At 34.8% G+C, this 72,089-nt stretch overlaps 3 protein-coding genes across 3 annotated transcripts in view; 2 read left to right on the top strand and 1 right to left on the bottom strand.

Annotated features, from left to right (window-relative positions):
• The window catches only part of LOC128214500 (U6 snRNA-associated Sm-like protein LSm4), a 7,975-nt gene extending 4,864 nt beyond the window's left edge, over positions 1-3,111 (bottom strand). The window contains exons 1-2 of the mRNA XM_052920998.1: positions 3,027-3,111; positions 478-519 (exon numbers count right to left, since the gene is read on the bottom strand). Coding sequence (XP_052776958.1) covers positions 478-519; positions 3,027-3,029 — 45 coding nt within the window. The 5' untranslated portion in view covers positions 3,030-3,111. The remainder of the gene's footprint in view (positions 1-477; positions 520-3,026) is intronic.
• A 2,767-nt stretch (positions 3,112-5,878) lies between these two features.
• Positions 5,879-18,277, top strand: LOC128213589 (delta(24)-sterol reductase-like). The gene is made up of 9 exons (XM_052919461.1): positions 5,879-6,247; positions 6,481-6,742; positions 8,058-8,176; positions 9,713-9,850; positions 12,370-12,498; positions 13,915-14,055; positions 15,786-15,983; positions 16,528-16,706; positions 17,858-18,277. The coding sequence occupies exons 1-9, from the start codon at positions 6,005-6,007 to the stop codon at positions 18,009-18,011; spliced, it is 1,563 nt and encodes a 520-aa protein (XP_052775421.1). The 5' UTR covers positions 5,879-6,004; the 3' UTR covers positions 18,012-18,277.
• Positions 18,278-28,810: 10,533 nt separating this feature from the next.
• LOC128214334 (mitochondrial substrate carrier family protein L-like) lies at positions 28,811-57,432 on the top strand. Its single transcript, XM_052920756.1, has 8 exons — positions 28,811-28,928; positions 42,180-42,333; positions 43,360-43,428; positions 46,538-46,600; positions 47,532-47,604; positions 48,759-48,806; positions 51,136-51,341; positions 52,362-57,432. Exons 1-8 carry the CDS (start codon positions 28,871-28,873, stop codon positions 52,534-52,536), a joined length of 846 nt encoding a protein of 281 aa, XP_052776716.1. The 5' UTR covers positions 28,811-28,870; the 3' UTR covers positions 52,537-57,432.
• The last annotated feature ends 14,657 nt before the right edge of the window (positions 57,433-72,089 follow it).

The raw sequence follows: 72,089 nt of genomic DNA, 5'->3' as shown, positions 1-72,089 counted from the left end.
TCATTATTATCAAACAAACTTCATGTACCACTTAAAGCTTTAATTATATCCCATGGTTCTTCTCACTTTTTTTGTGTGAATGGGACCTTTCCAATTGTGAATAGTGACATGTAATTTGGAAATGCCATATTAATGCAAGTGATGAAAATGACAGCAATGTTGACACTACCAAGACCTGTTTTCTTCACAATAACAAAAAATGGAACAGACTCTAAGTTGCAAGTTGTTCCATACTAACACAAAGCCTGAATATGAAAAAGTGCATGGTCACATTTTACAAAGACATTTACATAAGTACTTTTCCTTTTAATCCTACTCACCCTAGCACTGTCAAAGGAAAAATAAAGACAAAAAATTAACAAACAATTCTAAAAAAAACTATATTGCCACAATGTATTCATGACTCCTTATTAATTCATATCTATTATAAAAAAACAACATCAAAGACAAATCCAGCACAGTATTATAGTATCATACCATGGGATGGTTCACAGCTGTCCTCAGAAGTGATAAGGGTAGCTGAAATAGATTGCAAAACATTGTTTAATCAAACTTAAATCTGATTATCCTGAAATCCAAGCCCGTTTTGAACAACTTGTTTGTTCATCCTTTTATAATAAACCATGGGTTTCATGCCCATAATTTTTTCTATCCTTGTGAAATATTTTAGATTTGTTTGAATTTAAATGATGCAATCCTGGGCCACAATTTCAACTTGACAGAATATTGTAGAACGAATGTGTGACCCATGTGTGAACACCATAACGTGACATTATTCCTCACCCTGTTGGGGTGACCCTAGTCCAAATAATTGTACGTTGACGGATTTTTTTAGATTTTTGATATGGCAAATCCTTCACGTACAAATTGTTTAGTATCAAAAGTGGGTAGTTGTTCCGATCAGGATTCTAGGTTAAAGCATATAGCGTCTATAAAATATCATAAGAACAAGAAATATTACCAGATAATGTTATTTTATATTAGTTCCGTACACAAAAAATAAATATCCAACTTATAATTATGAGTTTGACGGCTTTTCTTCATTTCATTCTGTCAAAACATAACGATATATACATGACGAGCACCTGCAAGGCTTCAGGGCACAGTTTTAAATCGCTCGGAACATTTCGGCCATGGCCGAGTTGCTACGATTGTATAACGAGGTCTATCTCGAAGCTTTGTCGGAGGAGGCCGAGTTATTACATTTGTATTGAGTTGTTCCCCTTCGCATAATTGTTTTCTGTGTCAGTCAACTTTCGTTTTATTGTAAAGGTAAACAACTTGTTTTAATGCATTAAATGCTTGTTTAGTGCAAAATAACATTTCACTTACATGGATGAATATGAATATAAATCTTTATGATCAATTTCAACCATAAAATACTTCATTTAAAACAATTTCAATATTTTAAAACACCCCTGTTTTTTGCACATTCCCGTTTAGTCCAAATAATTGTAGGTTGACGGATTTTTTTTAGATTTTTGATATGGCAAATCCTTCACGTACAAATTGTTTAGTATCAAAAGTGGGTAATTGTTCCGATCAGGATTCCGGGTTAAAGCATATAGTGTCTATAAAATATCATAAAAACAAGAAATATTACCAGATAATGTTATTTTATATTAGTTCCGTACACAATTTTTTTTTATCCAACTTATAATTATGAATTTGACGGCTTTTCGTCATTTCATTCTGTCAAAACATAACGATATATACATGAAGGGCACCTGCAAGGCTTCAGGGTACAGTTTTAAATCGCTCGGAACATTTCGGCCATAGCCGAGTTGTTACGATTGTATAACGAGGTCTATCTCGAAGCTTTGTCGGAAGAGGCCGAGTTATTAGTATTGAGTTGTTCCCCTTCGCATAATTGTTATCTGTGTCAGTCAACTTTCGTTTTATTGGAAAGGTAAACAACTTGTTTTAATGCATTAAATGCTTGTTTAGTGCAAAATAACATTTCACTTACATGGCAAAATATGAATATAACTCTTTATGATCAATTTCAACCATAAAATACTTCACTTAAAACAATTTCAATATTTTTAAAACACCCCCGTTTAGACGTTAGGGATTGGAAGAATCCCGTATAACATGTCTATTAATTTAGACTAATTCCCGTTTAGACGTTAGGGATTGGAAGAATCCCGTATCACACGTCTATTATTTTAGACTAGGGTGACCCCTAGCTACAATAATGAGCGATCAGGGATACTTTTTTATTATTTTGACATTTCTTATGTATCCCTGTAACGCTACAAGTCTCTACCATTTAACACTGGGCGAAAGAATATATAGTAATATTATGCATCGATGTTGAATAATAAGGACAAAGTTGTTCAATATATACCCGACAATGATCTAATCTGGATTTAATTTGTCAAAAGAGTCGTTATTTTCACATAAATATATTCTTGGTCACGAATACCGTCAAACATGTACACAGCCAGTCAGATTTGTCCCAGATTTACAGATATTGGGATACTTCATAAACAATTGACACATGTTAGTGGTTTATGATATCTGAACATGTATTTTCGCATAATGACGTTAATAAAGATGTGTTTAATAGTAGGCAATAATGTTATCGTAGAAATTTGAATTTTCAACGCAAATAATTACAAAATTGTGGCCGCGAGGATTCCCTGCGCAATGACCGTTCGCTATTTTTTGCTGGGATGGTGGACGTCATGAGTCTGCCATAGTAAAACAAAATCGTCAAAAGACGAGTGTACGGCCATTTAGGTGGACTAGGGTGACCCCTTTGATATATCTGAGAAAAAAATACTTAAAGGTTAAATTTCAATAAATTTTGTACAGGTCATATGACACCAAAGCAGTAGTTCATTCCCATCAAATGTCTTTGATAATTCATTGTCCGATAGTAATACATCCGAATAGCTTACACTTAATAAAAGGTGTAGTGTAAAGACATTTCAAATATATGTATGCAGAATCTTTATCATATGTTAAAAGTAATACATTTCAAGTTTTTTTGAGTTGGTTTTTAATCTCAAGAGACGTACCATACTTATGATATCGATAATTTAATGAAATTCGCCGGCGATACGGTTTTTAAGAGAAGCACACAACACTTTTAGGGGAATGTTGGTTACAGACAACTAAACTTTTAGTATAAATATATATGCAAATAACTGTGTGTGCACAAATATAAAAATAAGTGCACAGATTAAAAAAAATAAGGAACGGCGCACAAAATTGCTTTTTACGTTATTTAAAACAAGAGCACCATGAGTATTTAAATCATCAAATGAGAACTGAGACACCATGAACGGAGCATTAAATAACTTTATATAGTGATTGATAGGAGTAGTTGTTTGATGGTCCCAGGTAACAATGACGTGGGTCTTATATACGTTATAAGCCGCTGTGAACAGGCTCGGCAGAGAACCCCAGCATGGTGCTTTACATAAACAATTTAATATCTAAACTGTTTGCCTGTTAGTTTAGGACAAGATAATGGTTCATAAAACGTGTTCAGAAACAATGAGCGTCGGGGCGATGCGAAGCTCGACTCAAATATTTGCGTATTTCCTTAAGTAGATGTCGGTCTTACGCAAAACCAGAAATAAACAATTACGTTCATCATAAGTAGTAGTGCCAGACAAGATGCGTAATGTCAATTGCTATGAAACTGAACCGATGCAAATTGTGTTGTAAAAAACTGTGAGAAAAGTGTTGTACGTTCCGAAACGAACATATAGGGCCGTGATTCCAATGATGCAACAACTGCGTGCCAAACTCAGGCTTGAAATGAAATATAAAATGTTTCCCCGCCCACGATCAATTCGAAAAAATTGGCCCAACCCAATTAATTTTATTGCATAAGGTTTAAAACTCCTACTTAAAATATATTTTGTATTGCTTTGACTTTTAAGCATTGACTATATTTAAGAATGTTATCACAAATAAGCAAATTAAACAGTATATTTTTCATGTTGGCTGTCTGACCAAGATTTAAAAAAAAAACCCCAAAAAACCCCACATTATATTTTAAAAGAAACCACGTATGCTCATACAACAATCAGTAAATGTTCGTTTTTGTTATTTTTGGAATTTTGTTAAAACAAAAAAAAAACTTTTTCTTTCGACCGACGTGCCCTTAAACAATCTGGTTTGGTTGTGGAAGGAGAAACATTTTTTTTTATTCTGGACTCAGGTAAATTATTTAAAAGACTGGCGGAGAACAAAATATGACAAACATTTATTCATATCCCACTTTTCAAGCAATTGTACTGGATGTGTCTTTAGAAGTTCAAAACTGCAAGTTCATTTCAAGTACATAAAGTTTACATTTTAACGTTAACCTGCTAAATTTCACTTCGGGACATTTCTTTTCATATTCTTAGTTAATAAACAAGACTCTGTTAAGGGACGTGTTCAAAAATTTAAAATTGGCAACGATTTTTTTAAAACTTTGTTGAAATTCAGTTTTTTTACTAACCTTTATAGGGTAAACCTTACTGCTTGTTAAAATGCTTGTTAATAATTATCAAGAAAAAAATGGGATTTATACTCAGAACTCTTCAATATCGTTTAATATTTTTAAAGGCAGTTTTTGCGAAAGAGTTTGTTCATCCAAGCTCTTTAAAGTAAATGCATGTATCATTGTAAATGTTCCTTTATTACTTGAAATGGTGTATTGGCATGGACATACATGTATTGTATATACCATTACCATCATATTGGGTAAGGAGTGTAAACAGTCTTGGAAAAATTCTTACTATTATTATTATTAAATATAATTATTATCATTAAATTAAACAAGTTGTATTTCACCACTTTCGGCCTGGTCCAAATCGGCCCAGTTACCATTTCGGCCTGGTCCATTTCGGCCTACTTTTTGTATTGTTATTATTATACTCATATTTATTTGTGAATATGTATATTAGACGACAGTAATGTTGTATATATTTTTTCAGACATTCAATTTCATCAAGAGACAAAATGGAATCATAAATAATGAGAAATATGATGTATTAAAATATTTATTTCCGAATCTAATATACTCTACTGCAACCAACACACATTAAATAATAAAACATAACAATTATTGTTGATGTCTACAAATCCGCAAATGACATCATCACATCCTTACACATCTTGGACGCCTGCCTGTACTCGTCTTAGGAGATCCCTGAAAAATATCATTTCATGCATGTATCGTATCATCATTATTATTAAAACTAAATTGAAATATAAAATTGATCACAGTATAAACATGTGAAACATGCATTTTTGGGCGTCCTTGTCCCTTTTTCTTTGACAAGTTGCGGTATCAATAATGAAATGACATCCTAACACGTGCCAATACATTTCCGTAAGTGACACTCCAATTAAAGTAACACAATTTACTAAAAGTAACTTAGCAACGGTCTTGTTCATGAACAGATCAAATCAGTAAGTTTATTATAATCATATATAATCTGAATACATATAGTTCTAAATATAATTATGTTCATGCAAATTCAAAACTTCTTACCTGTTCCGCAAGTTCTGTGTTGCCATCGCTGGCACCAGTCAAATTCCACAGCCTGCTGACGTTGCCTAACTGTGTAACAAACTCAGGTAAAATAATTAGCTTTAATTAGTTTAAAAACACCATTAACATCCTTTGAAATTTTCAATTATCAAAGGTGTTGTCGGCGTTCATTTAAACACTCTCACACGGCTCTAAATATTGCGCCAACTTAGGTGTGAACAACTTAATACCATAGACAGGCTTTCCTTTCAAAAGAAGGCCGAAATGGACTAGGCCGATTTGGACCAGGCCGAAAAGGTAATTGGGCCGAGTTGACCCGACACCGTTCTAGAGATATCGCTTTGCACCGAACAAAACTGTTGTCTGCTTCTTTCAAATTAGATTATTGGCAACGACCATTCCAACGACCAACCTTGACATCTCAAAGTGCATTTACAAACCCAATGAACAGAACAATCTGATAATTTCTTTTCTTCGCGTTGTCATAAGACCATTTGAATCATGGAGCTTAATTCGAACACCGGCTATATTTTAGGAGCGCTCTTCCTTTCCGGATTTGCTTGGTTTAAATACAGAGGAATGGAATATATAATTATGCATTACCGATGGATTTTTGTCTGCCTATTTCTGCTACCATTGTCTGTGATGTATGATTTTTTCATGTATGTGCGAGCATGGCTGATGTTTAAATTAAACTCTGCCCCAAAAATGCATGATGCCAAAGTTAAGAATGTTCAAGAACAGGTAAGTCTTAATCCTAGCATTATTTAATCAATTTATTTCTTCGAACAAGGAATATGGTATTATGTTGCCCTCTTTCATTATGTATTTGAAGACAATAGTCAGATCTTTAGTCTGAGGCTAATTTTAGGCTGAATCCAACATAAGGTTGAGCCTAAGTACTTAAGGTAATAAGGGTTAAAAAAAAAACACACCTTATTTTGACTTAGCTTTACTGTAGTGATAAAATTCTTAAGGTAAATGCATGGCGCCAAGATGGAATGAAGACAAGAATGTGTACTGCTCGACCTGGATGGGTAAACATCAGCTTTAGGCGAGGCCTGTACAAGAACACCATGCGAAACATTGAAGTGAACCTGATTGACATTCTTGAGGTCGACACAAAGCGACAGGTGGTCAGGGTGGAACCACTTGCAACGATGGGACAGGTCTCTGCCATGCTACATCCCCTTGGCTGGACTCTCCCTGTTCTGCCAGAGTTGGATGATCTTACAGTGGGTCAGTTAACAAATATTTGGGCCATCTTATCAATAAATGTTTGATAAAATATGATAACATTGAGAATTTCAGTTTGAAATTTAAGGCAATAAAACTTATTCTATATAAAAGTTACACTCTCACAGATTGACTGTTTTGACAACTTTTTTATTTTTGGTGTTGGAATGAGTCATTATTTGGTCTCGATTAAGCCAGTGACTGCTGACAAAAGATCTGATCACAGTGACTGCTGACAAAAGATCTGATCACAATTATTTATGTTTGAAATCTGATCTTTTGTGGCTAAAAATAAATGTTTGGCAGTTTTCCAAACAATTGAGGTATTTTCTATTGTGAGTTATCTTATATATATCTAAATTGAAGGATTTGATACCAAGATCAGCTGATTCTGAGACAAAGACTTAAAAAATGTCACAACTATCAATCTGTGAGAGTGCAGCTTTAAGCATCCTCGGGATTTACAGCCTTTGGCTTTAGAATGTATTTTTTATCAATCCATTCTTAAGTATACAAGCATGATTTCTGGACCATAATTTAAATAACAATGATTTGAGTCATTAAAGCACACAGTTACATAGGGGGATATTCAATACCATTGATGTTTGGACCTGCACATGTATGTGATGCTATTTCTATTTTAGATGTTTTTCATTTTCATTGACCTGTGTAATCTGCTACATGTATCTTTGCAGTTTTTGTGAATATAATTTGATTTCTTTTTCCTAATTGGGTAAGAATAGGTTTTGAATTTGGAATTTAACGCTGGGCATAGAATCAATTTGGTATGGCATCACAATAATATCCCAAATTTAATTGAAAGTTTTAACCGCAATTTTAAATAAGAGCTTTGTCTAAGAATTTCTTTAGAAACATATATATATATCTTTACATCTCAAGTATATGGACTTGAATAAAGGATCTTTCAATATATTAATTGATGAGATGGGCCCAATATCCATTAAAATACAAGCTGTGATAGCAAAAAGGTGTAAGTGAAATTAAAACTAGACTGCAGAAAACACCTTTTCGCTTCAACATGCTCATGAATAATAATTTTGCACTCTGCGTAATGTAAATGAACAAAAAACACTGTAATTCTTTTACTAGCAAACATGAAGTATATATATTTGTAATGGAAAACATGAAATATCGAATATAGAAAAAAATAGACTTGCATATTCTGTTTTAATTTATTTTCTATTCTTCTGTCCCTTCCAATTTGAACTTTCAGGTTAAGTGGGTTGAAAGATGCTGATAACTATCTTTAGTCTTGATTTTTAAACTTTGACTGTATTTTATATGACCTATATTACAGGTGGCTTGATAATGGGTGTGGGTATCGAGACATCTTCTCACAAAGTTGGACTGTTCCAGCACTGCTGTATTAGCTATGAGCTTGTACTGGCTGATGGCAGTGTTGTCAAATGTTCAAAGGTATGGTGTAAGGCCTCTTCGGGTAACCCAGGCTATTTCTGACATATAACTGCATTGAACATCCTGAGCAAATTGAATGTACATGAACCTTATAATTATGAATAAATAAGGAAGTAAAATCCAGATGTTTGAAGGATGCTAGAACCTCAACTCTTGCAATAGGGAAGTTGAATACTTCGAAGTTAAAGATGCACTCTTACTCCCAAATAAGATTTACCACAATTATTAATATTGTTTTAATATTCCAAAAAGGATGAATAAATGTCTAAAACAATGGTTCTTATGAAGGATACCGAGTTTAATTTTAAAGAAATGAGCATTAAACATGGTATTTCTACCTAATGAGACTACTGTAGACCACGGTAAATTTTAGCATTCACCAATCTTTTAATATTTTTGCATTTTCAGCTATTAAATACACAGTTACAATCTTGTTATCAGTAATTAATATTTTCCATAAATGCTTTGTTTAGTAAGTAGTAAAGGTTTATCAGTGAAAATGGATTTTTGTTATACATGCATATGTATTGATTTTGAATACGAGTGTCACTTTAATGAATATCCTACCTAAATCAGGATTGAAATTAAATATATTGCCCCTTTTCAAGGCCTGTTATATTGTTTACATACGGTATTCGTCTACACATAAAATGCTTTCAAGTGATACCAAGATATTGTGGGGTCATCAGACATCTAAAATTTACATGACTGTACATCAGATACATGAAAGTTTAAAGGCTATTTGCATGGCCAGTACGAAATGTGACGAAAGAAAAAAATCTTAAGCAACAGATACACAATAACTACAGATGAGTTCAGTAGATGATAATTGAATTTTGCCACTAGCCCATCCAAGTATTGAAGAACGTATTAATCAAGGGCAAACATACGAAACATTCACCCATCATGTTATAGTTGATAATAGTTTGTTTTATCAGGATATTGATATTATTCAAGTGATCACCAAAAGTACTTTTTTTCACAAGTGGCATAGCTATTAGTGAAGTTCACAAGATGAAAGAAATATTGCCATCTCACTGTAAGCAGAACTTTTTTCAGTTCTGTTTTACCAGTATGCTTGAAACTCATTCAAAATGATGTTGACTTATATCTGGGTGTAGGATTTGTTGTTGGTCCTAGTTGATATTTACGGTAATTTCAAAGCACGCTTAAATCTGGATTTGGAAATGTTTCAAAAATGAAGTCATTGATATTTTGTTTCTGCTATGATTCAAACAACAAAACAGACCAAACATTTAAAACAGTGACTTATATCAAAATATATTAATTTAATCTTAATGATCAACTTCTTTTAAGTAAAATTTTGTTTCTGTTACTATTCACACAACTGAAGTGCATGAGAAGTTGACAATACAAAGCATTTCCCAAGCTTTTGTTTCTGCAATATGACAGCACATAATTTGATCATATAGAGCATACATACATGTCCAACTAGCTTAATATATTTAGTAATCATGTACACTTCAATATTAAGAAATCATATTGGGTCACTAAGTGAGATGATTAATTTTTTAGGATGAAAACCCAGACCTATTCTACGCAGTCCCCTGGTCATATGGGACTCTAGGTTTCCTTGTGTCAGCAGAGATTCAGATTGTTCCGTCTAAAAAGTTTGTAAGAATGGAGTACTTCCCCGCGTTGAGCAGAAAACAGGTAATAAATACTTCTGTTAAGATTGATTTACAGACTTGGCATAGAACTCATTTATTAACACAAATGTAGGTCTCTGATTAAGAATAAGAATACCTTAATTGCAGGGGTTGAAGATCAAACTAAAATCATATTCGATCATCTGAGATAATCAGCCAAGCCTTTTGTATAAATTTTTGATTATGTAATCAATATCAACTTCATGAATGTGTTTAAACTAAGGTGCTTTAAAGCTGCACTCTCACCAGGGGTTCCATTAAGAATTTGAAACTAGAAGTATGAACTTCCTGACATTCAATTTTGGAAGTTTTTCACTGCAATGTGGAAGTTTAAGTCTCCAGAATACAAAATCTTTTTCAACTATTTTTCAACAAGTATATTAAAAATTAAATAATTTTCAACTTTAACTTGCCAAATTCACAGACTTATTTATTAGAAGAATTTGTTTTACTTAAAACAGTTAAACTGATTGAAATTGTGACCACAGAAGTAATATTGACAAAAGGTTTTGATATTTTGAACTTCCAAGCTTTCAGCCTTGGAAGTTTTCTTCAAAATTATGGAAGTTTTTGTACTTCCAACGGTTCAATTTTGGAAGTTTTAACCCATTTCTAGGGAGTAATATACTTCCAAACTTCCTTTAACGGAAGCCCTGTCTCACAGATATACCATTTTTACAACTTTTTTATTTTTTGTCTTGGAAAGAGCAAATGTTTGCATATATATCTGCAAACCAATGATAAAAGATTGCTGACAAAAGATCAGATTGCAGATTTTCATATTTCCGTTTGAAAATTAATGTTTTATGGCTTAAACCATTACTAACAGATTAAGAAAAATGCATAAAACATCAATTTTTGAACTTAAATATTAAAATCTGCGATCTAATTTTTTGTAAGCGATCTTAAATAACTGGTTTTCATGGATTTAGCCAAAATTGGCTCATTCCAAGACAAAAAATAAAAAAAGTTGTCAACACGTTCAGTCTGTGAGAGTGCAGCTTTAAAAGAATAACAAGCTGAATTTAAATGTTAATAAGTGAATTTAACAATGCACTAACCTGAAAGCAAATTCTTAAGCTGTATTTTTGTAATATGGAAGTTTTTTTTATTGATAAGCTTGAGGATTTTAGCTTTAAATGTAAAATAGTTTACCAGTATATTGCTGTTCTACCATATTTTACTATTTTTGTAGAATGACTAGGCACAAAGCAATAATCGATTTCAAGAATATTCAATCGATTATCAGCGACCTTCAAAGGTAAACGATCGATTTTTCGACAGTAGTGGAACATCGTTTTATTTCTACGAAACTATGTACTCCAGTTTTTTCAGGCACATTAGATGGATTGTATTTTTTTTACACTCTGTCCATTGAAGACAGGATGCATCAGCAGTGTTGTATTGTGCTAACTAACATACCTATTGTGTCTTTTAATTGCATTGTTAAAATGATTGAATCGTTATGCCCCTAAAGCATGGCATACATGTATAGTAATCAGACCTTCTCCCCGTTTTTCCATCCAAATGTCAGTCCCAACTGTTTCTGATCTATAATTTGTGAAAAATTAGGCACAGGTATCTCAAACTTGGTAGGCAGGTTGGTCATGACCAAAGATGAGCCCTGATTATTTAAGGTCAGTAAGTCACTGGTCATTTCATTCTATTTTAGGTTTCATTAAAAAAAATACTTCTGCCAAAAGTAAGAGTTAACATCATGTAGGGTTCACATGGTATTTTGAATTACGGGGAATATTCATCCCCCGCCACGAGACCGGGGGTATGGAACAAAATTCTTGGGGGTCCCCCCCCCCCCCCCCCCAACCGGGGGATATGGCATTAACCGCGGTATGACATACATCCCTGTTCAAAAATGCCCAACAATATCATTTAAAAGTACAACAGAAACAAGTTGACCTACACACCATCTTGCGGTGCCTTATCATCTTTATGCTCATATTATACTCATTGAAAATGTAAGTGATCGATCTTTTCTAATTGCATGTTCTGGTCATCATAAAATTATGTTATACACTAAAGGCTAGCTGCCCATGTAGTCCCAAATACTAATCGCTATCTATCCAAAAGGTCTTTCAGGGGGCATTTGTCACATGTGGATGTTCTTAAAGCAACTAGAGTAAAAGGTTGTAGATGTATTTCCAATAAGTTTATGTTACCTGAATATTATACAATATACCTATAATCAGATATGTTAACTAGCAGAATGTATTTTCTGCCTTATTTGAGACCGAAATTTGGCCCAATTCCCATTGCTAAAACATACAATATTCTGAAAATGAAATTATGTATCTCTGTAAAAATTTAGACTCCTAAACCCCTATCTTTGGTTGGAAGGGTTTGTGTAATGAAACAAACTTTATCAGGCATTCTTGTGAATTTCTAAGAAAAAAATTGAAATCCTGATTGTGATTGAAATAACCCATATTCCTCTCATCACTAAGGCCCTGACCCCCTTCCGCAAATATTGGAATAAGATACTGACATTTATTTCTGTGGTTACAGATGATCAATCGTTTTGAGCAGGAGACCAACAAGAAAACCGGCAATGATTTTGTCGAGTGTCTGGTGTACTCAGAGAATTCTGGCGTGATCATGACGGGTGTGATGACAGATGACGCCGAGCCTGACAAGGTATAGACTTAGTCACACAATTTGTGAAATTATTTCCAGGAGGTGCCAAAACCTTCTTTATTCTTATGTTGCTTGATACCTTCTGACATTAAGCTACGAATATTATATTCTTGGAAAATCAAATTTGTTTGCCACAGTCATCAAAATTAAGATATCTTGAATAAGCCCAAATACTACAAATTCATATTATCATAATTAGATTATAAACCACAAGCATGATTATACAGAGATCTAGAAATAATCAAGATTTTATAACAAGCCTGGGCTTGCTTCGGGTGTATGGGCTTGTGATTATTTTGATCGCATGTGAAATAAAATCAATAGGTAAGTTTGAAATGGTATGACATACTAGACTATGAAATATTCTATTTGCATCATTAAATAGGGTGAGGGTGATCGCCTCTCACGTTTTTATATTTGATAAAATGAAAATAAGCAAACCCAGGGTATTTAAAATAAAGTTGAACATTTTCACTAAGAAGTTGTTTTGAATACCTCTCCTGTACTGGGTTCTGCCCAGGAAATCAACCCAGTAGTGATCCATATCAGCTTTCAGCTGTTTTCACAATGAAAAAAGAAGTATACCGGATGTGTGTTTCTGGTCATGTGACTGGTGCTGGAAAAAGATGACTTATACTCCCCATGTAAGATGAGTCACTCGCAACAAAGCGCTTCTTCTGATTTCTTTTCTTGTATGGTTTATGAAAGTAAGGCGTGTGCCCTCGGGTAGGATTTTTCTATCCTTACCGGAAACACATGATAGATACTTATAATGTTTAATACATAAAACCCAACAAACACTGTTTTTTAATTTGCCTTAATCCATCAGAAGATAAAGAACAATAATATATTAAGGAAGTGATGTCAACGTCCTACACTGTTTATTTTGTAAGATACTAACGTTAGGATCTGATGAATATTTTGCATAGGAAAGTAATCATGGAAGTAAAGATAGTTTTGGGTATACAAGGATAATATGAAGAGAAAATACTTGTTACAAGGAGTTTGTAGAGCCTATCACAGGCTTAGTGCAAGACAGTTTTAACACAGCGTAGAAAGAGAAGGCATTACAACAGTCTTGTGCGCAGCCCTCTCTATACTATATTTTCAATTGATCATGGATCATGGTGTTATTCTGCAATGAATGCACTGTAGTGTATAGCGTCAACTGTGTCTGACACTTACCTCTACAGCAACAATAATGATATAAAAAACAACATCAAGTTTATTTATATTGAAAGTATTTGTAGTAAGACAAAAGGTTTCATTAAACAAAAATAATAAATCTTGAATTTAATTTCTCGCTCTTAAATATGTCTGATCTTGCGTTTTCATTTGGACTGGTACATTTGTCTGTAAAGACTACATTATTTTCCAGTCATACATCCCTTAAGAACATTGCTATTATTTCCACAGATAAATTCCATTGGATACTTCTGGAAGCCGTGGTTTTTCAAGCATGTGGAGCAGTTTTTGCGTAAAGGTTCAGGTGTGGAATACATTCCTCTCCGTCACTATTACCATAGACACTCCAGGAGCATCTTCTGGGAACTGCAGGTAGGCTATTATTCATCAGGGTTGAGAATTGAATGTGGATCTTAAGGATTATTTTGTATATTTAGCTCAAACAACTTGAACTGTCATGTTTCAATGCAATATAAGGGTCTTTAAAGGCTTAAAAACCAAGGAGCTTAAAGGAGCTTACCGGCCTGTGTATCTTATTAAGACGCAACGTGGACCCGGCAAGGTCAGCTGCCTCGACAGCTGGCATGAAGTTTAGGAATTTTGCTTGCAGTCAACTGCACCCATGATTTTTATTAGCTCCACTGGCCGAAGGCCATGGAGCTTATGTCGTCACAGATTGTCCGTCGTGAGTTCGTGAGTTCGTGCGTGCGTGCGTGCGTGAGTAAACTTTTACTTTAAACGACATCTCCTCTGAAACTGATAAGCGGATTTTGACAAAACTTCACAGGAATGTTCCTTTGGTGGTCCTTTACCAAAATTGCTCAAATGGTTCCGGTCCATTGCACAATATGGCCGCCAGAGCTAAAAATAGCAAAATCTTTAAACGACATCTCCTCTGAAACGGTTCGGCAGATTTTGATGAAACTTGACAGTAATGTTCCTTGGGTGGTCCTTTATTAAAATTGCTCAAATGGTTCTGGTCCATTGCACAATATGGCCGCCACAGCTAAAAATAGCAAAATCTTTAAACGACATCTCCTCTGAAACGGATAGGCAGATTTTGATGAAACTTGACAGAATTGTTCCTTGGGTGGTCCTTAACCAAAATTGCTCAAATGGTTCCGGTCCGCTGCACAACATGGCTGCCAGGGCAAAAAAATAGAAAAACCGTTAAAGAACATCTTCTCAGAAACCGATGATCAGATTTTGATGAAACTTAACAGAAATGTTCCTTGGATGGTCCTTTATCAAATTTGCTTCAATGGTTTCGGTCCACTGCAGAAGATGGCCCCCAGAGGTAAAAATAGAAAAACCTTTAAACGACTTTTCCTCAGAAACCGATGATCGTATTGCAATGAAACTTGACAGAAATGTTACTTGGGTAGTCCTTAACCAAAATAGCCCAAACAGTTCTGGTCTGCTGCACAACATGGGCACCAGAGCTAAGAATAGAAAAAAACGTTAAACTACATCTTCTCAGAAACTGATTATCAGATTTTGATGAAACTTTACATAAATGTTCATCGGGATGCCCTTTAACCAAAATTCCCCAAATGGTTCCGGTCCGCTGCACAACATGGCTGCGAGAGTTAAAAAATAAAAAAAACTTTATACGACTTGTCGTCGAAACCGATGACCTTTTTTCGATAAAACTTGACAGAAATGTTTGTTTGGTGCTCCTTTACTCAAATTGCCCAAATCATTTCGGTCCACTGCACAACATGGCAGCCAGAGCTATTAAAGTAAAAAAAAAAATTAAATAACTTCTCCTCAAAAATTGATGATTGTATTTCTATGAAACTTGACGAAAATGTTCGTTAGGTGGTCTTTGCTTGAACCTTTTGGCCAGTGGAGCACAGGCACTGATGTGCCTCTTGTTTCAATCATTTATTTAAAGAAAGGAAGAAGATTTTTAAGCTTGTCTGATTTGTTTTTAAAAATGACGAGCTATTGTCGTCACTTGTTTGACAGGCAAAGTCAGCATTGGTTGTCCAACAAAAGGCTGGTTTAATGACTGGTTTAATATTTGATTCAGATAAGTTATAAAGTCCACTGAGGTTATTGTATATCATTACACTTATTTATGGATTTCTCAATTGCAGGACATCATTCCATTCGGTAACAACCCAATCTTCCGTTACTTGCTTGGCTGGACTGTTCCTCCGAAGGTCTCCCTGCTGAAGCTTACTCAAGGGGAGACAACCAAGAAACTGTATGAGAAACACCAGGTCATACAGGACATGCTTATCCCCCTTGGCAAGCTGAATGAGGCCCTGGATGTCTTCCACAGTGAACTCCATGTGAGGCCCTGCTATTTATTTATTTTTATTAGAAAGAAATTGTTTTTATTGTGTTTATCTACTAAAACAAATTTATGAATTACTATATATTTTTTTCATGTCAAATAATGAGTTAATCTTTACAAAATCCAAACATCTCAAGCCAGTTTTATCTCTAATGTCATAAGTGAAAACGTTGGGTTGGGTTGTGATAGCATTGGGGTCGTTGTCGGTGTCAGCAGTATCAACGTCAGTGTGCTTTAACTTCCATCTTGGCCATTAAACAAAAAAAACGTGCAAGATATTTAAATGAAACTTGGAACACATGTTGCTAGGGAAAAAAAATGCAGATGCATAAAAGGCCACACTACACTGGCTGTAACAATATTGAGGCATGCCCCTAGTTTTACTGAAATATCAAAAACAGATGAGGGTTGCCATTTTATTTGCAGTGCTGTTGTAAACAGACAATCATGGAAAAACCTTTGATATTGCATAACTCTAATATTTCATATCATTCTGAAACTCAATTTATATCTCATTCAATGATTAATATTTTCTCTAGCTGTACCCCCTGTGGTTGTGTCCATTCATGCTGTACAATCAACCTGGACTGATCCATCCGGAGGGAAATAGGGATGAGATGTATGTTGACATTGGAGCGTACGGTGCCCCCACCGCCCCGGGATTTGAGGCTATACCAGCTACTAAAAAACTGGAGGCATATGTGATGAAAGTGAAAGGGTAAACAATAAAATTACAAATAGCCATTAAAAATGTATAAAATGTAAGTGCCAAATGTAACTGACTGCACAAATTGCTATGTGCTTATGGTGGATATCAAACCCATGACCTCTCGCTCTGTTGGCAGATACTACCGCATTGCTATAACAGCTAGCTGTATATTAAGACAGTTTAAGTGCTTCTATATAAAGCTTGAAAGAGACTTTACTTGAGTTTATATAGCAGAATAATTGTTATATTTGAGAAATTATGTCTCTATATTTTTCAGTTTTATTGTAGTTTAAGGCAAAACCTTGAAATACATGTATGTAATTAGGCCATACCAAATTGTTTTTATGCTTAACGTAAACCCTAAGTAGGAAAACCAATCTAGCTATCCTGAAAAAAAAACCCTGATAAAAAAAAGAGTATCAAATGAGTGACATCCTTTGTGAAATATAGACACCAGGGTCTCCTTTAGTCACGCTGGACCATTCTCAATTGTTAGATATATTTTTACTGCTAAATTAGTTCAAATAAAACTTTATTTAAGTTTGTTGATCATGGGAATCAATCAGAATTGAATCATTTTCTGATATCAAATGCCAAGATTCCTCATACAAAGTATAAAGCATGTTGTTAACAATTGTCGGAATTATTATAAGAGTAAATTGAAAATATTTGGCAAGATTGTTGATTGCATGTGTTGTCATTTTGATCTGGAAGCCCAAAACCTATCAGTCTGTGGACGCTAAACATAGAAATGATTTTGTATGGCCTCAACATGATTCTGACGTGCAATCTCTGACCAGGCATGAGTCTGGCTCCCATAATTGTATTGACATGTGTACAGTAACCTTCTTATCAAGATCGTGTACTTTACTTTCGTTGTTAGTATATATTTTCATGAAAAGTGACTGTTGATTTGCAGCTTACTTTTTTACCTTAAGTATTTACAACATACCGGTAAGCTTAAAAATATATTTCAATATTATGTGAAAACATATTATGTAAGTCAGTGAAACTGAAATTTTCTAATGTCCTAATGTGATATATTTATAGATTTGTATGATTTTATTGAACAATCCCCACAACATGAATGCCGTTGATTCAGGGTTGTGCTTATTTCAATCGCTGATATTTTGGATCCATATTTTCTTACCCATTTTCAGGTTCCAAATGCTGTATGCTGACACGTACCTGTCAGAGTCCAACTTCCGTAAAATGTTTGACCACAAGCTGTATGACAAGATGCGTAAAGACCTGGAGTGTAAGAATGCCTTCCCGGAAATCTATGGCAAGGTCAACAGGAAAGTCAGGGACTAGGGGCTAACAAAGGTCAACTGGAAAGTCAGGGACTAGGGTCTAACCAAAATGGTTCAAAAGAAGCAAAAGTATTTGATGTACATGTTATAGGATTTGGAATGCCTTGTGACCCCTTATTATTTTGGTGCCATTTGAAGGGTTTTATGACAATTATGTGCAGAGAAAGAATATGTAAAATAACACTGAAAAAATATTTCAGATATTTTATTATTATGAAAGATTGCCAAAAAGATTATTTGACGCCCAATTTCAATTGAATGAAAGAACTGATAACCTGAAAAAAATACAAACTGATAACTTGAAAAAAATTATCTGTATGTACCATCTTACATGAGTTGCCATTTAATACAATAATACATGACACAAATTTAGGAATAATTATAGAACTATCCTTTTACGATCTTTATAACATGTTTCCGTTACATGTTGATGAAGTTTTTGGTATAAAAGGCCAATTAATGTATGATTCTTCTTATCACATGGGACATTTGTCACCCAAAATGCATATTTTATTCATTCTTCTGTAAAAATTGAAAAAAAAATGGGGGTGAAATGTCAATGTCAAGTTTATACAACGCTAGTATGATGTAAGGCAATAGGTTATGGTTGTATTATGCTCAAACTTGAAGGGACGTAATGTGAAAACATATATTTTGGGTCTTTTTTTTCTGATATTTGTAATCTGCAAGCAATTACCTTTTAAATGATGCCAACACTATCATGGGTCACTAGGCATCATAAATAAAATGTTAATTGACTAAAGATCCAATGAAATGACAATCATATTTGTACATCAGATGCTATAAAATCTGCTGATTAAAAATTAGATTTATAAATAACATGCCAGAAAATTAAAAATATGTAAACATTTTAAGAACACATTTTGAGTCCATTTGAGCCGCATCGTGCGATTTTGGGCCTTAATTATTACAATTGAAATAATCATTAATAAAAAATGCCAAAAATAATGATTTTTTCTATGTAAATCAATTTCTTCCTGACTTCTTTCTTTTTAATGTTTGTCATTGGTGCATCATTTTCTCGATAATTTATGACCATTGGTTGACTCATGTTTCCATGGCAACCATGGATTTCGTCCCGACATATTTTGACTGGATTGATAGTCTGTGTTTAAAACGGCCAAATGTATTAAAAATACAAAAATGATTCATTATTTTTATCTTAATTTATGTTCCTTAAAGATTCTGTGATAAGAAAATAGTTATAGTTAAATTATAAGCTAGTTATAATATTGATACAATAATTTTGCATGTCATTTGAATAATGCACTTTCATTACGACGTCATTTGAATGACGTCAAATTTAGTATTCAAAATGTGCAATACATGATCTCACTTGTAAACACGTAACTTACGCAATTTAATTGATATCATCATAAAAATTTCAGAATTCCTTTCTGAAAAAATATGGCATTCAAATACCTTAAAACATTGTAATAGCAAAAATATGTTCGAAGGCCAAAAATCACGTGATGCGGCTCATTTTACTCCAATTGTACACTTACTAAAATTTCTAAATTTATCTTACTTTAGTCTCATTGTGCATGGGAATCGCAGTCACTCATAACTGGAATCACTTTGACATTGTATAGGCTTTGATTTGTGCTTGGAATTGTGGATTTCCCGGGATATGATTGCCGAAGTTACAAAAAATATATATATAAGAAAATGGTAAAAATTCTTTTTTATAAAAAAAAGTCTTCTGATTGCTTTTGGTTGTAACTTCATTTTTTGTTTGCACTGACACTCTACTTTGCTTTAAAGCAAGGAGAGCCCCTTTAGGGTTTTTATAACCAGTTATGCTTCTGTGGTAGGCCTCTTTGCCCCCTTTGACTCCAAACTGTGGGGGCCTGAAATAAACCCAAAACTCTTCGCCAAAAAAGTTTCATCCCTTCAGATATGCCAGGTCATTAACATTCCTGATTAAAGTTGAAACATTAGGAGGAACAAAATATGTGCTCAAAAGTTGCTCATTAAAAAGTTATGATAACTTTAAAGAAGATAATCAAAATTATTGTTTTGTATTTGTAAAAGTCTAATGAAATGTGTTATAATGTGTAATAAGGCTACAACTATTAAATAGTTTCTTTGGCGTTTCCCATCCAATTCCAAAAAAACCTACATTCAAGAAGTTTATTTAGCTTCTTTGGAAGTCAATTGGTTTATTTATTTTTCATTACGGAATGAAGGAGCTAGGATGTGATAAAACACACACAAAAATACCTACCAACCAAGTACCTGCTCCTTAAAAAATGGGTAAGGAAACAATAAACAACTATTTATTGTGTGTGGCCTAACTGCTGACATTTATGACTGTGTTTTTAAATCTAAGATCAGTATTATGAAATTATGAGACTATGAACAACATCTGCTTATGAGAAGTGTAATTTAACACGATGTTTTATATTATTTTAGAGACTTTTTTCAAAGAAGTTTGTTATTGATCAGCAGCCAATTGTAGAAAACTTGGATAAGTTGTCCACAGGTTATCTTTTAGCTATTTGACTAATTAAAATGATTTGATTGGTTAGTAGGTGTAATTGGATAAATACTGACCAATCAATAAACATTTCGGATAACTTTGACCAAACTGAAATCTTAACTGGTTTTAAATAACTGGCTACTGTTAATTACTTAAGCCAAAACATATCTTTTTTGTATAAAGTCATGATAAAGTTGTCTATGTCTTTCTTTGTTGTTCATGTGTTTTTATTAGCCATGTCAGTGAGCAAAATTTTTAGTGCTTTCTTAATTTTTAGAAAAAATGATAGATTTTACTTCATTTGACATTTTTTCATTTCAATTTTGGAAATTGTATGATTAGGCCACACTGTTTATTCTTATGTTTATTGTCAACTGAAGTTTTGGAAACCTATCTTTGTATTAAGAAAAACACAATATAAGCACACCAATTCATTTGCAATATAAGATTTAAATAAGGAAATATATAAATAACACCCTATTAAGATGTTGAAAAGCCTTTATTCTACCAGAACACAAATCATACAAAATCCAAGTAAAACATCCAAAACTGAACTTTAATAAGTAAAAATTAATTTCTTTTGTTCTCAGCTTCAATGCAGTGTCTTTTTCTTTGATTTTTTTTATTGTTATTCTTTGAAAAGATCGGCACCAAAGTACATGGGGATGATAAACATAAAATTACAACAGTCTGGCCTTATTACAGTAGTGATAGGGTTGAAAACTATATAATGATAGAATATAGTTCATTTTGCTGGATGACTTTCAGTTGTGTGTAAGAAAAATGATCAAAATAGCATTATAAATATTTACTTATCAATTTTGATTTTGATTTATTTAAGAATTTATCGGAGTGATTGATCAATTTTTTTTCTTTATTGAAACATTTATCCACCAGAAGATACCCACAGTATTCAAATTACTCTGCACTTCATCAGATTCAATGGGACATTTGACTAGCAAAATTGTGTTTCTGCCGTAATCTTGCAGAGATTCGGCTGTTGGACCTAGATAAATTTACAAGATAGTATTATGTTATCCTTGATAGCTCAGTTGGTAGCACTCCTGACCATGGACCACATAAAATATATTATTTCAGGTTCGACTCTCACAAAAAATTCACTTTTGTCAATTCCATTTATTAAAAACAAATTACAGTCGATTATCACATGGAACAATGGTTCATGTACAAGTGACATACTACTCGTTACCATCCCCAGTATTTTTATGTATTTTTACACTCCATTTTATCAAATAATTTGTTCTCAAATGAATTACTCTTACAGCAAATTCAACCTGATAGAGGATAATTATTTGTTTCTGTGTAAGGTAGTTATATATGTCATTGAGTGAGCACCAAAGGCTATACCTCACGAGTTACTTTGCTTTAAGTAAAATATTAAATTTTTGTGTTCATGAGGTGAAATATATTGCAATCTTACACTAAAACAATTATTATTGAAATGATGTCATTGATTTTTTTCCTAGCACTGTATGCCTTTAATTTCATCTCTATACAGTGAATGGGCTAAAGGGAGAGAAACACTGAAATTAAATTTCAATGAACTCCTTGATTTACACAGTGCGTTTATCAGGATAAAATACATCGTTACCTTTCTATAAATTTTTCAAGCTTTTATGTTGAGGATGATAATATTGTGTCAGCATTAAAGTAAGTCATTAAGGTATTCTACTCCAAAACAAAAACTGTAGTTCCTATTCCTTGCCATTAGGGGTAGAATACCTTCATAGCAACCTTTGTCCAGGCCAAAAAATAGATTTTCATTATTGTTTTGTTTTTTGTTTATCAAATTGTTTACCAATCTTACTCAAACTTTACCAGACTTGGCTCGAAAGTTGGACAGGTTAGGCTAACTCTGGTGTGTAGTGGCTACTGTTTTTTCACTATTTGTTGTTTTTTGTCTGTTTTAAATTTTGCAAGTTGTTTACCAATCCTACTCAAACTTTATACAAAAGCTGGCGTTTAGTGGCTTTTTTCAGATTTTGTTGTACCTGTATTGTGATATATTGTTTTGTGATATTTTGTAAAATTTTAATAGTGCATTAGTGTACCCTCGGACAGTAAAGATATTACTGGTGTATACATTCCTTATTGTTAAAGAGAATTTATTTACATCTTTCAATTGGAAAATGCATTTTTGCTCTATCTTAAAGGGACAAGACACCAAATGATGCAAGAATAGGCAAATACATTATTTCAACAAAAAAAGCCTAGAATTGTCAATATGAGCTAGTAAGAGGCCGATAATACATCATTTTATATTATTAAAAACAATATTTTGTTGCTGTTTCAGGAGAGTTTACCCATTTAAAAAAGCGCATAATGGTTTTCCAGTTTATAGTGTGTGTATTTAGCATGTGAAAATCACATGATTTGTACAGATACCGACGCTATTTTTAAATTAACTGCGATTTACGTGGTAAACAAAAACTGCGAAAGCTACATGTGTCATTAGTGATACATCAGAATAAAAGATTCAATGCATTGTACACAACGATATAATTTTAATGTTTGTATGTTTTTTGACAATTTTCTTTTTTTCTTGCAATTGTATCATCTGGTGTCTAGTCCCGTTATGAACACATGTTTTACTTAAAAGTGCTAATCTAGTGGATTATTTTTTAACCCAGCCATGAATATATAGGCATAGTATTATAGTTCATGTGTAAGCTTTGCATCACTTACTTTTAAAGATACCGTATAAAGTTGAAGATTTCGTGCATTTTAGAATTTGCTTATGATCGTAAATTAAGTTTCATGGAGCCATTTTATGAACTAGCTTATGACAAAATACAGTAAGGTAAAAAGTTTTTATGAAAGATAAACAAATGTTTGATATGTATGTAGCGGCACATATATACTGTCTCGCTATTGAGCTATATTTGATTGCAACGCGGCAGAGTGTCAGCCTGCAGAGCGAGAGGACATGGGTTTGAACCCCGTCAGAGGAACATGATCATTTTTGCAGTCCATAAGTTTTTTTCCATATATGTTATATATATAAAAAGGCTACTTATAGAATTGAAACCTTTATTTGCAAATTCAAATCTGCTCTGTCTTTCCTTATCAATCAAATTATTTTTTTGGAAATACATCTTCTAACTTCTTAAAATTACCAATTTGAAATGAATAAAAAAATTGATTGCGAGATCCGATTGTAAATAAGATGTTCCCTATTTGTTTATAAATAAAGATATTTTAATGCATTATATTATCGGTTGTTGGTGTTTTATTGTTATGTGCCTGTGTGTGTTTTTTTTGTGAAATATCTGTTGAGCCTTGAACATTATGCCTGTAAACAAGGTTATAGTTAGATTTTTGACTATTTTTATTTCCACTGTTTTACTAAACCTTATTTTATTTGCATTCCATATTAAACATAAGATTAGTCGCATTTCATATCAATCATTAGTTTAGTCTCATTTCAAATTAAACATTCGCTTAGTCACATTCCAATATCTAATATCACCACATTTAACAATTTGGAGTCTTACGTTGCATGCATTGTGTATAATATTTTGACATTTAATTCAATAAATCTATTTATACTTCTGATGAGAACGGATGCACGCTAGTCTTCCAGTTTTTGTTTTACCTAAAATTCGAGACATTTTAATACATGTAAATATACTATCAGAAACATATAATAATAAAAATCAAAAGCAATGATTGCGTACAGTCTCAAGTCTGGGTTCAGACTCAAGTTACAAAACTTCAATGTTCATTTCATTATAACTTTCCTTCTAGTTGAGTTTATTACTATAAGAAATTAACGATTGTTTACATTTATTTTTGTAAATTTGATACAGATGATTCTTTGTAATTTAGTGAAAGTGATTGCTGAGTCTAGAGTCTGACTTGAGACTGTTCGTGATAATAGCCCCTGGCCTCAGTTTCTCAAAAATTCTCAAGTATTAACTGATCTGCGTACACTTTTTTAAATCCTGTGTATAATGCAAATGGAATGAAATTAATTTTTTGTAATATCATATTTTCATTTCAATTCGATTTCCTAATGTTTGTAAACCAAGTTCTTAGTATTGGCAAGTAAATTTTCTCGCTCTTAATCAACTTTTTTTAAAACCATTCAATTTCATGCCCAAATTATTATTTTTACATTATCAATGAAAAAATGTTATTGCAACAGATTAAATTCATTTAAGAATTTGCTAGTGCCTTAATTGGAATAAATGAGTTGAGGAAGATCTTGAGTAATTACATGAGTATTTTTGAGAATCTTGGCTTAAAGTTACCTAAACTTTAAAAGATATATATTTAGTTTGATCAGAATTATTTATTTATATCCTATAGTCAAATATCAAATAACATGTGATACAAAAAAGTATGGCTTCATAAAATGTGACAATTTTTAGAATTGAATTATCATTCAAGTTGCTTTTTCCTTAAGTTTTATGGTCAGTATTATGTTCTAGCTTACACTGAGTTACTTTTTTCGCTTAGTAAAAATAGAAGTTTTCTATTGTAGCTGGAAAATCTGCTTTAATTTTGCATTTGCTTTATTATTTCATTTTGATAATAGAGCGGTGAATTTTAAACCTCGCAAAACTTGCCAAACCAAAGAAATCACAGGAAATATCACGAAATTAAAGCAATTAACAGCTCATTTATTAGAAAAATATCATGAATTAAATGTTTGAATGTGCAAAAAGAACATCTGTGTTTTAACGAGACCACATTTAAAGGGAAAATTAAAGGAAAATAGATGCCAAAAATGTTATATGACGTATTCATAAAAAAGTAAAATATTCATATGATAGTTATTATACGTTGTCACAAAAAATAATGTTAAGTATATATTACCTGTCTTTTAAAGATGAGTAAGCATACCTTGCCAGTAAAAAGTTATACATTTATAATTTAGGATATAAATTTTATAATATCAAATATTTCACTATATGTTTTGCCAAAAAGAAAGATTTTATGTAAAATGCTTGCTGGTGTCAGTATTACGCTATCATGCAACTGTGAGATTGTATTGTCATGTATGTGAACAACCTTAGGACATTTTCATATTTGAAAATTGATGGGTTTACTTCGCATACATGATCGTGTACTTTAAACAGATATTTTGTTGTTTTATTAATATTTCTTGTGTAGTTTTCTTTAAATTCATGATACTAGAATCACATCACTAATATAAGAATTATTCATTATGAGTTTAATAAGATGTAAAAAAATATGTATTCTCAATTTCTCACTATACTTTAACCTTACTAATAATTTTTATGTATATTTATTTTAGTTTATGTACTAAGTATATCACCATATATAATACAACACAAATATGTTATGACGATCAACACATTTATTACTGAATAGAGAATACAAATAAAATTCACAAGTATTTAATTCATGTGTTCTTGTGTTTTTGTTTGCCTGTAAAGCATGGCTGACACGTCGAAGCCTGATATGTCTGGCGTCATCGTCTGCGTTGTCAAACTTATGTTTTCGATCAATAACTATTGAACAACTAGGTGTAGAGTCTTGAAACTTGGTGGGCACATTGTTCATGGTCAGTAGATGACCCAATAGTCAATATATTAAAGGTTAAGGTCATAGTGATCTTTACTAGGAAATATACGGTTGATGCCGTTTCCGATCAATATATATATATATATTAACGACTTGGTGTAGAATCTGCAAACTTGGTATGCATAGTAGTCAAGGTCAGTAGATGAGCCCTTTTGATTTTTGGGTCAAAGTTCAAGGTCAAAGTGAACCATTACTAGAGAAAATGTGGCACTCCAGACAGGTGACACCTCCGATTCACAGAATTTCTAGGTTTATGAAGTTGAGCATAAGGGTTATGTCCTACGTTTATTAGCTTTCAATTACTTTGATGTTCATCGTCGGCAACCACAGCTACTACTTTCTTCCGTTACACTTTACGCACACTGAGTGACAATTGAAGCATAACGTGGTAGTGTATCGGGGTTCTCCGACGATGTTTAATCTTGTACTTGACCTTCCGTTGCTTGCCACATATAAGTGTCAGTTAGGTATTAAATACCGCCTAAACAACACCATTTACCTGATCTTAGTATAAACTTTTGTTTTAGTTTATAAATCATGCACGTAAAATACAAAACCAACAACATGTAAATTAACAATCTATGTAGAAAACAAATGGTATCCTGTTTAGATTAAGCTATCTATTTATATATTTTCATAATTCCATCAACGTCATTTCCCCACGGGGGGTTTGAAGTGCGGTTCCCGTTCCGTACGTTGACGTTAACGTCATGTTTTGAAGATCGGAAACCAACGTTACCGTTGTGTTTCTGTTTCATATTTTTTCCACTATTATCTCATGTTACAGACGATTGATGTGCATTTTAAACGGACCGAACTGATAAATAAGTATAGCATTTACAAGTTCGACATTTTTAAGATGTGCTTTTAGACGTATATTTGATAACAAATAAAATAAGATAACTCTAACCATGAAATGACGGAGTTAGATCCTGTCTGATCTGCCAAAATTAACTTTATTTTGCATTTTATAGCCACAAAACCTTACCTGTTACATAGAGTGCAAGTGGGTTGAAATTACTCATAAAGATTTTATCGTCAGGGTTTTAAAATTGTATAGGAAAAATGCATCATCCGTACATCCAAAAAAACAAATCCGCCAAAAGTGTTCTCACGTCAACATTACGACCACCGGATATAACGTCATAATGTACGTTGTCAACGACGACGTAATAACAATAAAAAGCGCGCGTCAACGACGCAGAGCTCATTCAGTGTGCTAACGTCAGAGAGACAACATGGTCACATTAAGATTGTGTTGGGAAGTTGTTGGATTGGTATCATTTCCGTTATCGAACTTTATTCATAGATGGCGGGGCTAGCAGCTCTTTTAACGTGGCTCCTGAGTTTACATGAAGTAGAGGTATGTGGGATTTCTTATTACGACGTATCGTTGGGTAACCAGTTGAATGGACGCAAATTTTGACCTTCGGAAATAGGGATTTTTGTAAGTAGTGCATGCTCTTATCCGACAGATGGACAGTTTTCTGCAGACCTTATCAAATTCGACGTTAGCCCTTATGAGAGAGGTTGAAGGACAAGTCTCCGACGGAGATGGAGTTCCAACTTCTCCTAACCATAAGTGGTTATATGGCCTAACGGCCGGACGAGACCTTTAAAGGAACAATGCCAACTGCCATAGTCAGCCATTGGTGAGAAGGCCCTTAATGTGCGCCCAAACTTGGCGACAAGGAGTTGGGTGGTGCCCAATGAGACCCCTGCCTTTAAGCAGACAATACTGAGCCCCGACTGGTAAACAGCGAGACTCAGGGGGACCGAGTACCAGGGTAGAAATCAAGGTTGATGTTTTTCGGATGGATTTCGTATTGAAACTTGTCAACGCAGTTTATAACAAGTATTTGCGAAAAACCCCGAACATTATGGAAGTACTAAAACGATTAGAGATGGCAACCACATGTGGCGAGCCTGATCTTCAGTATAACATCTGGGAGTAGGATTTGTCCCAGATAAAATGGTTTTGGAACTGGCCCCAATTGCTTGAAACACCTTATGTCCCTTAAAAAAAGATTAAATGTGAGTCACTCTATTCAGTTTGTTTTGTCATAAATTGTGTATTTTATTCCTTTATATAAAGAGTGTTGAGACTCTCGCGGCTGACCTATAAACCATTTATAGGTCCGTACGTGAGACTGTACTGGGCAGTTGCCTAATTCCGGATCAATTTTGAAGTTTTCTTAAAATATTGTCATAATTACTGAATATAAGTGCATAAAATTCTAATAGAAAAATGTAGGGTCCTATATCAACCAAAATGGAAAAAGAACAAAAGAAAAAACAATTAATTATAATATAATATTCAGTACAAATAAGGTCAAAAACGACGTCCAAAAACCTGCATTCAGTAAACGGAAACCTTTTTTTTTAAAGTAAAATGATAGGCTTTGTTTGAAATTATAAAATCAAGTTTCATCAAGGAATTTGGCTTAAAGAAATACTATAATAATAAATTCGGTTGTCAGGTGGGATTACCCCCTTAATGTGAACTGACGGGGATTCGTTATTTTCCTTAAGACAATTTGGTTAATTTATTTTGACATAATCGATCCAAATTTTTCTACAATATTGACATGACAAGTTCACTTAAATTATTTTAGGGGATCCCCCCTAATGTATGCCCTGACTAGGTGGGAAGGTATTCGTTAAAAAACTGTGGTTGTATGTAACCTATACGATAGCGATTGAATATTTCGTCACTAAGAACTGTCATCTGTCAAAATTCGGTCACAAGAAGTGAATGTAACAAAATTTGACCAATTTTTGAGATGACACACAGTGAAAAACGTACCCATTGGTTTAAAGAAGGTGGAATAGGACTTGGAGGTAATTTTCATAAATTGACTTTGATTAAAAGTACATTAAATGATATTAAATATAATTGATTCGGATATCCGAAAAATAGTGACACTTGTCCCAATTTTAGTGCAGGTCAAGTTATGTGTGTCAAAAATTTATCCCTGCGAAGGTTATTGAAAGGATCTTAAGCATCACGCCTGAATTTTGATCAATTACAAACACTGCAAGTTAATAATTGAATATGGGCCTAGATGATGCATAGCAACCTTCAGTTAATGGGCATAACCAATGGGTTAAGGTTAATTAGTGTATGATGGACTGTGACATTACTGATAATGTCAAGCTGATCAAGGATTTGACGTAAGAGGGGTTGTAACTTAGGGGTGTACCCTATTTACTTGTGCCCCTCCCTCAGAAACCAAATTTATTTAGTTTAAAGTGTTGGCAGGGGGTTTGCGGGTCCTCCCTCAAGAACAATTTTTAGTCTGAAATGGTGCATTTTGGCTGTATTATTTTATCATTATTATTTATTTTTTTACCCCCCCCCCCCAGATTTCGCTAGAGATTACTATATATTACTATATATATTCAATGTCAAGTAAGATAACCTCAATTCCATGCATTTTTGTTTTCTGTTTCGATAATCGATTATAATCGAAAATTGATCGGTTTGGCCTGAAATTGGTGACAATCTTTTGTACTTGGTATTAATCGATCATTGATTCAACCAGCAAGTTGATTCTCATCTTTCCTCTCGTTTACTTATTAAATAAATTATGAGTTGTTGTATAGGAATAAAACTACAATTAAGGTATGGAATAAAATTGGTTGTACTATTGATGATATATATATATATATATATATATATATATATATATATATATATATATATATATATATATATATATAAAGGTTATTTGAGTAAAACTATTATTGATAGTCAAACTGGATAACATTCCCAACACTGCTCTTGGACCTTGTCAAACATTAAATTAATTGTGTGGCTTATCCTGGGTTAGTTGAACAGCCTTTCAGACATAGCTGTGTTAGTTCTTTCATGCTTTTTTCAACTTTTTGCTAAGTATAAAGTAATATAAGCCTTAGACATACACACATGACTTACCCAATTAAAATATTATCAGCTTTAGCCATGTGTGCATGACAAACCCTGTGTTAGTTTCATCAACCTAAGCAAAGCATGAAGTACTAGTTCATCAGCCTTAGTAGTCAAGGCTAGGAGTATGGTCGCTGGTGTCCTTGGAGTTTTCCTTCTTTATCTATATAAAGCGGCCATTTTGGATTGAGGGAAAAATGAGGGATTTTTCGAGACCGCTCTTGCGTAACCGTATTGAACCGTCTGCCATTGCAGACGACGCTTTTTCGACGTTATACCTAAAGTACATACCGCCCGGGTTAAATTTATTAAAGCAAACGAATTGTCTTTATGAGTTTGGTAGGATAACGGACGTTACTTTTAATGTTCAACTGCTTAGGGATATTTATTTTTACCGTGCTGCTTAAATCAGCTCAGCGAGGTTAAGTATGTATTATAGCGTAACGAGTTTCAACATGTCCGGTCTTGTTTATGTATTTCAATCGATTGTGCAATCCTTTATATTTAATACGCAGTATATACCAATTAAGTGTCATTACTACACCAGACATCGACTAACGCTCCTGGTAGTTTTACAGCGAGAATACAGTCGTCAAATTTAAGGTGAGTTTTCACTGATATTTGCCTCAATTGTCAAATTATCTGATCAAAGGTTTTGACATTCGTAAAAATATATATGTGTGGCATTGCAAAATAAATGACATGTTCATCATGTTTGAAATATATGTGTATACAAAATGTTAGTTACATGACATTATATATGTATATTGATATATATATCCTTGTATTTATATGACTATTGTTTATATTTAAAATAAGTAACAATATTACAGTTTGTAAATATTGACTAAATTACATTTTATTTGTTTGTTCGAGATTCGATTTACATGTACCAATATTGATTTACATAACTAATTTACCACTTTGATATATTATTTGTATGTTGTATTTTTGACCGGAGGCCTTGTATTACAATAAATATTATGTTATGTTATGTTATGTAATTGTACAAGTCGTCCAATCAGAAACCAGCATGTTATAGGATGTTTACATTTCGCTCAGTCGCTCTTAAACCACCAGAGAGTTAACAAGGTTACATAGGTATTTTACTAGAGCGTTTAAATCACTTATTATAGGTAGTGTTTGCAAGCAGACGATACATTGCTCTGTGTTGTTATATTAGTGTGTGATTTAAACCAATTTATGTTAAAATGTACAACCAAGATTCAAGTATTTTTACAAGTTTTATTTACATCATATTTACAGTACATACTACATGATACATCATAATTATAATGCAATGTATTAAACATAACCTACAAGTATAGACAACATAGCTGGTCATTTATCATAAGTCAAAATCACTCGCTTTGATCCAACTGTTAAATTTACGAGGGTAGTATTTCCACTTTACAAAATACTGTTGATTTAGTCCTTTGCCTTTCGTTTTCAATATTTTCTCAATTTTGAAGGCACTGTTTTCATTATACGATGTCTTCTGAAGTTCCCTTTCATAAAATGTTCCGGTAATATCTTCATCTTGTAAATCGCGTAGTCTGTAAACAGGTAGTGTTCCTCTGTTATAACGTTTGTGCACTTTAAACACCTCGCCAGTGTATGTCTCATCATACGCACGAGTAAACACATTTCGAAGGTGACTGATCCGGACAAAATCACCCACTTTAAGTTTAAACGGTTTCAGTTTGGGTCCTTGTTTTCTAGACTTTGGATTCCGTGTGAAATATGTGGCCAGACGTACTTCCTCCTGATTTGTGGCTTTTACGTCCACTGGTCGCATCCCAATTGTTCTATGATGGGTCTTATTATAACTGTCAGCGATGTTTTGTATTACTGGTAGGAATGTTGCCGTTTCCTTGTACGAAAAATAGCGCATGAGACGAGTTTTGATGGTTAGAATAGCTCGTTCCGACGTTGAGGCTTTGGTTTCGTTTTGAGTTGGGAAGTAGTGGACTTCTTTTTTCTTCATGAGATTTTGGACTTTCTTAGCTCTAAATTCCTGCCCTGAAAATATATAGTCTGATATTATTATATTTGTAAAATTACAATATGCATAAACGTACCGAACAATTTCAAATAGTAAATTAAGATCTAGCGCGTTAAAAGGCAAATTCCAATTCAAATATTAAATATGCATAATATACCTTTATCAGTAATCAGCTTGGTCGGGGAACGATTAGAAGTTGTAAATATTTTCTCAAACGCACGAGCAACTTCATCGCCGGTCTTGTATTTCAGCGGTTGTAACCAAACGTACTTTGAGAATGTGTCAATCACCAACAAAATATATTTAAAACCCTGGTTCCAATCGGCAAACTTGACCATATCGATTAAATCAGCCATCCATAGATCGTCTTTACCGGCGCTCACGACATGGTTTCTTTGAAAGCGTCTTCTTACAGGTTTATGAAGACTGTATGATTCTTGATCATGCAAGAACCGTCGTATTCTGTGCATGCCAATGTTAAATTTTCCTTCATTTTTCACCACCTTGTAAAGTTTTTGCGGCCCTGCAAATGCTGCTGCGTGTTTAGGGTTATAATAAATATTCTTTAAATATTCCTTCCAATCATCCATGTTTACCGTTCAGTGTCCCCAACACAAATGAACATTCACACATAATCGTATATATTTATACTGTCTCCTCCTCGCTGACGTCAGTTTCATCCCCACTTTCTTCCTCATCTTCGGATGATTCCACATCAAATAAATCCTCAAAATATTTCTTGTGCTTTCTTACAACCTTTGATACCGCAGAAGTGGTGCTGTATCCTTTTGAAACCAGTTTATCTACTTGAGACATGATTTCCTTGTGCATGCTACTGTTTCTGAGCGGAAGAATATATCGATCAATTAAAGATGCATATATGTCCAAAAAGCCCTTTTCATTATAGGGCTGTATGCGCTCATCCGCTAATTCCCGCGCTTCGTCACTGTCTTCGCCATTGTCTATAAATTTGTTGTAAACTGTCTCATATTTTGACTCATTATTCGTACGGGCTTTCTTCCACAACTGTATATATCCCTCGTTATCCTCTACAGGCTCCTCTTGCTCGCTATCGCTTATCTCATCGTGGGGGCGTTTCTTAGACTCCCTGTGTTCGGGGCACCAACCATTTTTAACGTGTCTTTGCACGTCATGTGTGGTATCAAATAACTGCCCACAATCGTCGCAAGCTTGTCCTTTATCCATATTTTCTGGCTCTTCCGCGATGTTATACGTCTGAGTACTCGTTGATGAATGACCAGTATCTCGCAAATTTGCTTCATTTATATTGTTTTCACCGGTCACGTGACTGATTGCATTCCTTTGTGTAGAAAAAACGCTTTTCAATCTTGCCTTTTCTGGTGTAATTGGCTTTAAATCCACCAATAAATGTCCGTAAGGATACTTCGTAGCCTTTGAAAACTGTTTCATGAATATGTCCGATTGCCCGGGATACATTTGTCTGGCCAATGTCATAACTGATTGTTTATCCACGGGGTTATTAAATAGGACTAAATAATGACAATTTCGGCGCTGAGTCGGGTCTTTGTTTCCAAATAAATTCTGGTTGATTGAAATCACGGACAGAGACCTGTGGTGAGAACCCTCCGTGAACAAATCTGTGACCCGTTTGTCTTTTCCAGCTTCGGAGAATAAATCGTCCAATATCAACAAATTGTTGATTCTCGAATCAAAGAAATCATCATCTTCCAAATCGGTGGGAATGCCTTGCACAAACTCCACTCTCGGTAACACGGTCTCCTTGATAATCGAGTACAATGGCTGCCATCTTTTATATAACCAAACTATGCGCTGAACGTTTGGCTTTATTTTTTTGTTATGATTCTGCAGCAAATCTTTGACCATCGTAGTTTTTCCACAAGCTGTTGGCCCAGAGATCATCATTGTAAATGGATGTTGGAACACAATGTTTTCCTCTGATGGCGGTGGTAGCGGAGAGGGTTCTGTATGTGGTGGTGGCGGCGGCGGCGGCGGTGGTGGTGGCGGCGGCGGTGGCGGCGGCGTAGGCGGTGGTGGTGGTGGCGGCGGCGTAGGCGGTGGTGGTGGCGGCGGCGGCGGTAGGGACATGCATACCGGGGATGAGAACTCTAGCGGCGGTGGCGGCGGATATGCTTCGGCGCCCTGCGGATACGCTTGGCTACTTCTTGAATGTTTGCAACGCAAATGTCTTAACAAGACATGTCTCCGCGAAAATTCCTGTTGGCAGTCTGGACATTTATTCATGTTGACTCTCTGGTGGCTTACTTACAAATGACGCGATGTTGTTTTTCACCCGTATTTATATCAAGTGCACCGAATGTTTTAACCAATCAAATGCTTTCGTTCAATTCTCAATTAGTATAAAACGCATGCAGTTATCTGAAAAAAAAATCATTTTTTATTCTGTGAGTTCAAACGATAAGACAGATATTTGGAATAATACAGTGGTAAAAAATAATATTTTTATGCTGTCTCGCCTGGTTTTTTGTAGTCTCGCCTGGCTTTTTGTTGTCTCGCCTGGTGTCTTGATGTTTTGTTTTGTAAAACAAGAAACACATGCTGAAATATATGTTTGTATTTGATGTATATAAACTCGAGACTAATCACACAACTTCATTCTACTTTCAGACCATGGCATCTTACACGTGCGAAGAATGTGGGGTTAGCTTCCCGAAACTAAGCCAACTACTCCAACATAAACGAGCGATGAATCACTGGAAGAAGTATCAGTGTCAATCCTGCAAGAAAGTATTTAATCGAAAAGACAATTTAGACCGACATCTTCAAAAACACAACGACGAAAACAACCATCATTGTCCAGAATGTCTCAAAGTATTTACTAGAGAGGACGCTCTTAAGGAACATTTGCGCCAAGATCATGGCGGGGCAGGTGGAGTGAAACGACCATCTAATGATCAGGGAGGTGGTGGGGAAGCTAAACGAAATAAGTTGGATGAAGATCCATCCGCTCATTACGACATTGAGAAAGTTAGTGAGCGAAAGATTGAGAAATTTCGTTCGACTGCCAGTTATTACAGAATACGCGTGAACGATGTGGAAATTACAGATTTGCCGAATATACTCAAGTATCTACGAACACTTTTTCAGGACATCATAAACAAAATGACTGATGAAATAGCATCGAGCGATTTAGTTAGGCTTTCATTGGACAACCCAGAACTAGACTTCCCAATTGTGTTACCATTTATGAAAAAATCAGCCTTGACAGTTGATCGAATTCTGTCAGAGATTGAGAGAGTACTTCAATCCTATGAACAATTTGTTGTGGATGAAACATTTGGAATAGAACTCGTTCATGTGCACATGCCCACTGGAAGTGGTTACAAAATGAAACCAGTAGTAGACATAACAAAAATGTTAGAAAATAAACGAAGTATCATACAGATAAAGAACACAGATGAGTTATGCTGTGCGCGCGCCATAGTGACGGCCATCGCCCGTCATGAAAAACACCCTCAATGGAATAGCATAAGGCGGGGGTATGCAATACAGGGGCAACTGGCTGAGGAACTTCACTGGAAAGCCTGTATTCCTCTTACGAAGTGTGGATTAGACGAAGTCAAAGCGTTTCAAGTTGCTGTACCAAAATACCAGATACATGTACTATCGAAGGACCATTTTAACGCCATCGTATTTAGTGGTCCAGAAGGGGGTGTGCCGATTTATGTGTATCTGCATGATGGTCACTTTGATGTCATAACAACGATGACTGGATTCCTTAACCGAAATTACTTTTGCACAGTGTGCAAGAAAGGGTATCAGCATCTAGAAAGGCACACCTGTAATAACCCGTGTCATTTCTGTCGAAATCTACATACAAACAAAGAAGAGGATTGGAAACACTGTAAAACATGCAACTGTAAATTTATAAACGAAGACTGTTTTGACCTTCATCTAAAAAAATCTGAAAAGGGAAAATCTACGTGTGAGATGTATCACAGATGTAACAATTGCGACCAGCTTATCAACCGATCAAAACACAAACGGGACCATATGTGTGGCGAGACCTATTGTAAAACATGTAAGGACTACGTCATGGAAGATCACAAGTGTTATATGCAGCCGGCTAACGAAGATGACAACAGTGACAATAAAAAGAAACCTAAAGAGACACAGTATATATTCTTCGACTTCGAATGCACTCAGGATACCATCGTACAGTGCAATGATGGTTATTTACCAGGAGAAGACAGATGTATAAATTGTGCAAAATCATGGTGCGGGTCGATGGAACACACTCCTAATCTTTGTGTGGCCCACAAGGTATGCAGTCTCTGTATCAACAAAGAAATACAACCTGACTCTGAATGTTTGAAATGTGGGCCTAATATCAAAGTATTTTCAGGACCTGATACAACAAAATTGTTTTGCCAATGGCTTTTCTCGGAACCGAACTTCGGCACCACCGTTATATGTCACAACTTCAAGGGCTATGACAGTTACCCTATATTACAATATCTGCACGATAACGCCATTCTGCCAGACGTTATCACGACAGGCTCAAAGTATATGTCTATCACAGTGTCCAAGTGCAAGATAAGGTTCATTGATTCCATTAATTTCATACCCATGGCTTTGGCGGACATGCCTGGAGCTTTTGGTGAAACAGAACTGGCCAAAGGATACTTTCCACATTTGTTTAACCGTAGAGAAAATCAAAATGTCGTCCTCGACCACCTTCCTGATATGAAGTACTATTGTCCAGATGGAATGAAACCAGAAAAACGCCGGAAATTCTTGACCTGGTATAAACAACATGAGCATGACACATTTGACTTTCAGAAGGACCTCTTACGTTACTGTCAGTCCGACGTTGATATTTTAAGAAAATGTTGTTTGACTTTTAGAACACTATTCATGAAACTGACCACGAGGGATCATAATCGAGGCATTGATCCATTTGAAAAATGCATAACCATAGCATCAGCATGCAATCTTGTGTATAGGACACTGTTCCTAGCACCAGAAACGATTGGTATCATTCCTGCCCACGGTTATCGACCAGAAGAAAAGCAGTCGGTCATGGCCTATCAGTGGCTGTCCTACATAGCAAACGAAAAGGCGATTTTCATTCAACATGGTCGAAACATAGGCGAGAAGTCTATAGGTCCGTACAAAGTGGACGGATATTATGAAGACGATGGACGTCGTCATGTTTTAGAATTCCACGGTTGTTTCTGGCACGGTTGTCCCAAATGTTACTCACAGTCTACTGTCAATCCTGTGAGTGAAATGTCCATGGGGGATTTGTATACCAGAACCATGGAAAAGAAACAGTTCATAGAAGCGGAAGGATATTCATATACGGCATTATGGGAGTGTGAATTTAAGCAACAGTTACAAGTCAATGACACCATGAAGAAATTCTTAGACAATCTGGAAATAGTAACTCCATTAGAACCACGGGATGCATTCTACGGCGGTCGTACCGAGGCATTTAAATTATACGAGAAAGCCACTGCAGACAAACAAATAAAATACTATGACGTTACATCCTTGTACCCATACATAAACAAAACCGGCAAGATTCCTCTCGGACACCCAGAGATTATTACAGACAATTTCCAAAACATTTCGAACTATGAAGGCCTCATTAAATGCAAGGTATTGCCACCTAGAAATCTCCATATACCCGTCTTACCTATGAAGTGTAATGGAAAGCTGATGTTCAGTCTATGTCGCCTGTGCACTGAGACCTATCAACAAGAGAAATGTACGCATAGTGACACTGAGCGAACATTCACGGGTACATGGGTGACCGATGAGATTAAGGAAGCTGTTTCACAAGGGTATATCATTCAAAACATCTACGAAATCTGGCACTTTGACGAGATTTCACAGTATGATTCTGTATCCAAATCGGGCGGAATATTCACGGATTATGTCAACACATTTTTAAAGGTGAAACAGGAAGCGAGTGGTTGGCCTAAATGGTGTGTAACTGAACAGGACAAACAAAGATATATTAAAGAATATTACGAGAAAGAGGGCATTTTACTGGATTATGATAAGATCAAGAAGAACCCGGGCCTGCGCTCACTCGCCAAGTTGATGTTGAACTCATTTTGGGGAAAGTTTGGGCAACGTACTAATTTGACGCAGACAACGCTCACAGATGACCCGGCTATCTTTACCGACATGATGACATCGGATCAACAAAAAGTACAAAATGTACGTTTCATTAACGACAATAGAGTACAGATTGACTGGGTATATAACACTGATTTCGTGGAAGCCTCTTGTCGAACAAATACGGTAATTGCGGCATACACCACAGCACAAGCTCGATTAAAGCTCTATAGTTATTTAAAGCCTTTGGATACACGATTGGCCTACTGTGACACTGATTCGTTGGTATTTACAACACGCCCTGGGGAATGGGAGCCCCCTCTCGGTGACTATTTGGGAGACCTAACTGACGAAGTCCCTGGAAATAGCATCACAGATTTTGTAACCGGCGGGCCCAAAAACTATGCCTACAGGCTGAATTGTGCAGACGACGCTGGACAAACTTCCATTTGTAAAGTGCGCGGAATCACATTAAACTTTAAGAATACTCTAGACATTAACTTTGAGACTGTGCAAAAAATGGTGACATGTGGAGATAAAGTAAATCCAATAACTGTCGTTGATACAAATAAGATTGTTCGGAGTCCTGAAAATTGTTGTATCATTACAAAAACCGAATATAAAGACTATAAAATTGTGTTTGATAAACGCGTCATTGGAAATGCGTACACAACCTCACCCTATGGATATTAAACTATGAAAACCCTTTACTGTATATGTACATATCATGTAATTGTATTATAAATTCATATTGTTCATAACGTTTTATGTGTCACATTGTTATTGCATTTAATGTGTTGTCATACAAATGGTAAAATGCCTTGTTTTAATGTTGCTATATATTGTTATGCATATATGTAAATAAAAGTATCAACATTATTCAAGTTTTGTTATATTTACTCATTTGCAAATGTTTACATACCGATGTACCAGATCGTGTTAACCTCATTTGACCTCAATAATAAACACCACCAACAAAATACTATGAATGGGTTGTAGCCTAGTTCCCACGTATGTACATTCCTGAGCGATGAAGTGTTAACCCCACCACGTTAATAGCTTTACTATATCGTTCACCGCTGATTTAAGCGGTTAGCTATCTGTGTGCTGATTTAAACAGTTAGTCGGCTGTTGTTCGTTGTATCTTATTCAAGTTTGACAGTATTATTGTTAATGCTTTAATAAAATGGAGTTGCACAATCGATTGAAATACATAAACAAGACCGGACATGTTGAAACTCGTTACGCTATAATACATACTTAACCTCGCTGAGCTGATTTAAGCAGCACGGTAAAAATAAATATCCCTAAGCAGTTGAACATTAAAAGTAACGTCCGTTATCCTACCAAACTCATAAAGACAATTCGTTTGCTTTAATAAATTTAACCCGGGCGGTATGTACTTTAGGTATAACGTCGAAAGAGCGTCGTCTGCAATGGCAGACGGTTCAATACGGTTACGCAAGAGCGGTCTCGAAAAATCCCTCATTTTTCCCTCAATCCAAAATGGCCGCTTTATATAGATAAAGAAGGAAAACTCCAAGGACACCAGCGACCATACTCCTAGCCTTGACTACTACATGTACATATCATGTAATTGTATTATAAATTCATATTGTTCATAACGTTTTATGTGTCACATTGTTATTGCATTTAATGTGTTGTCATACAAATGGTAAAATGCCTTGTTTTAATGTTGCTATATATTGTTATGCATATATGTAAATAAAAGTATCAACATTATTCAAGTTTTGTTATATTTACTCATTTGCAAATGTTTACATACCGATGTACCAGATCGTGTTAACCTCATTTGACCTCAATAATAAACACCACCAACAAAATACTATGAATGGGTTGTAGCCTAGTTCCCACGTATGTACATTCCTGAGCGATGAAGTGTTAACCCCACCACGTTAATAGCTTTACTATATCGTTCACCGCTGATTTAAGCGGTTAGCTATCTGTGTGCTGATTTAAACAGTTAGTCGGCTGTTGTTCGTTGTATCTTATTCAAGTTTGACAGTATTATTGTTAATGCTTTAATAAAATGGAGTTGCACAATCGATTGAAATACATAAACAAGACCGGACATGTTGAAACTCGTTACGCTATAATACATACTTAACCTCGCTGAGCTGATTTAAGCAGCACGGTAAAAATAAATATCCCTAAGCAGTTGAACATTAAAAGTAACGTCCGTTATCCTACCAAACTCATAAAGACAATTCGTTTGCTTTAATAAATTTAACCCGGGCGGTATGTACTTTAGGTATAACGTCGAAAGAGCGTCGTCTGCAATGGCAGACGGTTCAATACGGTTACGCAAGAGCGGTCTCGAAAAATCCCTCATTTTTCCCTCAATCCAAAATGGCCGCTTTATATAGATAAAGAAGGAAAACTCCAAGGACACCAGCGACCATACTCCTAGCCTTGACTACTAGCCTTAACCATGCATGCTTGACTAACCCTACAATAAGTTAGATGGACCTTTGACTAACCCAGTGTTGATTATCTCAGCCTTAGTCATGAATGCATGGTTGACCTAAGAAAGTTGAACATTGACAGCCTTGGTGAAATGAAACGTCACTTAAGTTCATGAACTTTCTTAATACCTCCGACAGTTAGTAAACGGTTCCCATTATGACTTCATTCTATATTTAAGAACAACTCCAACTTTATATTATTTCTTGTCAAATACATTTATTCTTGTTGTTTTTAAAGCACTAGTACATGAATGTATCAGGTATAAATATCATATCACATCCAGTATAAGTTTATTGGGTTTTTTTTTTTTCAATTCTATAGCACTGAGGTATCCTCAGCTGAGACCTTGTTAGGCTCTAAAGAGGAGTCATCAAGAATTGGCCTCTACTTCCTTGCAATATATTGGTACTGTGGAACCATCTAGATGTAGAAAATTCTTTGCTTCTACCTCATCAATTGAAGAGGGAAATTTCCCTCATTCAAAATCTGAATTAAAAGTTAAGTTGCACAAGGATGGATTAAACCATCATGCAGCCATACAAACGTGGGGAAACCTTTATTAACTCAATGACTAACTGTCCGTATCCACCTTTTCCAATCAATAACTAGATGCAGGGTTGTCATGACTAGCTTAATAGGCCAAAGGTCAGAGCACAGAGACCTTAAGCTTGAAAATGGTTTCCAATCAAACACTAAGATCATTTTGAAACTCAAACTTGCTGGGTAGGTAGGTCGTGAAGCAAATCACGCAGATCAATTTTAAGGAGAAAAACAGTTTTGGATCCATATCTGACCAACTTTTGGGCATAGGAACATCAAACTTCGTAGGCAGGTTGGTCATGACCAGTAGATGACACCCTTTGATTATAATTGAAGTAGGTCAAAGGTCAAGGGAACGGTGATTTTCGCTGAAAAAGGCATTTGGATTTATACATTGTAACTAAATAACCTTTCCCCCAGCAACCCCAAACTTGGAAGGCAGGTAAGTCATGACCAGCAAATAACTGCTATTAATGTTGAGGTCAAAATCTAATCCTGGTCATTTGCCATGTCTGTGAAAGTTCATGTTTTATAAGTATATTTCATGTGTTTCTGGTACGGATAAAGAAATTTCGATCCGGACCGTAAACACATGATTGATATTTTTTCTTGCATATCTAAAATTATCAATTTGTGGAAAAATTGACTTAGAAAACGCACTTTTGTACATTTCACCAAAAAAGCGGGTGTGACATTGTTTACTGCGCAGTAATTTTCAATCACTATTGACGCATTTTTTCGATTATTTATTTTCATTTTTTAATTAAAAGTATTGCTTACTTATATAATCGATTGCGCTTTACTGAAATGGCATAATTTACTTTTCGTAAAACCATACAATAAAAGAAATCAGAAGTAGCGCGTTGTTGCGCGTGACTCATCACGTGGGGGTGTAAGACGGGGATTTCCAGCACTGGTCACATGACCGGTAACACACGTCAGGAAACACACATCCAGTATGCAAGAATCATAGTTCTTACATAAGTTATCAATCTTTCATTAGTTTTTTAATTATTCAATGTCTTATAAATATTTTTTACAGTGGGTATATTGTATGGGTTAACAAACACATGTGTCGGGCACCCATGGGATACCCTAAAAACCAAGATGCAAGCCCAAGCAGGCTTCGAGAAAACCGGGCTTTTCCAGACACTCACAAAGACTCTCAGGTCCCAGGGTGTCATTGGTCTGTACAGGTAATAACATTAATTACGAGAGTCACCAAATCTTTGTAATACATGTACAAGGAACTAGGGCATTTAAGGCATTTACAGTCGCCAAAATTATCACAAGCCCAGAAGCCCTAAACTGGTAAAATGGATTCCGGGCTTGCTAAAACTCTGAAATTTATAAAGCAGGGCTTGTTCAAAAATTTGATGCCAGGCAAAAGAATAAGAATTCTGTCTTATCCATCCAAAAGACTAAGTTCGATGACTGCATTTTTATACCGAAAAAATAACCAATTTACCACATTTAGATTGCATTTTTATACCGAAAAATTAACCAATTTACCACATTTAGATTTTCTATGCAGTAAATGTCTTGTATAAAATTTAATGTTAACAAGCGAAATAATGAGTTTCATAATTTTTTTCTGAAAGGTGAACAAAATAGGCTGATGCAATAATTTTGATTTAAATTTAATGCCTTATCATGTTAAACTCATTTCATTTAAACGATAAAAAAAACGCATACAATTTGTGTACAGATAAAAAGATTAGTATATTCTGGTGCTTTTTTAACTGTGGAATTTGTAGCCGCATAGCTATTTATTAAAAAATCAACATTTTTAAAGGCTAATAATTATATTTGTTTACAAATCATATGCTTTTTTTGGTTGTTTTATCATTTTCTCTAGCGACTGCTGCTATATTTCACCAAAATATTAAAAAAAGTCAGTCCGAATATTTTTAACAGCTTGAATATACAAAAAACAATCACTTTTTGTTAAGCAATAATGCTTCAAACAAAGCAAGAAAATGTTATAATATGTCTCTGACAGAGATCCTGAAAGAGTGGTATAAAAATGTGGCATGTTCCACAAATAATTTTTCAAGATTTCAGTTTTAAATAGTTTTAGGTAGAATTATCGTGCTTCTTAGTTGAAACTAATGTTGAAAAAAATGTAATAATAATTGCCTGCATGCTCAAATTCTTTGCAGCCAAAATCCTTCCTATTTATTTTTTAATTGCTGTGGACTTCTATATTTTATTATTTTCAGAGGATGTATTCCGCCTCTGTGGGGGTCTGGCATCTACAGATCCGTGCAGTTTGCTGTATTTGAAGGGGTGTAAGTATGACAGGAATTGGGATCATTTAAGCCCAGTTACCTTTTCTGCCTGGTCCTATTTGACCCAGTGACAATGCACACACTGGTCAATATCTGCCCACTTTTATTACTGCAGTATTGTAAGCTATTCGTTCTCATATATTGCTGTCTACGCTGTTTGGATAGCTGCAGAGTATAAGTATCTTCCATGGCCGAAAGTGTAACATGGGTTCATTCCGACCCGAGCGTAGGGTGTTTTGCGGAAACGAGGTTTACCGAGTTTCCGCAAAACACCCTGCGCGAGGGTCGGGATGAACCTATCTTATACGAGCGGCTATGGTAAATGCTTTTTCTCCCACCTCAGTTAAACAAAATTAAGTAAAAATGTATTTTTTGCTGGAACTCTTTTTTGCTTAGTGAAAATAATTGCGTATGGATATGCGATAGCACGTGGTTGTCATGGATATACGCGCAATGATCCAGTTAATGTTAATAGTCAAATCGGTCTTTTTAAATAGTTCTAAGGAGAATGAAGCATTATTTCTTGAATGGTGCCTGAAAACTGTTTTATGGTGACATTTGAAGCGAGAAATAATTAATTAGCGTTCTTAATATTACCATAAGACAAGATTTCCTTGATGCTACTGACGACAGTCTTCAACTAGGGAGGTAATTACAATGTGGTAAAAGGAGTTCCATATGGGCATTTTATCTTCGCCCGTGGGCAAGATCTACTTATCTGAGGTGGGAGAAAAGAGTGTTCAGTTGGCTCTGGCTACAACGCAGTGAACACATTAAGACGCCAACAAAGACGAGGTTGTGACTGATCACAACTGCCTGCCCCGACATCTAGAGGGTGTACCGAGATAAGGGGCGAAACGGTGTATAGTGGGTTGGCAACACATCTTTGCAGTTCTTGTGAGAAGACAACCATATAGACAGCTACAACAGAACAGAATATAGAACACTTACAGAGATTAAAGAAAGGGAGGATGTAGGGCCCAACAGCAGGACGGATTCAATGACAATGATCAGACGCAGACAAGGGATATCGAGGACTGATGATCCATCAGACGAAGAGCGGCTGTAAGGCGGGTGTTAAACATCAGCAACACAGAGAAAGAGGTAAAATCTGGTTGGTTGTCCAACCACTGTACTGGAGGTCTCTCAAGCCTTGTGTGTTCGCTGGCTGAAGGCGTCTCTACGTCGGGCGTATCTCTGGCGGTAGATGACTTCTTGAGTTTGCTGAGCAGTACACAAGGTACTACTCATGAGGAACAGGAAGATGATGGCCAAGAAAATGAAGCAGATTCGCCAATCTTTAAACATATCTATACTATTGGAGGCTCTCCAATATTGGGCCAATCACATCCTAGATCAGCAGGATGGTCAATCAACAGATGAATCCACACAGACACAGGACGTGTTAACTTTCCTGGGTCATGGCGCATATCACCAATGGCGGAAAATAGTATGGCCCTGAGGAAAAAGGTATTTACGCTCAAATGATACAGAGAAAGAAGACTAAGTGCAACTCAGGAAACAGATACGATCAAGAATAAAGACAATTACTAATTTAAAGAGGCATAGACGTAAAAGGATGGAAAACGGCAAAGAAGAGAACAGCGTTTATCCCAAACCCTTACGAATATACAAGGAGTTAGTTAAGCGATTGGAAAGTCTTGAAAGCTCGAAATTAGCCAGGATGAGGTTTCCTTGCATACCGGACGTGTGTTTCCGGTCATGTGACCAGTGCTGGAATATAAGTATCTATCATGTGTTTCCGGTACGGATAGAAAAATTCGACCCGAGGGCACGTGCGTAAGCCGGTAACGAGGCTTGCCGAGTTACCAGCCACGCAGCGCGCCCGAGGGTCTGATTTTTCAATCCGGACCGGAAAAACATGATTGATAATTTTTCTTGCATATCTGAATTTATCAATTTCTGGAAAAAATGACGTAAAAAAAGAACTTTTGTACAATTACACCAAAATCCGACCCTCGGGCACGCTGCATGGCCTGGCAAGCCTCGTTACCGGTATGCAAGAAAGACAAGTCTGAACTACCTGGAAATGTCAAGGCATGGATTTCTCCAGCATGGTCTCCTGCTTAGATTCGTCTGGCGATTTATGGTCATCCCTACCAGCACGGTCGAAATTAGCAGTCAATTAGCAAGCATCTTAGTATGTGGTTCTACCTGCTCGCTGTGTGATAACATGATCGCTGTGACATAATTATGCTCTTCTTAAATTTTCTTGCTAAAAAGGTTTGGAACCTGGGTGGTATAAAAGGCGGCACGACCATGTTCTTAGAGAAATGACAAACACTCTAGAGCATGAGGGGAGGAAAGAGAGAACCCTAATAAAGACAGGCCCATAGTTGACCAGGAAGGTGTCGATCTCCCCACTGGAAGTTAAATATAAAGGTTTTCCATCACAGTCAAGTGTTGAAAAATGCTGGGCGCCGTGGGTACAAGGGACAGGTCAGAAAGCCACCGTCCACGCCCAAATCCACAGAAAGAACGTTCAGTCGGCCCTGGCTATGCCACAGAGAACAGATTTAGTTGAGGCAGTGACTTCTTGCCCCACAATCTAGAGGTTGTACCGAGATATGGGGCGAAAATAGATGGGCACTCGGCTGAAAACGTCTTTGTTTTGTAGTCCATTTTATCTTAACAACATGTGATAAAATTTAAAAAAATACAACTGACGCGCAGTTTCATACACATTATACAATACACACTTTTATTCAATAAAATATCTCATGTGAGCGAAAATTATTGCCTGAACGTGTAGAGATTGTGAAAATATAGCGCAAGGGGAGTAACTACAAAATTGGCTTTGTAAAAAGTCACAGAAAAGAACTAAACTGTCTCTCTTATAAAAGCATTTGCATTTTCATAGTCATTGATCAAGATGCAATTGATACAGTCACTTATCTGGCTTTTATTATAAAAAGTAACTTCTTTTTTTATTTAATAACTTACTAAAATAGAATTCTCATTTGTCAGTCTTGCTTTGTGCGTGTATATCTCATTGTTTTATTGTTTGTGGTGTCATTGCCATTCAAATGTCAAACTATTTCTTGAAGATGTATGCGTATACGTATATACATGTATTTGTTCTTTACAGGTACACATTACTGAATGAGCCAAACTTTAATTTTGAAATTCCTCTAACTGCTGGGCTGCAACCGTAAGTAATGTTTCTAGTTTTCTAGTTTAGTGTTTATTAACAGTGACATAATGCTTATGCTGATAAACTGTGTCAAACTGGCCAATGGTATCGAATCATTTTAGTAGGGTTTGACATATAGTGATCAAACTCGGTATATAAGAAGAGGTTATGGAGACCTTTCATTGGATTGCGTTTGGGGCCCCTAGGATCAAGGTCGAGGCCACTGATACTATAAATAGAAAACTGGTTAGTACGAATAAACTTAAAAACTAAAAAAGTTAGTGTTGACATTTTGCGACCAAACGTAGGAAGAGGTTAGAACTTTTATGGGATTGTGTTTGGGGCCCTGAGAGTTATGGTGAAGGTCAAGGTCACTGTTGCAAAAAAATAGAAAATTGTTAGCACTTGATAACTTAAATTAGGAATAATTAATGTAGACCTTTTATTGGATTACTTTTGGGGCCTTTAGGGTCAAGGTCACTGTTATTTAAAATAGATAATCGTTTGGTAAAGAATAACTTAGTTAGGGTTGACAGATTGTGACCAAACCTGGTATGTAGGAAGAGTTTGTGGAGGACTTCCGTATATAGGATTGTGATTGGGGCCCCTAGGGTCAAGTCACACCGATACTTGAATAGAAAAACAGTTGAAACTGAATCTCACACAAAAAGGCTTAAATCAATCATTGAAAACCTGGTTTTGTCGCATTGCGGTGTTTCATTTTTACTTTTTAATTTGACTTTTTTAATTGCTTGTGACAGCCACATGTTACATCATTATTAATTTCTAAGACAAAGTGGCGTATATAGTCGTATCGAAAGCGCTGTTATTTTTATGATGATTCCCGTGTTGATTCTGATGTTGATTCTAATGTTGATTTCTGATGTTGATTTCTGATGTTGATTTCTGATGTTGATTCGTTAGATGTTGATGGTTTTTCGTATTGCAGGCGGGTAATTATAGCAGGTGCAGTAGCGTCTACCTCTAGAGCTATTATAGAAACTCCACTGGAATTTGCCAAGGTATGATAACTCTGCAAAAATCTCCTTATATTTATCAAAAATGATGTTGATGAATTGTTCAACAACATTTGTCTGCTGTTTGTATGATTAAAGATCATATTTTTTTATCCTACTTCATATAATTTGTAACATACAACATTGCGTCTTTGATAAGTTATTAAGTCTCTAATTTTACCAAATTAATACTGTTGAACGTATAATGAATATCATTATACCAAACTTAATACAGTTTTTAATTTAAGCATAGCGGCATTGATAGTTATTTCTATTATAAGCTTTTAGCTTCCTCTGATTTTTAAACCATTTGATGATTAAAGGAAGGAAAGCATAGTCGATTACCCTAATCAGAAAAATATTGATAAGAGTTTAATGCTCTTTCAATTGACATGAAAAGTATAGAAATAATTGTGATAATGCACTTGTTATTTTGTGTCTACGAAATCCCGATCGTTATATTCAGAACGTTCATATGACTGTCATGTGATAAGGCGATCAAAGAATACATCGCTTAAATTTTCAAAGTGAACACAGAAATCAAGGACCTTGAATGACAATGTTGAGCGATTGTCCAACCTAAGTATGTTTTAGTGTTCTGAAATAAATCATAACATTTAGTGTAAACATGAACCTCGCTGGGCGATGAACTGTTCTGAAACAACTCCTGATTTTCCCACAATGCTCTGCGCTGTTAACGCACGGCATTTCAGGATTTTTTTTAGCACCAGAAATCAAATGCCACAATTTTAGACCCACACTTTACATGGTACTTGAACGATTTGATCTTTGATTTAAGGATTTAATTTGACCCACAAAAATGTTAATTTCGGATCCCTGGAGACCCCATATTATTTTTTTTACAGAAAAAGTAAACCAAAACATACCCAAAATAAACAGTCTAAAAGCTGGGGTCAGAACTGTGGCAAAAGTAGCAAAAACTGAAACTCTTTATTTCAGTGTAACTTTCCTTTTAGCGAGTAATGATGATGAAATGTGACGAATTGTATTACTGTTTAAAATTGCTCAATAAGTTGATGATTTTTTATGTTATAAAAGGGATATTCTGAAAATATGATTTTGGACTTGGACTTGAGACTGCTTGTAATCATGGCATCTTTATCAATACTATGTTTTATAATTCGCTATTTCTCCAATAGATTAAGAGACAAACTCAGCAAACATGGGAACTCAGGAAGGTGTACACGGTACGTATTATACAATTGTATATTAAGGAAAGGTAAAAGTCCATGCATTAGAAATTAAATGAATTGATTCCAATGGAGCGACAGCGACTGTAGGAATTGTTTGGTTAAATTGTAATACAAGATATATAACCAATGTGCAGTTTACCATTGAAACTTACAAGCTCGTATATTTGAATCGACGCAGTCACATACACCAATAAATGGAAAAGAGATTACAAAATACTTGCTTCTGATTGACTGATTACATTTAATGCGTGTTTTTGTGACGAGATTTAGATATATTTTAATGAATATACTATGTCACATACACCAAGAAATGGAAATTAGATTACAAAATTCATGCGCCTGATTGACTTGTTTTTAAAGCATTGAACTGTATAGATTGATCGCTGGCTTCATTTAATGCGCCGTTTATATGACGGAATTGACCCTCCGCAAACATGTGCATATAAAAGCAAATACCTACTAGATCAAATTTTCCATCGGGAGGCAAATGTTTGCTCCCGTCGGTATTTCATATATATATAAACGCAAAACCTGATTTGCCGATATGGGATATTTTCCTTTTGGCAGGTTGTTTTCAGTAAGTATCCACCACAATGACACAATATAGGATGATGATTGTAATTAAGTTTTTTTTTAAATTCTAATCAAACTTTCTAGTCGAAAATATTAAGCAAAATTATTCTAAAAATGACTGATGTTTTCGCGTTTAGTGACTTATCATTTGAAGCTAGTATACAAGTATCAAAATTGTGTGTGAAAACGTTTCGATACGTAAAAAGGGACTATACTTTTCAGTAGATTCAGTAACCTTTTTTAGGTCATAATATTTAAAAACATCCATGATTCTTTTCATATATATAAAAAAAATCAAAACAGTTACACAAAAACAGCTTAATTTAAAGTATTTTTCTTACAGTCTTACAATAACTTGCTGAGAGAACACATGACCTTGGACTTTTACATTAGTTTCTCTAAATTTTCAACTGGGTGGATGGTGAATTACTCAACCTTAATTTAAAAGACTTAAATGCAATGTCGACACAAGCTATTTATCATATTTTTTATTATTAACATGATTTATTAGTATTGGCTTTTTATTGAAAGTTATATTTAAAGTTCGAACTGTTTTGGCTACGAAACTAGTAAAAGTTAGTACTCTCGATCATCTAGACGCTTGCATCTGACACTGTTCTGTATTGAATTGACTCTGATCAGAGCGGCTGAATGATCGAGACTTAGAAGGTTTCCGTTACCACATGCAAGCGTTTATTTGTCATAGTAGCTGTGTCTGCACTGCCGTCTGCATTTAAAAGTTATTTTAAACGAGAAATTGGCCGCAGTTTGTCGGGATTCGCTTTACATACGCTGTCAGTAAGAATCGTGGGTGCTATATACAGCGATATTTTTAATCTACAGTATGCTAATAGTCATGGATAATTAGCGATCCCTGCATTCATCGAAAGATATTTTTTATTATTAACATGATTTATTAGTATTGGCTTTTTATTGAAAATATTTTTTTTTCAAGTTCCATTTTAGTCCATCAAAGACCAAAAGATACCACTGTGGGTAAACTGGCCCTTGGGGCAAATGTAACTCCGGGGCAAATGTTAGTCTTATAAACGGGCTAAATGTAAAACTAGGTCAACGTTCTTATGGTTATATCATAAGTCGTTTCCGACTGAGTAGATTTTAATCTTCTAGTCGTTCAGCATCATTAAACGTGTCTTAATGATGCTTATAAATAGAATTATACCTCTTTAGCACTTGTTACTAAAACTACCTTAGAACAAGTTCAATCAACTCGAGACTGCTGATTTCATATTTTTTTATGTATTTTCAAAGGATCACTTATTACATTCATACACTTTTTTGCTAATGCCACAGACGGCAGCACTCAGATACATGTAGCGATATTATACGTAAACTTTATCCACATCACAGTGTCTCTCTAGTCCGTTCAAGATATCAGCAATAGATATGAAATTATTATGCTTTTGTATTTCATTGGTCATATACTCACTTTAAACTTTATCTCACCTTTTCTTAGATAAGCTCACCTGATTTTGTTTTCTTTTCTTATCTAACAATTCTTAATTCATCATAACATGCGTTATCTTATGTTATCTTATGTTATCTTATGTTATCTTATCTTATCTTATCTTATCTTACATGTACCTTATCATTACTTATCGTATGATATCATACCATATCATTTCTTATCCTTTGTTCATATAGTCTTTTACATTATTATACCTTATCTTATAATTAATAGCCTATCACATCTTGTCTTATCTTGTCAACACTTCCTCTGTTCATATAGGGCTTTGGAGTTACTTGGTTGCGCACCATGGGCCTGATGAGTTCATATTTTATCTTTGTGGACACGGGTAGGCGAAATTTCCCCGAGTACTTCGCCCGGCCCATACTTGGACCATTTCTCATATCAGGGATGGCAGCTACCATGGCATGGTGGATTGTGTGGCCATTAGAGTACATGAAATCACAAGTCCAGAGTGGTTATGCCAAGTAAGTTTATTGTAATAAAAACCAAGCTTGATATATGCTAACAAAATCATTAGATTTTCCAATCATAACTTCAGTTTGATTCTTTTGTTTGATATAAACCAAAGTCAGTATCAAATTTCTCCGCATGTGTAATATTTTAAACATTGATTAACTTTATGTAATTATATCTACCAAGCTTGATTTGTCCAAAAATAATTAAACATTGCGGTGATAATATAACAAACACTGCGTATTGCGTCAATGATAAATGACCAGTACCAGAATGGGATAATTTCCCTTATCCTGAAAAAACTGCATTTGTCATAGCCCTGTTTAAATCGGGTTCGAAAGAAGATCAAAACCATACCAGTTTTAGGGAATATCATTCACGTTTCACAGCATTAAACAGTTTAAAAGATGCATAGACTTAAGAAGTTGACACTGACAAAAGTGCTGTGGCTGAAATTTTGACCTAAGAAACGCCTTTAGTTTGGTGGATCATTAGATTTTTTTGCGTAAACCTAAGTTATACCGTTTTTCGTCATTACAATATTTTTCAATCGTAATTGACTAACAAGAACAGTAAAAGTTGGAAATGTACTATCAAGCCTGCTTCCAATATATCAAGAGTGCCACATGGATATATACTTGGTCCGCTCTTATTTCTTATATATATCATCGTTATATATCTCTATATATATTAATGAGATTGCACTTTGAAATGATAATGAAGATATCAATTTATTTGCTGATGACTCAACATTGAACACAGGTTGCAATTTAACTAGAGTAGAATGCTACCTAAAGAATAATAATTACCTCATGGTCGATTGGTGCAAAATAAATAACATATCGTTATATCCAATTAAATCGAAATGTATGGTTATTGGAACGCTCCACAAATATTTGAAAGAAAAGTGATTCGGTTCTAATAAATGTATATACATGGTAATTCATATTAACGTGTTTGTTTACCAGTATTATACAACTTTAGTGAAAATATTAAATATTCAAATTGACTGATCCTAATTATGTTTGCAGCCAAAACGAGTCGGTGCTGAAGAGAATGGCAACCGTTATACGTGAGCGGGGATTTTTCTCCCTATACCGGGGAATTTTGCCCGGTACCATAAGAAGCTTCACAGCCAATGGAACGAGTATGGTTGTCATGACGTTTGCACAGAGAAAGGTTTCTGAAATGGGTCTTAGGGATTGATGGTTATACATGATGATTTTAAGCTCGTCTGTTCTTTAAAGAAAACAGTCAAGGTAAAGAGTTGTTGTCGTTGGCAGCAGTGTGCAAAAACTTTAACCTTTAAGCCATCACTAAAAACTGTATTTAAATGAAACTTGGTACACATGTTCTAACAGACATTATATGCATAGTAAGGCTATGGATTGAATAAATGTTGAGTTTGTCCCCTTGATCGACTGAAAAAAAACACAGACGAGCGTTTGCATGTGCTTTTGTTGACTTTCATATGTATACGATTTAGTCTGTGTTTCGAGGGTCGATGTATTGTCAAAGCTTTGGCGGCATTGCTTTTGTCAACATATGTATTACGGCAGCTTGGGAGTCATTTGCAGCAGCATGAAAAAATGTTAACATTGAGCAATAAATCAAACACTTTATAAGATATTATCATAAAGCTCTGGTGAACAGACTTTATGTTGGCATTTTGTTTTTTGAAAATGGTTGAATTTAAGTTATTTTGCACTACTTCTATGAACAAAGACCAAACAAAAACTACCAGGTACTCATTTGAGTCCGAGCCTAAACTTAATTTACATTACTAATGCTGATTCTTATGTCACATATTTCAATAGTTATTATCAATAGGACCAATTTGGACTTTAGTCCATGTTTTATCATTGTTACAAGTGGATGTTTTATAATTGTTATAAGAATTTTATTACCATGTACATGTATTCAGGGAGAAAGATTGCTGCCACATGTAGGTGGAGTGTTAAGGGTTTTTACATCCTTATATGTTAGATATTACAGTTTATTGTATTCGCAGTATGTTGCGTTGCGATGTTATTTGCTCAAATTCACAAGGAAACTTAATACTCTTGCGAAGATAAAATAATGAGATTAATTAATCAGGTTCGACAAGCTGACCTAGGAGTGACAGTCTACGTCGGCGATACGAACTGTGGGTGAGGGGTGTCCCACGGGTAGTTAATGGCTATGCAAAACAGGGATATCGAGGATATTCAAAATACCAATATTTCTCTGAAAATAAGCATAAAAAGAAACAAAAAAAAATGTTAATTGTTTTTAACTAAGGTCATAGAAAAATGCTATTTTCTAAGACTCTCTTAAAATGATAAAAAAACGATATCACATTAATATCGTCTATATAATATATCACTGGTTAAATTTTCATTTTTTGCAACGAATGTGTTATGTGATAAAGAGAATCTTACATTCGTTGCAGTTTGATACAAAATGTCATGACATTTGTTAAGGAAAGTTGTAAAGCTCGTCAACGGCTTATTTCATAACTTTTCCTAACTGTAATGTATATACATTGTTTTTGTACTCATGTAAGCTCTTATATTTACTGAACTTTTTGCTATGCAAGCTATGCAATATGTTACATTATTATAATGTACGGCTAATGTCAATCTCATCAAAACCAGATTCCAAATACTCGCTTCACGACGTTCACGACTTTACGCTATGGCCTTTATTGAGTGCAACTGCTAATGAATATGCTAGTTGGAGAGGTCAACTTCAGGTGACACCAATGCCATGTTCTAAAGTCGCATGCAGGACCACGAAATGATTTTTATAAAATTGGTTGATATAAGTTTGTGTTAGTTATGTAAGCATACAATAACTGTTTTACATTTTATTAAAGTTGCATATTTTACACACTTTCTTCCACGTTTTTGCATTCTTTGAAAACAAATATGTATCATATTGAATCTCAAACTAAACATTAACTGTCATTTAGTTGTATAGTGAATTGCAGTGAATTGTTTTCCAGTTATCCAGGTAATCTCCTACAAGTTTTAATGAACATATTTCAAGGGATGTATTTCCCTTTAAAATGAATGATTTGCATCACACATTTTCTCAGAAGTAGCCAGCTATGCCTTGTTTGTGTTTACAGATGATCGTGTTTTTCTCATTAATTTAAATGATCACATCAGAGGCATTAATATAGATAAGCGCCTTTATTTTGAATTAAAAATAATGATTTGATTACCGTTAATCAAGAATTTCTAGTCAATTAAAAAGTTTGTGATATTCAGAAACATGATTCCATTCCCTGGAATTACAGTTAACTATAGATATTATTTTTGATATTAGAGGAGAGAAATATTCATAAGGTATTATTATCATCCTGACATTTTGTTTCACTAGAATATTAGGAGATCATATTTTTACAAGGGAACAAATAAGCACGGTTATTTATAGGGCGACGACGCCCTCGAGTTATGTAGCTTCACTTCTATTCATATTTTTCCAAATATAATTGGAATATTAGGATTTTTGCTCTAGTACGATGAAAAACATCATTTCGGTAATTATCCTGTCCTAAAATTATCTGAATACATATTAATTGTTTCGAAGTAATTTAAAAAGCTACAAACGTCTTTAACACCTCTGACAAGCCAACCTATACGTGTGCTTCCTTAAAGCAGGGCATTGCCGAAGAAAATTTATAACAATCCGTTCAATTTTTATCTTTAAGGATTTTAGGGACAACCACAGTTACCATAATTTTCAAAAATAAACCCTTCATTTTAGTAGAAAAATGTTCATGCATTGGCCAAAACTGTTAGTTGAAAATGCATTTTACATGTATAATACAATGTTTATTGTATATTTTGTATGCAAGATTTTTTTATACATTGTATATTTCTAATGCTAGATTTTGATTTCATTTAACATAGCCATGTAATTTTCTTGGTTGTACAATGAACTCTTAAATACTGTGTTGTAATCTAACCTTTATGTTTGATGTAATTATTTGTACAATAATTACGATGATATGAGAGTGATGGGTGCGCGTTTACATTTGGTTTACATGATAAATTGTGGCAATTTGGGGTTACACGTATCAGTTGATTGTTAATGGAGAAATGATATAGGAGTCTATTTTAACATTTTTCATGTATGAGAAGTTGATAGAAGCTACATCTTAAATCAATAAACTTTTGATGGTGTAAATATAATATTTATTTAATATAGTATCGTTTATATAAGTTTGAAAATGATATTTACTAAATTTCTTATGGTCAAGACCACCTGGGAGCAATATGTCCAAGAAACCACTCCTGATATATCCTCAGTATACCATTCATGGCCATGATGGAAAAACTGTCATTGTTAACCGCCAAGGCTTGTCTTTATAAATTTTAGAAAATACAAATTAAGCCCGCATTCAATTCTTCTCATTAATTAAAACGTTTTTTTTTGTAAAATGCAAGATACATTTAAATGATTTTGAGGTTGTAAATTTGTATTGTAATAAAAATATAAATCCAAGAAAATGATGGATTTCAAAAACAAGTAAATAGAACAAAGGATGGCATGTGTTATTTACTACAAGCTCAATGGGGACCATTTTTTTACAATTATAGATCTCATTAAATAAAGGCAGGGTAAAGCTCATGATATTGGCACAACATCTTTAGGTAAAAACCGCACATAGAATCGTTGGCATAAAATAGAATATATATTATTTTTATAATCAGCACATTTCATTTTATTGTTACCATACTCGCATTGTTATATTTATACAAACCTCGCACTCTAGTTAAGATTCTGGCACGCCCAACAACCCAGCCATAATCTTAAACCCTCCAATTGTAATCCTCAAACACAACTTCTACTCACACTCCAGCTACAAACACGAATCTCGAGTAATAATCCTGTCACCCAATCCTCACACTTCTCTTTATCAAACATCAATAGTCAAACTTTATATTCAAGTATTATTGATATGGGTTATGCAGAGACCTTCACGAACGTCTTGAGTTTGAGACTCTTGAAAATGTTACAGAATGTCTTTGATATTGTCTTTTCTGAAATATAAGTGTGCGAAGCCATACTTTATTACTTATGTAACTATTTTCACAGTCAATGTTCTCCTCATACTCAATGAACAAAAATCTGATTTAAGTGTCAAACTCAGACTCAAGACTTATGAATTTGGGCATACTGCAGTAGGGTATATCGGCGGTAATTTCCTTGATTTGTAATCACCACTGCCTTGCTTTTTTGCGACTGTATTTTATTTTTTATGATATTTTTTCATTCGATTTCATATGAAAGTTATACAAGTATGCCTGATGTGAGAAAATAGCAGCTATGTGCGTGAACAAAATATATTTGAGATAGTAGGTTGAGCATTTTTCAGTGCACATTTTATAGGTTGCAGGAGTGGTTGTTCTTGGTTCGCGTATAATTAATGATATTTTTGTCTTTATGTTTTTTTACCGACATTTAGGCCTTGTCAACGGGTTCTTCCCTTCACCGTACAGTGATAGCTACCGTCACGTTATGGTATTCAAAGTCACGTGATGTAACAAATCGGAACTTTCTTTCATTTAAAAAAATATTTGAAAACAACATTATATTTTGGAAATTTGATAAATGATTGCATAAATAAGCGTTACAAACTTATATAGAAAAAACATCCAGCATTTGTTCATGCGGCAGAGATCTTCGCTGCTCGTCAAGGGAGATCAGTGCGTAAGAGATTGGTTAAATATATATGATGTGCCGTGAATAAATTGTTGTACCTATAACGCGATGTACCAATCGGAAAAAGTTTCAGGTAAAATCTGCACCAACAATTTTAGTTGCATTAAAGTAGAATATCTTGGTCATCGTCTTGTCATATATATATAGTTAATTTGTTTATAAAAGGTGTGCCATTGTTTTCTTATTGTATTTAAACCATATTATGACTGGCAGCTCATTCTGGTTTTTGATAAATGAAAATCTATGGGGTTTTTTACTTGTTGTTGATGCGTGTTTTTATTCTGATTGCTGATTCATCTAGGTCTGAAGATATTTTGATATTGTATTATTGTGTACTTTATACATCATATGGCTGTAAAAAATATGTATATTTTAAATTAAATTGGAAAGAAACATGTTTTGATTTAAAAGCGTAAACATTTTTTTTTTTTTTTTTTTTTTTAAAGTTGGAGATTCTCGCATGTACCCCGAAGAGTTTGGTTCATAATACATATTTCCTGCGACATGCCGCGATTTGATGCGACAAAGATACATACAAATAATCGCCGCGGATCACCGTAAATTGTATGAGGAAAAATAAATTGTTTGGACCATTGTTACGACTTAGCACGAGTTGATTCGTTATAAGTAAGAATGTCTTTCGGTACTAACTCAACATTATAACAAAAATAGCGCTTTCATAAATAAGGATATGTGACTTTCATATATAAGGATACGTGACTTTCATATGAAATGATACTTGGCTTCGTATATAATGAAACGTGGCTTTCATATGAAATGATACGTGGCTTTCATATATAATGATACGTGGCTTTCATATATAATGATACGTGGCTTTCATTTGAAATGATACTTGGCTTCGTATATAATGAAACGTGGCTTTCATATGAAATGATACGTGGCTTTCATATATAAGGATACGTGACTTTCATATGAAATGATACTTGGCTTCGTATATAATGAAACGTGGCTTTTATATGAAATGATACGTGGCTTTCATATATAATGATACGTGGCTTTCATATATAATGATACGTGGCTTTCATATGAAATGATACGTGGTTTTCATATTATAATGATATGTGGCTTTCGTATGTTATATCCCGTTTAACTGCGTTGCAAAGCAAATTTCGTAAGATGAGGGGGCTAATGTTTAAGGTATTGCTAGACCTTCGCGCCTGAGTTCGTACGATACTCGTAAACCAGTACTGCGTTGTCGTTCAAATCTCTAAAATATTTGAAGAATATTTGCAATATTTCCGCACACAATGTCGCATTAGGCCTTATCTCGCTGAATCGTACTTTGTCGTAATGAATTTACAGGTTCAGCGTCAATCGGAACTCCTCCCATTTTTATCGAAAACAACCTCGGATGTATTTGGACGTTTTACATACTCAAAAAGTGGCACGTTTAAGTCCGCTGCAAGTAGATCGCGTCGTAATTTTATTTAGCAGTTAAACTTTATGACTTTACTCATGGGAATCTTAATGATGTTTGCAATAAATCACTTCACTGGCAACCAATTTAAACTTAGATCAATATATACAACTCTAAAACAATACATTTAATTAATGATATAATTCAAAAATTTACGAACTACTTCAACTGATGTACCGGCATATATCCGAGGTTGTTTTCGATAAAAATGGCCGAGGAGCTCCGAATGGTTAGCGTTTAAAGAGCGAACATACGGCACTGAATAGTTGTTTATGGACGGAGCTCTCCTACCATCGAATCATTGCAACAAGGAACTAGGCAGATAACGTGGAGTCATAGTTGGCGTAGAAATGACGGAACCACTACATTTTCGACGTTACAAACGATACTGCGGCTTCAATACGCATGCGTTATTTCAAGGAGGGTACAATTTTGGCCGCTATTTTCAAACGACACTTCTTTTACCACAACTCAAAAACACAAGTATCCACAACCATTTACGATCATACGTATATCGAGCGACAACCTTCGGCCAATGTTATTTGTGAGGAGAAAGGTATATGACTGCTGTAATCAAGTTTGATATATTGGATATGCTCAAATATACTACGATCTCGAACTGAAACAATTATCCTCAAGCTTATATTCCTAGTTAACGCTGAAGCTTAATTCTTGACAAATAATATGTACGTGAAGTTAGCGGCCTAGCGGCCTAGCGGCCTAGCGGCGTGAAGTTAGCGGCCTAGCGGCCTAGCGGCCTAGCGGCGTGAAGTTAGCGGCCTGACGGCCTAGCGGCCTAGCGGCGTGAAGTTGGCGGCCTAGCGGCCTGGCGGCCTAATTATATTTTCTATTTCCAAGCAATTTTTAATGCGTTTTTTTTTTAAACAATGATAAATCAAGGTTTTTTATTCATATAGTTACATAGCGGCCTTAAATTGTTATCTATTCAGAATATTTTCTTTACCTTTTATTCTAAAACAATTTTAAATTAACTGTTTTATGCACAAATTATCACTCTGAAGCGTTTTTCAACTTTTTTTCAAAAATGTCGATCGAGCACTTCAGCGGCCTAGCGGCGTGAAGTTAGCGGCCTGGCGGCCTAGCGGCCTAAAATGGTATCCTATTTCAAAGCATGTATACATGCATTTTCTTCTAAAACAATGACATATTAACTGTTTTTTTGCACAAATTAACACTTTGAAGCTATTAACGATTATCAACAGTCTTCTTTTAAGAGCGTCGATAAAGCAGTCAGCTATTTCAAAGCATTAAACATGCCTGTTCTTCTAAAACAATGATGTATTTACTGTTTTTATGCACAAATTATCACTCTGAAGCGTTTTTCATTTTTTTCCCCAAAAAAGTCGATCGAGCACTTCAGCGGCTTAGCGGCCTAGCGGCCTAGCGGCGTGAAGTTAGCGGCCTGGCGGCCTAGCGGCCTAGCGGCCTAAAATGGTTTCCTATTTCAAAGCATGTATACATGCATTTTCTTCTAAAACAATGACATATTAACTGTTTGAATGCACAAATTAACACTTTGAAGCTATAAGCGATAATCAACATAAAAAAAAAAGTCGATCGAGCACTTCAGCGGCCTAGCGGCCTAGCGGCCTAGCGGCCTAGCGGCGTGAAGTTAGCGGCCTGGCGGCCTAGCGGCCTAGCGGCCTAAAATGGTTTCCTATTTCAAAGCATATATACATGCATTTTCTTCTAAAACAATGACATATTAACTGTTTTTATGCACAAATTAACACTTTGAAGCTATTAGCGATTATCAACAGTTTTTTTTCAAAAGCGTCGATAAAGCAGTCAGCTATTTCAAAGCATTAAACACTCATGTTCTTCTAAAACAATGATATATTTATTGTTTTATGCACAAATTATCACTCTGAAGCGTTTTTCAACGTTTTTTTCAAAAAAAGTCGATCAAGCACTTCAGCGGCCTAACGACATGCTTTGAAAAGCTGACTGCTTGTTCGACTTTTTGAAAAAAAGGTTGATAATCGCCTCAGAGTGATAGTGTGTGCTTAAAACAGTTAATATATCATTGTTTTAGAAGAAAATGCATGTATACATGCTTTGAAATAGGAAACCATCTTAGGCCGCTAGGCCGCCAGGCCGCTAACTTCACGCCGCAAGCCCTCTAGGCCGCTAGGCCGCTAGGCCGCTGAAGTGCTCGATCGACTTTTTTGAAAAAAAAAAGTTGAAAAACGCTTAAGAGTGATAATTTGTGCATAAAAACAGTAAATATATCATTGTTTCAATAGATCAGGCATGTTTAATACTTTGAAATAGCTGACTGCTTAATCGACGCTCTTAAAAAAAGACTGTTGATAATCGCTTATAGCTTCAAAGTGTTAATTTGTGCATAAAAACAGTTAATATGTCATTGTTTTAGAAGAAAATGCATGTATACATGCTTTGAAATAGGATACCATTTTAGGCCGCTAGGCCGCAAGGCCGCCAGGCCGCTAACTTCACGCCGCTAGGCCGCTAGGCCGCTGAAGTGCTCGATCGACTTTTTTGAAAAAAAGTTGTAAAACGCTTCAGAGTGATAATTTGTGCATATAAACAGTAAATATATCATTGATTCAGAAGATCAGGCATGTTTAATGCTTTGAAATAGCTTCGACTTTTTTGGAAAAAAATATGTTGATTATCGCTAATAGCTTCTAAGTGTTAATTTGTGCATTCAAACAGTTAATATGTCATTGTTTTAGAAGAAAATGCATGTATACATGCTTTGAAATAGGAAACCATTTTAGGCCGCTAGGCCGCTAGGCCGCCAGGCCGCTAACTTCACGCCGCTAGGCCGCTAGGCCGCTGAAGTGCTCGATCGACTTTTTTGAAAAAAGTTGAAAAACACTTCAGAGTGATAATTTTTGCATATAAACAGTAAATATATCATTGATTAAGAAGATCAGGCATGTTTAATGCTTTGAAGTAGCTGACTGCTTAATCGACTTTTTTGAAAAAAATATGTTGATTATCGCTTATAGCTTCAAAGTGTTAATTTGTGCATTCAAACAGTTAATATGTCATTGTTTTAGAAGAAAATGCATGTATACATGCTTTGAAATAGGAAACCATTTTAGGCCGCTAGGCCGCTAGGCCGCCAGGCCGCTAACTTCACGCCGCTAGGCCGCTAGGCCGCTGAAGTGCTCGATCGACTTTTTTGGGGGAAAAAATGAAAAACGCTTCAGAGTGATAATTTGTGCATAAAAACAGTAAATACATCATTGTTTTAGAAGAACAGGCATGTTTAATGCTTTGAAATAGCTGACTGCTTTATCGACGCTCTTGAAGACTGTTGATAATCGTTAATAACTTCAAAGTGTTAATTTGTGCATAAAAACAGTTAATATGTCATTGTTTTAGAAGAAAATGCATGTATACATGCTTTGAAATAGGATACCATTTTAGGCCGCTAGGCCGCTAGGCCGCCAGGCCGCTAACTTATCGCCGCTAGGCCGCTGAAGTGCTCGATCGACTTTTTTGAAAAAAAGTTGAAAAACGCTTCAGAGTGATAATTTGTGCATAAAACAGTTAATTTAAAATTGTTTTAGAATAAAAGGTAAAGAAAAATATTCTGAATAGATAACAATTTAAGGCCGCTATGTAATTATATGAATAAAAAACCTTGATTTATCATTGTTAAAAAAAAAAACTCATTAAAAATTGCTTGGAAATAGAAAATATAATTAGGCCGCCAGGCCGCTAGGCCGCTAGGCCGCCAACTTCACGCCGCTAGGCCGCTAACTTCACGCCGCTAGGCCGCTAGGCCGCCAGGCCGCTAACTTCACGCCGCTAGGCCGCTAGGCCGCTAACTTCACGCCGCTAGGCCGCTAGGCCGCTAGGCCGCTAACTTCACGTACATACAAATAATTACATTTAGTGCCTTTCTAGTTCTATAGTAACTGATTTTACAGAAATATTAACTATTAAGCCATCACCTGCATCATCAAAGGTTATACCTTAATTATATTCGGATGTTCTATCAGTACATACTTTCGATTTCCGCCTTCGGAATAAATTAATGTTATCCTTCGAAAGTAGTTATTTAATAATCGACATTAGAGGATGAACTTGTCCATAATATCGTTTAACATGAATAAAACATTCTGGAACGGTTTAAATATCGCAACGATTTCGAAAATAACAGTAAAAGTCGCAGTAGGGGATGAGTAGGTGAATATGAATCGTAGTTCATGATGGAACATCGGAGTAAACACAAATCGTAGTGCATGATAGAACACTGGAGGGAATTGTAATCTTAGTGCAAGATAAAACCATTCGGTGAACATGAATCGTAGTACATGATAAAACACGTGATTAACTATAGTTCGTAGAACATGAATAACTTTAATTGTACGTGATAGAGCACTTGAGTGAACGCAAATAAAAACAACAACAGCATGATAAAATACTGGGGATGGACAAATATCGTAGAACATGATAAACTTCTAGAGTGAACACAAATCGTAAAATATGACGGAACACTAGAGTGCACACAAAGCGTACATTATGACGGAACACTAGAGTGAACACAAATCGTAGTTAATGATAGAACATTGATATAAACACATATCGTCGTACATGATAGAACACTGGAGTGAACACAATCCAAGTACATGATAAAACATTGGAGAGAACACAATCGTGGTACATGAAGGAACACTGGAGTGAACACAAATCAAAGTACATGATAGAACACTGGAGTGAACACAAATCGTAGGACATGATAGAACACTGGAGTGAATCATAGTACATGAAGGAACACTGGAGTGAACACAAATCATAGTACATGATAGAACACTGGAGTGAACACAAATCGTAGTACATGATAGAACACTGGAGTGAATCATAGTACATGATAGAACACTGGAGTGAATCATATTACATGATAGAACACTGGAGTGAACACAAATCGTAGTGCATGATAGAACACTGGAGTGAATCATAGTACATGATAGAACACTGGAGTGAACACAAATCGTAGTGCATGATAGCACACTGGAGTGAACACAAATCATAGTACATGATAGAACACTGGAGTGAATCATAGTACATGATAGAACACTGGAGTGAACACAAATCGTAGTGCATGACAGAACACTGGAGTGAACACAAATCGTAGTACATGATAGAACACTGGAGTGAACACAAATCGTAGTACATGATAGAACACTGGAGTGAACACAAATCGTAGTACATGATAGAACACTGGAGTGAACACAAATCGTAGTACATGATAGAACACTGGAGTGAATTATAGTAGTACATGATAGAACGCTGGAGTGAACACAAATCGTAGAACATGATAGAACACTGGAGAGAACACAAATCGTAGTACATGATAGAACACTGGAGTGAATCATAGAAGTACATGATAGAACACTGGAGTGAACACAAATCGTAGTACATGATAGAACACTGGAGTGAACACAAATCGTAGTACATGATAGAACACTGGAGTGAACACAAATCGTAGTACATGATAGAACACTGGAGTGAACACAAATCGTAGTACATGATAGAACGCTGGAGTGAACACAAATCGTAGTACATGATAGAACACTGGAGTGAACACAAATCGTAGTACATGATAGAACGCTGGAGTGAACACAAATCGTAGTACATGATAGAACGCTGGAGTGAACACAAATCCTAGTACATGATATAACATCGGAGTGAATCATAGTGCATGATAGAACGCTGGAGTGAACACACTCGTAGCACATTATATTACTCTTGAGTGAACTCAAACTGTAGTAAATGAGTAACAAAGGGGTGAACACAAACCGTAGTGAATTATAGAATATTGTAGGGAGCAGAAATCGTATGAAAAAGTATGGGCGCATGTACGTTTGTTTGGTGGTCACCAAGCCGGGCAAGTGGGTTTTCTACGGGTTCTTCAGTTTCCCCCATTACACAAGATCCCACTCTCTCCCAACATCGTACCAACAAGAGTGACTAAGAATAAGTTAATATAAATTTCGTTGTATTAAATATTAAAAATTAAGTATATTGTAGTAGATGATAGAACATTAAAGTAAACGAAAATGTAGTACAAGATGGAATATTTGAGTGAATACAAATTGTGCTACATCATGACACACTGGAAATACTAACCTTAGAGCAGGATGGAAAATTTAACTGGTTACGAGTTAGAGTTACTACGATATTCAAACCCTGACAGTTTTATGCCAGTTTGGATCAAAGTGTCCCTTACAGTTTTTGCCGGTGTGGTTCTATTTTTCTCTGGAATTTCGTTGGTGGCATTTTACAAGACAAAACGCACACCTAAAACAGCCAAGTTCTTGTCGATTGCTCTACTGTTGTTTGATTTCGCCACTTCATTTACATTTGCCGTGCGAAAACTCGTGAACAACGCAAAGATTAATTTTGCAGTTCAGGTTTTTGGAATGGGATGGAGTTTTGTGGCTTACGTCAACGTTGCTATGATGTGCATTGAACGTCTCATTTTGTTTCAGTGGCCGAACTTTTACATTCGCCACATTTCATATTCTGTTACAGTCAGAGTATCTACATTGATATGGACTTTCTACTTAATCACATGGAATGGCCTTTTGATTAAGTGTTATGTCGAGGAAATAGTGGCCACAAAGGCACGACTGTGTTTAAATGACATCGTTATCGTTTGGGTAACTTTTACATACTCTACAGCAGCACTTTTCATCAGCATGTTTTCTGCTTATTTTGAAAATAATTTTGAAACAGAAAAATAAGACAAATGGAGAGAAGAAAATTGGTAATAGGGTTAATAACAATAAGTCAACTTTCACTGTATTTGTGTGTTTTGTAAATTACTTGATAACCGCTATCATTTATATAACTCTTTCCAGAGTTATAACAAACAATGTAGTGCGTAGATTAGTGATAGACACATTAATGATAATAAACGGACTGGTTGATGCAGTCGTATATATTTTATGGTTTACGGAATGTCGTTTAGAAATGCTACGCCTTGTTGCTTATCTTATGCCTTCGTTACAGTCAAAAGTTGAGCGCATGCGTATTGAAGTTTTTGACATTTCTTCATATTTCAATACACGACAGAGTCTATGAACAAGTGAACACACACATGACCTGTCTCTTAATGAAATTTGTCGAGACAAATAATGGATGTTACCATATTCACTGGTTTAACCCTACAATTAACAATTTAGTTGACCCTCTCACACTGTCACGATTTTTATACGAGTCTCGGTGAGTTTTCAAACATATGTCGCTACAACTAATGTCGCCGTTTGTAGCATATTGTAAGAACCTGTAAACGACAAACACTCTCCTGTTCACATCGTCAACACGCAACTATGAGCAATTGCTACAAAATCTTCAAAAATCATATACATGCACTAATTATACGACCTGTTGCGACATAATATGCAGAGTGTAAATGGATTCGATACGAAAGTTCATCGAGTGTATTTGGCATTCCTACACAACGCGACTGATCAACGGTTGGAGTTTCTATAAGTACCATATATAGGAGCTACATCGTAGTTAAGCTCTCATTTTCAACGCATATAAGATTAACCGGAATAACAAGTATAAAACGCGCTCATAAACGCATTCAGAACTCGCCATATATTGAACTTGGCCGTATTTATACCGTACCCATATCGAAACTTGTCGGCCGTATCGTACAAACTCGTAATCCTAAAATATGTTTTACTCTCGACCCATATCGTGCCAAAGTACTTCGTGCTCGTTCATTTCCGTAATAATCTCAAATATGTATCGAAAGGGTTTTGTTATAAAGTACACATCTTTTGACAAAATACTACGTGGGGCAACCCGCGGCGATTTCTGACGAGTTCTATATCTTCGTATATCGCGGCATGTCGGAATCGATGTCGTGATAGTTTCTCTGGAGCCTTACTGATGGTTCCATTGGGGTAACCCGAACAGTTATTGATAACAACTTCCCAATATCAAAGTGTCTATTTTCTTGCAATGGTCTGCTTGTTCCATGAGTGTATGTTGGACTAGTTCCTTGTGCCTTTAAATAAGCTTGTGTCTAACTGATGACGGTTAATCCCGTTTTCTTGTTGTTTCTATTGTATTATTGCATTGTAATTGTAAATGCTTCAAAATATGTGGTTAAGTATATTTTCGCGGAATGTTTTTAAATCGTTCGCTGTTGTGTTTTATCAAAAGGTGAAAGCTCTACTTCACTTATTTATTTAAGATTTTAAAATACGATGGAGCGTGATCTACGTCAACTGACATATGCCATTGATTTTGTTTATAATCAGTGTAAAGGCGAAGTTCCGTGTTGCAAGTTGTAGACCTATTAAATTCGAATAACATATTAAAGGGACTGGATTACGTTGAATAGGGTCAGACATATTGAACAAATTAATTTTGTGTGAGATGTGAATAAAATGCTTCGTACAACTATAAACTATCTACAAATGTCCAAATGTAATCAATTGTTGATAATCATGGATAATTGAACATATGACAGCAAATGATTTATTTTGGCGAAAAGCGTTAGAAACGCAAGTAAAAAATGAATAATTAAACTCACGAAGTTCTGTTCAGTACCTGCCAGCTGCGAAAATCTGTGAACGAGTCCCCTTAGTTCCGTGTGTCCGCAAACTCGCAAATGTTATGCCTTACCAACATGTCTTAGGTCAGCTGCAAAACATTGGTCATACAACATTTGCTAAATTAACAAATTAATAATTATATTTACAATGCTATGTTAAGACATTACATCAGCATGTATACAGTTTCTTCATAGTACTATATGAACTAGTTCGCGAAATGTTTTCTTTTGTATATATTGTACATGTCAAAAGAATTTTGTTTTTTCCTTTTTCACGTTTACAATCTATATGCCTCTCATTCTATACGGGTTTTTTTCATGGCCAAAGTATTTTGTATTGTCGAAATGCCAATAAATATTGAAACCGATAATTCGATTTCATTTATTGTGGACTTACCACCTGTTTAAGTTTCTGGCACTTCTCGGAATGGCCAAGCCAACAAGCACTAGAATGTTATATTTTGGTTTTCTACTTTATTTAAAATAAAGGAGTATTTAAAAAATGCTGTATTTTGAATATCATATCCAATAGAAAACCATTGTGACCTGTAATCCGGATCCTTTCTACTCGAATTATATAATTTCATACAGAGGGACAACTGGAATTCATAATAAGCTCATTTCTCTCTAAATCACATTCGACCTATACTGCTAAACAGTTAGCTGTTAATTAAACTTCTAAATACACCAGATTTGGTTATTGACATTAAGGTTATTGATGTGAAAATTAATCATATCACTTTTCTTTTAAATGTGCTCTGTACAACCAGTTGTTAAATGGAATTGGCACAAGACGATACAATTGCAAGGAAATAATAATAAATTGTCAAAACTTACATAACATTGATATCGTTGGGTACAACGTATTGAATCTTACATACTGATGTATAAAATCCCTAACGACACATTTATCTTTCGTCGTTTTTGCGTATTTCTAATTTCAAAATTAACTGTTATGTTAACTATGTTTACAAATACAATACGAGATGTAGCCGACCCATTGTTTGCTAAAGACTGTTGTTATAAGGATAATGTATTTTTTGACAATTGTACAGTTAATGATAAAAATTGGTTTGATCAAGAATGTTCAAATGCCCGAAGCTTGTATTTAGAGGCACTTCGAACTTTTAATAATTGCAAATCTGATGAAAACCGACTGATACTTTGTGACCTTAAATCGATTTACAAAGCAATTATAAAAAGAAAGAAAAATGTTGATTATATAAAAAGAATGAACGACATCGAAAATCTGAGAAAATGTAAACCTAGAGATTTTTGGAAGCATTTTAAAACAAAAAGTTTCAACAAATCCAATAAAATTCCTCTTGACGAATTCCATAAATACTTTGAAAATATAAGTAACAATGATTTTGGTAATCATAACTTAGAAGCGGAGGATTTTAATGAACAATTTGATTTTAATCAACCAAATACAGTTTTCCCAGAACTTGATGAAACTATTTCTGTTGAAGAAATTAAAGTTGCTGTTAAATCATTGAAAAGATGTAAAGCATTTGGGAATGACTTTTTACTAAATGAATACTTTATTGAAACCGTAGACATTTTATCATCGCATATTTGTGACCTGTTTAACAATATATTAGATTCGGGGGTTTTCCCAGAGCAATGGACGGAAGGTATTATTATCCCCCTGCACAAAAAAGGTTCTGAATCAGATGTTAATAACTATAGGGGAATAACATTAGTTAGTTGTTTATCAAAAATATTTACTTCTGTCATTAATAAACGTATAGATAAATTATGTGACGATCATAACATTATTTCGGATGCTCAATTCGGATTTCGAAAAGGGCGATCTACAACGGATGCCATTTTTATACTTTATTCATTAATTCAGAATTATTTGTTTGAGAAAAAAAGATTATACGTTATTTTTGTCGATATGATGAAGTGTTTTGATACTATTTATAGAAATGCACTATGGTTAAAGATGTACAAATGTGGAATACAAGGGAAAATACTTAGAATTGTTCGCGACATGTACAAAAAAGTCAAATCTTGTGTAAAATCAATGTCTTCATATTCTGATTTCTTTTCTTACGCTGTTGGCTTACGCCAAGGAGAAGTTATGTCTCCTTTATTATTTTCTTTATTTGTAGATGATCTAGAGTTGTATTTACAGAATGATGTTAACTCTGGTCTGCACTTAGATGATATTATTTTAATATTGTTATTATTTGCTGATGACATGGCCATTGTAGGCAAATCTCCTGAAGATATTCAAATTCAATTAAATAATTTATCAAGTTATTGTAATGCATGGGGATTAAAGGTAAATACTGATAAAACAAAAATTATGGTTTTTCGAAAAAGAGGCGGGCTTTTGCCTAACGAACGATGGACTTATAATGGTCAGGATATACAAGTGGTTAACGATTTTAATTATTTAGGTGTTGTATTTAATTATACTGGTAATTTTAGTTTGAACCAAGAACATTTGATTGGAAAAGCCCTTAAGGCAATGAATGTTTTATTTCATAAGTGTAATGATTTCGATTTTAAACCCAAGATTATGTGTCAACTTTTTGACGCCTTTGTTGGTTCCATATTAAATTACTCAGCAGAGGTCTGGGGATTTACTAAATCTAAAGAAATAGAGAGAATTCACTTAAAATTTTGTAAAAGACTATTGAGAGTTAGAACTAATACTTGCAATGCGTGTGTTTATGGGGAATTAGGCAGATACCCTTTGTATTTGCATAGATACATTCATATATTAAAATATTGGTTCAAGATTGTTACCACTGACAATATTATTATCAAAACAGTATATAACCGAGCTGTGTACTATTGCACTAAAGGTTGTCGCAATTGGGTTTATAATGTTAAAAAAATGTTAAATGATTTTGGCTTTAGCCACGTCTTTGATAATGTTCTAAATATTGATGTAGCTGTCTTTATTGAATCTTTCAAGTGTAGATTATACGATACTTTCAAACAAGATTGGTTCAGAACAGTCGAAAATAGTAGCGTATTGGATATATATAGAACAGTTAAATCATGTTTTGCATATGAAACTTACTTAGATATTATACCAGGAAATTTAAGATTTTACTTTAGTCGATTACGTTTATCTGTTCATCCGCTTCGTATTCAAACTGGTAGATATGCCAGAAATAACATACCTAGAGCTGAAAGATATTGTCAATGCTGTAATTCTTTGGATATCGAAGATGAATTTCACTTTATATGCATCTGTTCTCATTTTGATGCTCTTAGAAGAAAATATTTAAAGAAATACTATTTTGTAAAGCCGTCAGTATTTAAATATATCCAGTTAATAAATTCAACTAACAGAACGGAACTTATAAAACTTTGTATCTTTGTTAAAGAATCTCTTAAAATAAGATCAAACTTACTAAATGTCAATACTTAATTTCATTTATAAACCATGTTCACCTTCTCATTTATTATTTATTGTCTTTTTTCTTTTTTCTTTTTTTTCTACATATTTGTTTGTTATAATTTGTATTTATTATTGTTTATTATCATTGCCCATACACGTTGACAAATTGTATTATAATATGTATGTGTTGTGACGATGTACTATGTGCAAGTCAATAAACTGTCTGTCTGTCTGTCTGTCTGTCTGTCTGCCTATATTTCTACCCAGTCATTTATCGACACTCATCACGTGACTTTTACGTTCTAAATAAAAACACGTCTTGAGACTTAGAAGGACGGACAGTGTAAGGAAGCGAAAAACTGCTGCGCAACCCAGTGGCCAACAAATTTACATCTGTGATGAAACTAATCGATGCAAACTTTTGAAAGAGATTACCAAAGCTGAAAATATAAGCGCGCTATGTAAACCTCTGATTGGCAGGTCCGTTTGCGGAGATTATGAAACGATCACGTGACTTGCAAGATGGCCGGAAAAAACACAATCCGCATTATTTTTAAATGGGAAAACTTAACTGTGACAGCGGCTTGTGAGACGATACGATTGTTGCGTATATTCTTTAAATAATATAAAATGATGCACTATCGTTCAATACCAGCTCGACAATTCTAGGCTTTTTTGGGATATATTATATTTGCCGGTTTTAGTTTTTATAATATTTTGTTTTTATATCTGCCCGCTATAATGGTAATGTGATTTGAGAACTCACCAACGCAAGCGTCATACTTAACCGTAGTTGATAACAAGGACCCGATAAAACCATGCATTGGCTTTTCTCGTTTCGTAATGAAATAGCTCTGATTGTTTGAAACCAAAATTACAAAGAAAACTTTATTAATTTAAGTAGAAGTAATTGTAAAAACTGGAAAGCTTTTGGGTATGTTCGATATCAAAATGATTAAAAAATGATAAAAATCAATTGATAGCGTTCGCAAAAATTTGATATAAACTGATAATTTATCAGAAACTAACTAAAAGATAACCAAGTATATTGATTGTCTGTCTGTTTAGAAATGCTAAATGCTATAACACATGTATAGTTTTTGTCTTAACTTCCTCGGCCATTTATTCACTCTAAAACGTTAGAACATAAATATTATTTTTTTTCAAAGTCTTTTTTTGTGTGGTTTGTTTTTCTTCAAAGAAATCGTATATGGAAAAATTCCTTATGCACAATATCTAAATTACTGGTATTATTAAAACGCCAAGCAAAAAACAAGAAGCGCATCGCATAAAGCCATACAAAGAAACAGTTTTGATATTGAGCCATGTTTTGGGTTTCAATGTTTTAAATTTGAATCTTGAAAGTCATATCAAGTAATAATACTTGTAAGGCTGTTCATAATATAAGACTGTTGAACTTGAACTAATACTATAAGTATCTCGGATACTTTCAGCTATGAAGTTTAACTGCTTAACAACTTGAGCACTTCACTTGTCACACAAAACATGGCAGTATTTCTTTAGTGTTGCCATTAATCTGTATTTCAGCGAACACAGCGATCTCATCTAATTTATATAATGCTAGAAATACCAGTTATAACTTTTGAAATTTGACTTGGCAATAATAATAATAACATTGTATCACTTGTCTTTGCTGAAGT

This window comes from Mya arenaria, chromosome 13 (genome assembly GCF_026914265.1).
Source record: "Mya arenaria isolate MELC-2E11 chromosome 13, ASM2691426v1".
Lineage (NCBI taxonomy): Eukaryota > Metazoa > Mollusca > Bivalvia > Myida > Myidae > Mya > Mya arenaria.
This window is presented reverse-complemented; position numbering and strand designations above follow the sequence as displayed.

Coding starts and splice junctions, on each gene's coding strand:
- LOC128213589 (XM_052919461.1), top strand. CDS start 6,005: ATGGAGCTTAATTCGAACACCGGCTATATTTTAGGAGCGCTCTTCCTT. Junction 6,248..6,480: donor TTAAGAATGTTCAAGAACAG/GTAAGTCTTAAT, acceptor AAAATTCTTAAG/GTAAATGCATGGCGCCAAGA. Junction 16,707..17,857: donor TATGTGATGAAAGTGAAAGG/GTAAACAATAAA, acceptor ACCCATTTTCAG/GTTCCAAATGCTGTATGCTG.
- LOC128214334 (XM_052920756.1), top strand. CDS start 28,871: ATGACACACAGTGAAAAACGTACCCATTGGTTTAAAGAAGGTGGAATA. Junction 42,334..43,359: donor GGTGTCATTGGTCTGTACAG/GTAATAACATTA, acceptor TATTATTTTCAG/AGGATGTATTCCGCCTCTGT. Junction 51,342..52,361: donor GTCCAGAGTGGTTATGCCAA/GTAAGTTTATTG, acceptor TTATGTTTGCAG/CCAAAACGAGTCGGTGCTGA.